The sequence below is a fragment of the Manis javanica genome, chromosome 4 (assembly GCF_040802235.1).
Source record: "Manis javanica isolate MJ-LG chromosome 4, MJ_LKY, whole genome shotgun sequence".
NCBI lineage: Eukaryota > Metazoa > Chordata > Mammalia > Pholidota > Manidae > Manis > Manis javanica.
This window is the reverse complement of record NC_133159.1, coordinates 160,036,167-160,108,255: the sequence shown is the minus strand read 5'-3', so window position 1 is coordinate 160,108,255 and position 72,089 is coordinate 160,036,167. Positions and strand designations below refer to the sequence as shown.

Genomic DNA, 72,089 nt, shown 5'->3' with positions numbered 1-72,089 from the left:
TGAGAAACAAGAATTATTGGCCAAACCCTTTTAAAAACAATTTATTCCTTCATGATATAATAATGTCAATATGAAATAATAATATAGGAAGAAGCAAACATTGAGATAATACTTCAACCACTTTCTTTGAAATGTTAGCACATAAAGGACAAGCCCAGAATGTACCACAGATCTTCACGTGTACGATGCATGGATTCCTGGAGATGGAGAGCGGTGACGTGTTCATTTTACTGACCGAACCACAAGGAACATGAAAGCACATGGGAGCTCTTTGCAAAACTGGAACAGGGTGTGCATCACACGGCTTCAGCTTGCTTCTTAACACCACCATTGAGTTGGGTAGTGTTCAAAAGATCCAGAAAGTAGCAAAAAAAATTACAGGTACAAAAGTCATAAGGCCATAGCTATCTTTTAAGAGGAGAAAGAAAAGATTACCAGAAAGTATTGTTATAATATCCTACAAAAGTTCATCTATGAAATACAATAGAAAAATTTACACTGACTTCCACATTAAATTTGCCAAGAAATCATTCACAACTTTGAGGAAAATTTCATTATCTTCCTCAAAAATGGATGCATGAAGGGGAGTCTCATATACTTCTGGTGGAACTGCAAATTGGTGCAGCCACTATGGAAAGCAGTATGAAGTTTCTCAAAAAACTTAAAGTAGAAATATTATACAACCCAGCAATTCCACTTCTGGGAATTTACTCAAAGAAAAAGAAATCATTAATTCAAAAAGATATAGGCACCCCTATATTTACTGCAGCATTATTTACAATAGCCAAGCTGCTATAGAAGCAAACAAAATGCCCATCAATAGATGAATGGATAGAGAAGAGGTGGTACATGATGGAATATTATTTAGCCATAAAAAAAGAAAGAGACCCTGCCATCTGTGACAACATGGATGGATCTAGAGGATATTATGCTAAGTGAAATAAGCCAGGCGGAGAAAGACAAATACCAAATGATTTCACTTATTTGTGGAATCTAAAAACAAAGCAAAACAGAAGGAACGAAACAGCAGTAGACTCACAGGCACTGTGAAGCAGCTGGTGGTTACTGTGGGGGAGAAGTACTGTCTTCCAACCTACCCAAGGCAAAACTTGTCCAGCTTCTGGAAACTGCTTCCTGCAACAGCCAAAGATAATATGTTACAATAAACATGGGCTATCCTAAGAAATTAAGAAAACAAGGCCACATCTTTGGTAAGCTAATAAACAGTCATCACAACCATGGGCAGAGGAATCATCTCAGTGACTGACCATTTCTCATAACTTTACAACAACTAAGACCTGTTAGGTCCCTTAATAGCCTTAGACCCAGAGACATGATATGCACACGTGTTTGTTGCAATGTTTTCTCAAAAAGCAAAAGCATGGCAACAGCCTGAATGTCCATCAGTAAAGAAATGACTGAATAAACTATGTGCATCCAGATAATGGAATGTGATGTAGCCATTTAAAAAGCATGAAATTCCTGGGTATATACTGTAGGTACTTTTTATAATACATTGAAGGTACTTTTTAATTGACAAACAAAATGCTAAGTCAATGCATATAATAGATTTATGTAAACAAAAAGATTAAAGGGAGAGAGGAGAAACCCTTATATGTGTGTATATGTTTGTATGAACATAGAAAAACGTGCCCACACCAGAAGGTTAGCAGTGATTCCTTGGTGGGGTCTGGGGAGGAACTGGTGGGCAAGGGAAAAAGAATGTGTGTTTCCTCAGATGTTTGTAAATGCATTTTAAGAAGTCTGGGCAGATACACTAACTGTTGATGGGAGTTCCCTGCTGGCACGGATTTAGAAGACCAAAACTCGAGAATGATGGGCTTCTAAGGATATTTTGCCTATTTTTTAGAAAATCTCATTTTACCCTATGCTCTTATAATTAAAAAAAGAAATATTTTTCTAATTAAAAAAAGAATGTGTGTTTCCTCCTAATGTATTTGTTAATTGCTTGACTTGGTCTCTGGCATAGGTATTGCTTTGTATTTAAAAATAACTTAGAAAAAATGTATCTGCATGTGGTTCCACTTGTGATGTAAAAACATTACAATTAATTAACAAGTCTATAATTAGCCTAAATCAACATTTTTATAAGTGATGTCAAGCATAATAATTTTTTGAGCCAAGTGAAAAAAGGAAGGAGAGATGAGTTAGGAGAAAGGAATTTACGTTTCACAAGCATTTATTATATACGTAAATACCTTGTACCTGTATGCTTTATTGCACCTAATCCTCAAACCCTATGACGCAGATATTATTGTTCCTGTACTACAGATGAAGGAAATGAAGCTTGGAGAGGTCAAATCATTTACTCAGTCACAAAACAACTAAGAGGAAGAATTACAAGTTGAAGCCTTTTTCCTAGTCCCCAAAACTGTGTTCTTTCCACCTTACCGACATAAATGAAGTTCTATTGTTTCATATATTAAACTCACAAGTAGCCTCATTCTGTAAAAGGAGCCCTGCAAAGTACTGTGTATATCTCCATTTTTCCAAAACTGCTTCTCCCCCTACCTAAACAAGCAGGCTTTGAAAATTTCCAGAACAATTCTCCATCTACACAGAAAGCTGTTGACATTGGGGACAAGAGCTATGTCCAGGCAGTCACTCAGTGTGGCATCTTCAATCTCGCAGTGGCAGCAAAAGTGAGGGGTGAGACAGGCAAGGCAAATCTTTCATTGAAAACTAGATTTTTAGGCACAGAAAGCATGTACAATATGCAGCCTAAGCAAGAGCCAGTCTAAAATTTTCATAAGATGGTGAGACCTTCTGCAAAGGAATCTGTAAACACTGATGAACATGTTTTGGGAAATGTAATCATAATTTCCAAACATCCTCTCTTATCCTTGAAAAGTCTCTAATGGTGCAATTCATAACTGAGATTATTAATGTCTGCAATTTACTTACCTTGTGGAGAGAGCTTTTCATAACATCACAAACTGTCCATTGATTCTAACACCCTAGTCTTCAAAAACACACTGCTTTTAGTTTTCTCATTGCTTGCAACTATCTACAAAATAAATTACTTCAAATGATTTTTTTATTAGTTTTCGTAAGACCAAGAAGTCAGATTTTAAATCTCCCTGATGGCTTTTATGCAAACAAGGGCTTTGTTGCACCATTTCAAGATGAGGTAATTTTGCTTTCCCCACTGGGTGTTTCACACCCAGACGTTTCCATGGAGATCCAAAACTACTGCTGGTGATTTCTGTCACTACTACAGCAACATAAAAATCACAGAATTTTGAAGAGTTAGATTGTGACTTTTATTCCAACCTCCTGTCCAGAACAGACATTCTTCTTGAAAGATTATTGTAAGACCTCCAATCTCTGGTTGAAGGTGCCCAGAGCTTGCAAAGTTCATGACATGGTGAAGCAGCTCATTTGGTTTAAGAACAGGTATAGTTTCAGAAATGTTTTCCTTAAATTGAACCAGATCTGTCTCCCTGAGTAACTTCCAGCAACTTGATACTTTTTCAGGTCTTGGGACTATTTTTAAATAGCCATGTGTCTTCTCTTTTCTAAACACAAATCCCCATTTCTTTAGCCATGCCCCATCTGACATTGCTCCCATGCCCTTCCTAGTCCTTTGGAAATAGTGGACATATTTGTAATTGACTAGTTCTTCTAAAATACAGCGCCTAAAATTAAACACAAGGATCAAGAGCAGCGGGAGGATGGCCCCTGGCTTTGAAAATCTTTTAATGTAGTCTAACTTCAGCAGCTACAGCATATTCATGACCCTGTTGAGCTGGGACCGCAGAGAAACTTTAACCTTGGCCTATGTTTTGTTCTCTTTTGTTTTTTAACCCTTAGAACTTTTTTAAACTTCCTCTACTTGTATTATAAAACCTTACTTATTTTGGGGTTATCATTTCAGCCTGAAAGTTTTTTAAATATTTTTTCAGTTCTCTCATTCCACATATTAAATACATTTTGGGTCATTTAGGAAAAAAGCAACAAGAACCTCAAATGCAAGTAGTATCAAAACAATATCCCCCACTTGCTGATAACAACCACGTTTCCTAAATTCAAAAATATTTGAATATTTTATTGTGTTAAACTGTTTCAGTTTTAACAGAATTTTAAAGAAACATTTATTTGATGAATAGGGTGTTTGAAGACATAGGAACAGGCTCAGACTCCCCCTAATAAGATGAAGCCAAGGCCGTGCAGGGAAAGAACACCAAGCAGAACCAAGTTATTTACCAAAAAGTATTATCTTCCTAGTTGGACAGCTTTTATTAAAGACAGATGATTGATTGGTAGACAGGCAGACAGATAGATGACAGACAGATCCTCCATCAGCCTGTGGCTTTACTTCATTCTCTGACAACACATATGAAGAAAAAAAAATGTTTTGTCATATGGAAATCATGGCAGGAGGGGGCTTCCCCATGAAAATGAGGAATTCGGGTTGGGGAAGTACATATGTCATGGTTATTATGCACAAGTTTAGGATTTCTCTACAATTCAGCATCTGCATGTGCTGATTTAACTACAAAAGGAACAAGGAGCAGCCACTGCAGAGGTTTAAGAGAATCTGGAGGAACTTACAAGTTTGCTGTTTAATGCTAAATCAAAACATTATGTTGTATCAGTTCCTCCCTTTCTCTTTATCTTTCTTGGTGGTCCTACACTTTCATAAAGTAAGAGTATAAAGTTAGATATCTTTAGTCACTTCAAAAGTCCAAGGCAGGCTTTGGAAGTTTGTTAAGCAAAATTTTATTTTCTTACAATTGACAAAATTCAAGAAAAAAATAACAGATTAATGTTTAAATGAATTTGACCTTTTTTCTCTTCCTGTGTTTTATTCTTGTTTATTGTACAAGACACATAAGCTAAGGATCTGCTGCTTTCTACTCACTAGGAATCCCCAAAAATTGATTTCAAATAGCTTCACCTGAAAAAAATGGCATATTTATCACAAAATTCCAAAAGAAAATAAATTGTTATAAACACAGTTATCAAAATGCATGAGGGCAGAAATTTCATAAGGGAAAACACAAATTTAACTAAGCTGATATTATGTAAATATTATCTGCTTCACTTCTCCAGTGTGAAATAATAGATATCTAAAGGCATTTTCTGTGACTTATATAAAAAAGATACTCTATGGCGTTTAACAACCAATTAACAAAACGATAATTTAGTATTACAGAGGTCATTAAAAATCCTTAAGGCAATTATATTGGAGATGAAATACCCACCTTCTTGGCTATCAAAGGAGGTACTGATTGGTAACTCCTTTAACACCCTCCTGGAGGCACTGGCCTTCCCTCATGTCACACTTTGCCCCAAAATCAAGTCTACAGCATTTAGGTTCTGATCATGGAAAAGGAAGAATTATAGGGGGGAAATGCAGCTTAAGTGGTTCCTCAGATGGACTTGCTTTACACTAAGTTTGAAGGTGCCAACTTGGGAGAAGGTGACAGCAGATTGCTCTCTGATAACGAGAAGGATACAATGGGAAGCCTGAATGACCGTCTCACAGCTTACCTGGACTGGACGAGGTGGGGCCCTGGAGCAGGCAAACAGTACTTGAACATAAATCAAAGCGCGGTGTAAGAAATGTGGACCTAGGTCCAATGGTCCAAAAGAAAAACAAGATTATGAAAAGTACTACCAAATAGTTGAGGAACTTAAAAACAAGGTAAGAAATTTTGCTACTGCTGAACAAAAGAACTACACTAAAAATGACAAAATACTAGAAGATTGGGAACATCTTACATTTATACCTGCACTTTTCTCATTTTAATCAGATTAAGGAATTTAGCAAGCAACGGAATGTACCTTTTAGCTATGTTAAAATATTTTTTCTAACTTGCTTACTTTTATATAGTTCATTTTATGGAAATTCCAGAATGGTTTCTAAAATATTTAAACAAAATAAACTCAGTAAATTGTCTGCAGTTTTTTTTATTCTCAAAAGGAGATAAGTGCTATAAGGAAATACTTAAGACAATTATTTCATGTATTTGTCACTAAAAAACCATGTACGTATAAAATTTCTTTGAAGACTCTGAAATCGGTGTGCTAAATACTGGTGTACAGAAGTTTGGCATATGAGTGTAACAAACGACTTCTTTGTGCCCTGCCTTTCCAGGTATCAGGTGCAGCCATTAGCAACACCAGCTTCGCGCTACAGATTGACAATGTCAAAGCAGCAGCTGAAAACTTCAGATAAAAGATACGGCCACCTTCAACAGCTCAATGACAAACATAAGCTATGGAGAGAAACACTCTGTGAAGGCAAGCTTATTTTTATACTGGAATCCCAAGTTATAAAAAGAGTACTTTCCTTTTTAGAAATAAATCCTAAAAACGGAAAGGTATTTTAGCTGAATACACTACAGAAGGCCATGTTTTATAAGAATGTTATGTGATTCTGTGTTCAAGTAATCACCACCTCATTTATATGAAGAACTTTTTTGTATTACATATGTTAAGTGAGGCTCCTAAAAAATACCAATATATTTCTCTGAAGATTCATTATTTAACTCCTTATTTTGTGTTTGTGTACAAAGCCTTCAACAAGTGAGAAGGAAATAAAGAGTGGCACCTATGTCAGAAGAAAAATACTTGGAGGGTTCCTTCCCAAAGCTCTTAGCATTTTATATGCAATGTCATGGTACCCCCAAAACAATGTGAAATGTTAATAGCAAATAATACTTACAGCAAATACTGAACTGAAGCTTGGCTTTTCTGGAGCATGGTAAAAAAGATTGCTTAGCGTAGAGCATAGGGAAGCTTTTCTTGAACTCATAATGCATTAGCAAATTGCTATGTTTTTCATTAACCTGGTAGACCTGAGCCTGTCCCAGGCTGTCTCTAAACTCAGCATGTAACCTTAGATAAGTCAGCTCTTCAGAGTGTCCATCTGTAGACCTCATTTTTATCTGTAAAACAAGGGAGCTGGTGATTCCTAAAGTACCTTTCAGTTCTCAAATCTACGACTCTGTGCAACCAAATTTTTTAAACAATTAGAAAAATATCAAGGTGGCAAAATGAATGTTATATTAAATGAAAATGAGATCAGATTTACCCTAATTCAAAGAGTTTGCTAAAACTTTTGTAATTCAAATATCCAGTGTCAGGTTCTAAGGTAGGGCATGTCAACCTTTGACTGGATAATTCTTTGAGGAGGCAGTGGCTGTCCTGTGGATTGCAGCACCATCTATGGTCTTTACCCACTAGATGCCAGTAGCAGCCCTCCACCACCAGTGGTGACAACCAAGATGTCTCCAAACATTGCCAAATGCCCGAGAGGAGGGGCAGAATAGCTCCTGCTGAGAATCACTGCTCTTCCAATAAACATGGCATTTTCCTACTCCACAAAAACACATACTCACCATAGAACGAGATACTCAGCTTGGTATGAAAAATGCAGGGTGAGGTACCCTCTTTCCCTCAAATCTCAAAACCTCACCCCCTTAGAACATGGTATCCAAAACACATGATGGAAAAGGCTATCTCTGTTTTACTTGAAGGAGAAAGGGTGAACAGAGAAGAGAGGAACCGTCTGTGCTTGTATCTTCTTTCTGGCAACACGCATAGGAACACTCTCTGATATTTACCTGCCTAAATAACTCCATTTCATCTTTTCTCTTGCACAAATGTTAAACTTCTCTACACCCTCATAAAACATGCCTGGAAGCCAAGCTGACAATGTCAGAGGCCAGCTTCCGGGCTCAGCTCTCACATATCCAGGGACTGATGAGCACCCTGGAGACCCAGCTCCTCCACGTCCTTCAGGAAATGCAGAGCCATAGCACAGACCATCGGCAGCTCCTGGGCATCAAGACACACCTGGAGAAAGAAACTAAGACGTCCCACCACTTGCTCTAGGAGCAGGGTTGATATTTGAGGAGCTCTGAGCTAGGTGAAGAAGGGAAGCAAGTGGGCTAGGGGCAGGCCTAGGGATGGAATTCTTAACTAAAAGCAGCAGTGTTACACCACTAGGCCTGTCCTAGAAGGACAATTTTCAATACCCTCCTCCTTCCCAGCTCTCTGAAGGCAATGACCGAGGCCTTGACTTATGAACCCAGCCCCTAGTCCCACTCATTACCATCCTGCTCAGGGCACCTCACAAATGCTTGCCCAAATGAACTGAAATTTAGGGCAGCCCTGTATCTTCCTTCCTAACTCAGAAAACAAGCTCACTATATTCAATATATCACATGCTTAGAGGTGGTGCAGTTCAAAAACAGAACAAATTATAAACATAAACTAAAATTCAATGATTCCAACTTAGAGTTCTAAACAGTCCTAGACATTACAATTTCTATGAATACCTAAAAGAAGAATACAGATGTTCTGTTCTTCTTTTCAGTCATGAATTTGAAACTGGTTCACACAGAGGAAATAAAATCAAGGATAAGAAAAAAATATTTCTGTTACTCTATTTCATTTTCTTTGGAGGAACAGTATATTTCAGGTCCAAAAGAGTTAGTTTTTTTATATGAATTTATCATTTGTATTAAGCAGTTAAAGTCATCAAACCAAGGCTCTGATGGTGGAATGGTTTCACTGAGACATTTGTCAAAGTAGTACTGTAGCCTATTTGAAATGTACACCTACATAAATAATAATAAATATCTTAGAAGCTTTTACTACATCACATTTAAATGGTTTCCTTCCACTATTGTTCAGCTGAAAGAGTGGGGAGACATTTTCTTGTAAATTTACTTTGAAAGATCACAGGAAATAAAGAAGAAAAGGAGTGAGACTAATAAATAAAGATGCCTAACTGAAAACAAAAAGGTGATGAAACACGGTTTAAGCTTGTAGTTTAAGATTGTTTTTCAAACTGCAGGCTATGACCTATTCGATCTTTAAAAGTATTAGGTCACAATCAATGTGCTCATCATCTCAAAGCCCATAATGGGGCAGAATGAGCCAGAATCAGACACTAATCTTTTCCAGTTCCAAACTTCCAAGCGATAATTTCATTCCCATTTTTCATCCTCCCAACAGCCATATGAGGTGGGTACAAATATTATCCCCAATTTGTAAGGAAAGTATAATTTTCCCCGTGAGTAAGTAGAAGAGTTGGAATTCAAACCCAGGTGGTTTAGCTTCAGATGCAGTGTTCTTAAGCATTTGCTATGCGAGTTTTTACTTTTCACTGTTTCATTGGAATATAATATGTATACTGAAACTGTATTTTACCATAAATGAAAAAACTCAATGGATTTTCAAAAATTGAACACACCTGTAAACTAAACTCCAGCTCAAGAAACAGAACATCAGCAACCCCACAGCCTCCCTAAGGCTCACATCCAGTCAGGAACACCTCTAAGGTTAACAGCTCTCCTAAGGGCTACACCATAAATACAGTTCTCGTTATTTCTTAACTGTATGCAAAAGGAATCATATATCAAGTTCTCTTTTGTGTCTGGCTCCTTTTTCCCCCAACAAGATGTTTGTGAGATTCATCCATGCTTTTGGTGTGGTTATAGATCACGTTCTGCCTTTAACAAACACATAGGTAGGTGTTAGAAGTTCAAAGATTTGGCCCATCTCTGGATGAACTGACAGTCTAGGAAGAGGAAAAACATAAGTAAACATATAAATAGCAAAGTATGAACCATAATTCTGATTGGGCTTTATCAAAATCATTCCAAATCAGTGAAGGTTTAAAAAGTGAAGAATGAAATCAAAGAGATTTATATGCTTAATCAGTAGGCAGATAAGTTAATAAGTACCCAATAGGAGAGCTGTCTTACTTTTGATTAAGTGAAATGTTCTATCAATTTACTTCATTTCCATCAAGATAAAACTGACATTTCATTTTCTTTTCATTGAACCAAAAAAAATTATTCCAGTTCACAACGACTGTTGAAGAACTTGTTGATGGCATTATTGTCTCACCACAAATAAAAGATGATCCCCAAAGACCAACTTAAGGAGCATCACACCAATCAGCCCATAAAAACTAAGACAAATGGAGAACCGTTTAATCTTGGTCTTATACATAGTATAAGTCATACAATGTTTAGAGGGTGAAACTGAAAAAGATAGGAAGACCAGGGGACATATTTAAACAATATAGATTTTTTTAATTGAAGTACCCTTGATACATAATCTTATGTTGGTTTCAAATATACCACACAGTTGTTCAACAGTTACCCATATTATTAGATCCTCACCCCCTCTCGTGCAGTTATTATCTATCAATGCAGAAAGATGTTACAGAATCATTGACTATATTCTCCATGCTGTACTACCATCCCCGTGACCAATTTGTATGGTGATTACAAATTATTGTGCCCCTTGATACCCCTCACCCTTGCCCCTCTCCACCCAACCCTACCCTTGGTAACCACTAGTCACTTCTCAGTGTCTATGAGTCTACTGCTGTTTTTAAACAATACTGATCTTTTAACAGTGGGAAAAATAAACATCATCAAGCTATTTGGGGAGTTTTTTGTTAATAAGCAATAAAATCATATGGGCAGATCCATCTGTATTTTGGAGTTTTTTAATCATTGTGAATTACCAAAAATGAATACAATTCTAATTCAAGAGGTTTAATTTTGAGGTTTTCACTTCTGGCCTGAAGCAATCAATTTGAGCCAAATGCTTGGCTAAACACTAGACAGTAAGCAATAACAGATAAGTTCTTCCTTCTAGAAGTGCAATCTAGCTAGAGATGTGAGAAATACTCATGAAATAGTTCAATGGAATCAGAATATCACATAGCACCAAAATTCTTTGTACAGATGATAAGTGCCAAAAGAATTCACAGCTGAGAGTTGAGTGTGGACCAGAGGCCAGGGAAAAATTCTTGAAGCTCTAAATGAAAGCTACAGTATTATAACATTTCATACTCATCAGTGAGCAAAAATTAAAAAGACAATAACAAGTTTTGAGAAAGATGTGAAGCAAGTGAAACTCACATCTATTACTAACAGTTGGCAATATCTACTACAGTTGAAGATACACTAAGAACCAGAAATTCCTCTCATTCATTCATTCATTTGATAAATATTGAGCTCCTGCTGTATGCTGTGCACTGTTCTAAGCACAAGGCTCCAATCTAAACTATGCTATCGCTGCACCCTAGCAAAACACATGCACATGTGCACCAGGAATCATGTTTAAAAATATTCATAGAAGCACTGATAATAATGGCAAAAAAATTTTAATATCTCATGTGTATCAGCAGTATAATAGATAAGAAAATCGTGAATTTCTTCATAAGAACAGAATTCAATACACCATTGAAATGAATCTCAAGAACACATTTTAAAACGCAAGTTGCAGAAGAATAGATACAATTTCATTCCATTTATATAAAGCACAAAAACATATATCACTATGAAACAATGTATAAGTTAGTGATACAAACAAATGAGGTTAAACTAAAAAGAACACAAGTGAAATATACACACAGATTCTGGGGGAAGGACGAGGAGGAGGTGGGAGCAGGAGCACACATGTGACTCGGTGGTACTGGGAATGACAAGGCTTTATTTCTAAACTGGGTGTGGTTCGTGGGTATTTGTTGCATTGTTTTTCTTAATACATTGTACATACTTTGTAAATATTCTTCTGCATCTACTCAGTAATGCTTTTAAGTTCAATAACATGAGAAAGCTTGAATTTTTTTTTGGTATCATTAATCTATAATTATATGAGGAACATTATATTCACTAGACTCCTCCCTTCACCAAGTCCCCCCCACATACCCCATTACAGTCACTGTCCATCAGCATAGTAAGATGCTGTAGAATCCCTACTAGTCTTCTGTGTGTTGTACAGCCCTCCCCATGCCCCCTCCACATTATACATGCTAATCATAAGGCCCCCTTTCTTCTTTCATCCCGTTATCCCTCCCTTCCCATGCATCCTCCCCAGTCCCTTTCCCTTTGGTAACTGTTAGTCCATTCTTGGGTTCTGGGAGTCTGCTGCTGTTTTGTTCCTTCAGTATTTCCTTTGTTCTTATACTCCACATATGAGTGAAATCATTTGGTACTTGTCTTTCTCTGCCTGGCTTATTTCACTGAGCATAATACCCTCTAGCTCCATTCATGTTGTTGCAAATGGTAGGATTTGTTTTCTTCTTATGGTTGAATAATATTCCATTGTGTATATGTACCACATCTTCTTTACCATTCATCTACTGTTGGACACTTAGGTTGCTTCCATTTCTTGGCTATTGTAAATAGTGGTGTGATAAACATGGGTGCATCAGTCTTTTTCAAACTGGGCTGCGGTATTCCTTTTTTTTTTTCTTTTTTTTTTGAAAGGGCATCTCTCATATTTATTGATCAAATGGTTGTTAACAACAATAAAATTCTGTATAGGGGACTCAATGCACAATCATTAATCAACCCCAAACCTAACATTCAACAGTCTCCAATCTTCTGAAGCATAACGAACAAGTTCTTACATGGTGAGCAAGTTCTTACATAGTGAATAAGTTGTTACATGGTGAACAGTGCAAGAGCAGTCATATCACAGAAACTTTCAGTTTTGATCATGCATCATGAACTATAAACAATCAAGTCAGATATGATTATTCATTTCATTTTTATACTTGATTTATATGTGAATCCCACATTTCTCCCTTATTTTATTTATTTATTTATTTATTTATTTTTAATAAAATGCTGAAGTGGTAGGTAGATGCAAGATAAAGGTAGAAAACATAATTTAGTGCTGTAAGAGGGCAAATGTAGATGATCAGGTCTGTGCCTATTAATCCAAACTAGACCAGGGCAACAAAACATCCACGGATGCAGAAGATTTCTCTCAAAACAGGGGGGGTGAGGTTCTAAGCCTCACCTCTGTTGATCCCCAATTTCTCACCTGATTGGCCCCCCTGCAACTGTGCCTGTCTTAGGTTGTTCTTCCCTTGAGGAATCTTACCCGTCTCTGACTAACCAGCCATCTTCCAGGGCCATACAGGGAAATGTAAAGTTGGTAAGTGAGAGAGAAGCAATATTCTTTGAAAAGGTTAGCTTTTTACTTCTTTGCAGATTTATGCCCTGTGGCTTCTATGCCCAGCATTTGTCTTGAGGTATCTTTACCACTTGGAAGAATTATGATCCTTGGTAATTTTCTATATGAGGCACGAATTCTACTAAAGGGTTGTAATTAGGAAGGAAGAAGAAAAGCTATAGAAGCAGCAGACGGAAGAAAACATGGGAAGATTGATTATTTCTTGACATAACTTCTTGTAGAGTAACATAAGCATGTATAGGTTTTAACAAACTACTAATTAAATTGAGTACACACATTAACAGAATAGGAATACAGATACCTAACAAAAACAGATCTACAATTACCGGCCATATCCAGTGAAACCAAGAGAACCAGTTAGGTACCCTAGGCATTTGTGAAAACTTATCAGTAATATGATGGATATTGTCTAACTGAATTTGAATAGTTTGAGAAAAATCAGACAAATTAAAACAATACATCCCTGGGAACTGTTCACATCCCATATGTTCTTTTAACAGTAGACAGTCTATAGTCGCACGATTTTGGAGCACTGCAACTTGCACTTCTCCTAAATCTTGGTTGAGTTCCGACAATATAGATCCAGTCAAATTTGTTGTTTCACTGTATGCACAGGCCAGCTTAGATATCTCCCTCTGCATTCCAACGGCAAGTCCAGGAACCGACGGGATGAATACAGCTACAACTGCAACAGTGCCAGGATCTTTGTTGAAGTTTTTTGATGAACATCTTCTGGAATGACTCTTCCAGAGGATGTTGATATTGGAAGTTCTTCATATTGTATCTTAATTCGTTTTCTGGGTAGCCAAATTAGGCTTTGATCTTCTGTATAAACACAAACAAACCCTTTGCCCACACTTTGATATGACCTTTATACCATTGTGAAGAACCTATTGGAGACCACCACACAGGAATTGCTTTTTTTTTTTAAGAGAAAGAAATATCATCATAAAAATGTACTTCCATAACTGATCATCCCACACCCAAGAAAGCTTGAATTTTGAAGGAAGGATGTGAATAGGCAGACATAAAATTAGGTTAAATGAAGGGAAAGTGAAAACAGTGACCATGATATACACAGAAGCATGAGGTTGAATCTGGCAGAGTGAAGAATTCATCTTGGAGGACAGGGATAAGACCAGATTCATGGAACAGGGTCAAATCATGGAGAGTCTTAAGAGCTTAGTCCACAATTCCACAGGGAACTCTTGAAAGCTCTAAGGCTTAGGAGTAACCTATCAAGGGTTGAATAAGAAAATTAAGATGACCTCTGTATGCACAATGGATTGGAGTGGTGGAGAAAGAGACTAGAGATAAAGTAAGTAGGTTACTCCAACAATTTAAGGATAAATTGAAATTTTTCTGAACTGAGATAATCCTGGGAGAAGTAAAGAATCTGAGAGATTTGGTTAATTATTAGACTTTAAAGAGCTAAGTAAGACAGGGTAAACAAAAATTCTAAAATTTCAAGGTGGAATAAAAATTAGAAAGTTGGAAAGGAGAGCAGAATTAGAATGAAAGATGATATAGCGAGTTGTACATAAATTGAGTTTGATGTAACAATGCAACACCCAACTGGGAATATCCAATAGAAAATCAGAGATACGACTGGACAATTGTCTATAAACTTCACTAATAAATGTGTAGCATGAAAAACACAACAGTCTTAATTGAAAAATGAAAATTATTGTACACAGCAAAAATCGTAAACAGGTAAACACTCAAACTTTTAGAGTGCATTTAAAAAATCACTTTACAACTAACAAAGCTCTAGAAATTCAGAACTAAATATGATATTTGAAGTATGAATTATCTCAAGAACCACAACATAGAGGTCTTTTCAAAAGTGACTCATACACAAAAACATACATGCCATATTCAGAAAGGAATTATGCAAAGTCTGTTTGGCAGGAACTCTACTCAACTCAAAAATACACTTACTGATTGCTTACAATATGCATGGATAATAATTAGGTAATGTACCTCATCTATCAAAGGTATCATATAGAATCACACAGTTGGGAAAATATAAAAATTCATCTTAGAAAATTAACATTTAGGATTTCTCAGAGAGAACTGAAAATGTTTTCCTAATTCTCCAACAGTGCTAACATCAGTGACCATCTCTCTCAAGGTCTGAGTCACTGATTTTCTGGCTACTTGGAGAAGTTTCAAGGGTAACGATTTTTGAGAGTAGCTGAGCTTGTGGTACCTGTACGTCAACATAGCACTGAGTCAGCAGTGATAGATGGACTGAGCCACTGGTGAGATGAGACATTTGAAGAAAGCAATTAAGAAGGCTTTGAAGCTTAATGGATTAGTAGGATGAATATTTCTGAGGGCAACAGTGTGAAAGTATTTGTAAAACGTTTGGCGGAAGTGGAATCACTAAAGGACAACTACACCTGCCCCACCAAATTTTGTTTTTCATATAGTCTGGACTCCATTTCAGAAACCTTATTAATTTCCAAATACACTCATTTGAAATTTAAGGTAAAAGACATCTTAAAATGTGTTCAGCTTCCCAAATTATTTGACTGAATGGGCCAGAGGAATAAGAGGCCAAAGAGAAACAAAAGTCAAATGGAGGGACCAAAAGAAATTACAAGGAAATAAAACATGTTCACAAATTTTAGAACTTTGACCTGCCAGTGAGCATCTTAGTATAGACTATAGTCTTCAAGAAATCTGCAACTGTGACAAGCACTAAATCAGAAAGTGAACTGTGAAATAAAAATGAAATTTTAGGGTCCTTCCCAGAGGTCCCCCAGGGGAGGAGAGCTTTGTGAGCTGCAGAGGCCCTAAATCGGCCAGGGCGACTGTCACTGCACTGCGAGGCGCCTTGCAAGATCTCTCACCCGCGTCAGCAAGTTGCCACAGCCCCTCACCCATGACCAAGAACAAAATGGTCTTGAAGACCAATGAAAATAAAATGCAACAGAAGTCAGGTTCTCTTGTCCTTGATAGAACTCTTTAGGAAAAAACTGTCAGTGCCTGATCCTTGCCAACTCTCACACACAGATAGCACCGGACTGTGCACCGTCTGTACTTCTTAGGACACTTAACCAAATGCATCTGTGACACACTGCTGAGGTACTCATTAATGGAACTTTTTCTCCACTGTAAACTGCCTGTAAACCATATTCACAAAAAGAGGGATGAAGCAGTTTGATCAGAACTCTGGGTCACAGCCCTTAGTAAGACTGAATAAACTCTTTCTTAATGCAGTGGCTGTGTGGATTTCAGTCAACAGAATCATGCACCTTTGTATGTTAATATTAGATTATTTTTCATGGATAACTCAAAACTTGCTAATTGCTAACTATATGAAGTTATAGCTAAAAGTTAAAAACTATAAATATTATATAGAATCATATAGCTCTCATATAGAAAGAGGAATGGCTTCTGTATTACTCATCTTAAAGATTAACACTGAGATTTTATCAAAGAGAAAGAAAATGTTTCCCTAATTCTCAAACAGCGCTGACTTCAATCAACATCTTTTTGAAGGCATGAGTGGCTAGTCTTGTGGCTGCTTGGGGCGGTTTAAAGATAATGATTTTTGAGAGTATAAATTACCTCAGCATTTTCTTCAAATGTTCCAAATGAGTTGCAGAGATAGAAGTATTACATTCACATAAAATAATATGATCTATAAATGTAACTAAGTTGCATTAAACTGAATAATTGCGGGTACATTGTATTAGTGTCTTTAATCTGAACACAGCACCACACCCAAGAAGAAAAGATTATCATCCAGTCCTGAACAAACAACAATAATCCCCTAGAGAGCAACTCCTCTCCCGGCTATAGGAGGAGAGAGTCAGAACAAACCACAACCTTGCAGTGAACATCTCCAGAACTCAAAACATATGTTTAAGAAAAGTTTAACAATAGCCAATTAATTTTCAAGAGAAGATAAAATGTCAATAAAAGATGGTCTACTCTGATATGCATTCATTTGTTCAAAAGCATTAGTTAAGTGTTAAATCTAAGAGATGAGTGGGAAAACCCACCAGATTAGAGGGAGTAGGGGCAGATTCCAAAGGACCACAAGACATGCACTCTGCCCTTGAGCAGTTCACAGCCTAGTGAAGGAGGAAACAATTACCAAGCATTTTGAACCTCACCTCAAGATTGTGAAGAAATAGAATTTTTATGAATCTATATATTTTAAATGCCATTTATTTAGCAGCCAGGGTTGGATACTACTTCCTCCAAGCTTGTAGAAAAATACAGTTAAAAAAAAATTTTGTACAGCTGAAATTTATTTTGTAAATGTGTTATTGTAAAAAGCCTAAATGTACTGCTCCTGGGACTCCATTTTTTTATATATCATGCTTACTAGGAAGTGACCACATGCATATACAAATGCGTTTCCAGCTACGCACATTGTGTCCTCCAAAGCTCTATCGCAGTGCTGAGCAGCTGGACGTTGCCCAGGTATTTATTTAGAGGCTGACGGAGAAGTTGAAAGCAAAGGAAAAAGCAAAAGATGGAAAGGCAGAAGCAGATGCCTCTGACAGCAGCTGTCAGGGAACAGAGTCCAGCACAGAGGGCTCTGCCCTGGCAGCAGAAAACTGAAGCAATGGGCATTGTGCAGAAGTAAGAAGACAGAAAGGGGCACAGGAGGGACACAGGACATGGAGAGTTTGCTTCTGGGATAGGCACATTCATCTAGCCACTTTGGGCAGTGGAGGGGCAATTCAGCCTGAAAATAGAACAGTCATTGAAGCCATTATATGCAGCTCAATAAGCAAACATAGCACCCAAAGACATGTGAACTTTGGTTACAGATAAAAACTACATCACGGCTTTGAAAGTGATCCACACAGGTCTCTTCATGCTGCCCACACTGTCTGTCCCAGGGAAGCTACTGGAGGAAGATCAGTAGTTGGGCCCTGTATTCAAGGCATTTGAAACACATAAATGCTCAATTCGGAGGACTAGACTATCACTACTACAATAGTTATGCAGGACACATATTCAGGACTGGGAAGTGAAAAGCTCTTACTGTCAGAAAAGGTTCATACTGAGACACAAGCTTACTTGGATAGGGTATGTGAAAATTAAAAAGGGGAACATCACTATTTGGAGTCTGGAGGCTAGAAAGGGTAGCTGTACCACTTCTCAATTGCAGGAAGAATTGTCAATTGCCCACTCAACAGAAAAAAAATGGTGAACAGGAAGGAATCATCAACCACAGGCGCCAACAGGAAAGGAGATACATTGCAGCTCAAGAAATTGACAACCCCTACAATTCAGCCAATGAGAAACTGCCATCACCCTGAACTCTTGCTTTTTCTCCAAAGGACTTTCATTCATAATAATCCTTCCTAACTTCTTCTTCCTCCTCCATAAAATAAAGTTATTTTCCTTTGTTTGTTGAACTTGTCTAGGGCTTTGATGTCGCTTGCTGGTTCTGAATTGCAATTCTCTTATATTCCCAAATAAGCCCATTTTTTTTGCTGGTAAAATAACTGACAGCCTTATTTTTAAGGATAACAGGTAGATGTTGAAAACCAAGCAGAGGAATTTCTGTAAACACTTGCTTCTTCCATCATCAATTGCCCTTTGATTTTTCTACTTACCACCTCTTCCACTTTAGTACTTATCAGAAAATGCTCCACATGATTATAGCACCATCTCTGATAAGGATTTAAAATCCAGCATATAATGCCTTCCCATATAATACATTATCCTAAAGAACATTTTTTAACCAATTCTGGATATTTCATACAAATAAAAGCCTAAAATGTGTGCCCTTTGTCTGGCTTCTTTCACTTAGTGTAATGTTTTTTCCAGGCTCCTCCATGTTGTGGCATGTATCAGTACTTCATTCCTTGCTGTGGCTAATATTCCATTGGATGGATATACCACAAGTTGTTCCACTCACCCATTGATGGCTGCTTTGGTTATGTCCATCTTTCAGGTATTATGATTGGTGCTGCTCTCCATAGAGACCGAAAGCAAACTGATGGTTACACAGGCTGGGGGAACAGGGAAATGGGGAGTGACCACTAAATGAGCTCAGGCTTTCTTTTTTTATTTTTTTTTTATTTTGGTATCATTACTCTACAATTACATGAGGAACATTATGTTTACTAGACTCCCCCCTTCACCAAGTCCCACCCACAAACCCCATTAGTCACACTGTCCATCAGCATAGTGAGATGCTATAAAATCACTACTTCTCTGTGTTGCACAGCCCTCACTGTGTCCCCCACCACATTATACATGCTAATCGTAAGGCCCCCTTTCTTCTTCCCCACCTCTCTCCCTCTCTTCCCACCCATCCTCCCCAGTCCCTTTCCCTTTGTTAACTGATAGTCCTTTCTTGGGTTGTGTGATTCTGCTGTGTTTTGTTCCTTCAGTTTTTCCTTTGTTCTTATATTCCACATATGAGTGAAATCATTTGGTACTTGTCTTTTTCCGCCTGGCTTATTTCACTGAGCCTAATACCCTCTAGCTCCATCCATGTTGTTGCAAACGGTAGGATTTGTTTTCTTCTTATGGCTGAATAATATTCCATTGTGTGTATGTACCACATCTTCTTTATCCATTTGTCTATTGATGGACACTTAGATTGCTTCCATTTCTTGGCTATTGTAAATACTGCTGCGATAAACATAGGAGTGCATCTGTCTTTTTCAAACTGGAGTGCTGCATTCTTAGGGTAAATTCCTAGAAGTGGAATTTCTGGGTCAAATGGTATTTCTATTTTGAGCTTTTTGAGGAACCTCCATACTGCTTTCCACAATGGTTGAACTAATTTACATTCCCACCAGCAGTGTAGGAGGGTTCCCCTTTCTCTACAACCTCGCCAACATTTGTTGTTGTTTGTCTTTTCAATGATGGCAATCCTTACTGGTGTGAGGTGATATCTCATTGTGGTTTTAATTTGCATTTCTCTGATGACTAGCGATGTGGAGCATCTTTTCATGTGTCTGTTGGCCATCTGAACTGTCTATTCAGCTCCTCTGCCCATTTTTTAATTGGATTGTTTGCTTTTTGTTTGTTGAGGTGCATGAGCTCTTTATATATTTTGGATGTCAACCCTTTATCGGATCTGTCATTTATGAATATATTCTCCCATACTGTAGGATACCTTTTTGTTCTATTCAGGCTTTTTTTTTTGAGGAGATGAAAATAGTTTGGAACTAGACATATGTGTTGGTTATACAACACTGTGAATGTACTAAATGTCAATCAACTGTATTTTTTAAGGCTAATTTTATGTTACGTAAATTTCACCTCTACTAATTTTTTTTAATTTCAAAGCCTCTACTGCCACATCCCTATAATATGAGTTAACTACAAATAGAAAATATTACACATTTTTTAAGTAGATTGCCTATAATCTTGCAAGTAGATTGGCTATAATCCTTCACAGCCAAGGTTGGACACTACCTCCTCCATGAAACCTACTGGGGAAATAGAATTAAAAACAAAATCTTCTCCCTGTCCAGAAATCATCTCTCCCCAAAGGCAGCAGAGAAAGAAAACACTTTCATTATTGAATAAGCATTCAATCAGAACGTGATGTACATCACAGGCAATCAACTAAGAGAGAGCAAAGACAGAAAAGAATCTCACTCCCTTATACAGCCCCCCAGATAGACACCATGATGCCTGGGTTCTTAAGATAAACGATAACTAGTCCTCAAATAAGGACTTGACAGCACCATTTGTCACACGTAGTTCATCTTAACTTTACTTGTAATTAGGGCCACCATCTGTGCTCACTAATAGGTTTTACATAAAGAAAAAACTATTTCCTCATATCTTTGGAACAGGAGGTAGTTTTGGAGAGAAGCTCCTGCCATCCCACAGAAATGGGGGAAACAGAAGTGCTATTTCCCTTGGATGTCTATATTCCAAAGAGATGGTTCCCAAGTCCTTGAGAAAGACATTCTTGGGTTCTAAAGCTAGCCCAAGGATTATTTAGCTTTTAAACAGATTTACTTACATTTCAAAGAGACAAGGAATGTGCAATTGCAAGGTTTCTAAGGCATATGCTCTATGAAAAGGGCGGCTCTCTTTCCTTGTTTTCAACAGGGAGAATTAAGCCTCTTATTTTTAATTTGTATTTGCCCTTACATCCCCTCAGGAAAAGTAACTACTCCTTCCTGGGAGGTGCTTTTCTGTGAGCCTTCCAACTTTCTACCTTGAATTGAAGCAATTCAATAGAATTAGTGTCTAGTTCCTCTCTGCATCCCCCTGGTGCCCAGCACTCCACCCAGAGTCAACATTCAGAACAGGCCCAGGAGAACAGGAGAGAAGTGGGGGATGCAAATGTTCTGTATCTTGACTGTATCAATATGCATTCCTGGTTGTAACACTATCCTATAGTTTTATAAGATGTTCTGTTGGGGGAGCTAAATAAAGTGAATGTGGATCTTTCTGTACTATTACAACTGAAGTTCCAATTACCTCAAAATAAAAAGTTTAATTAAACATTAAAAAGTCCCTTGAATGAATAAACTGTGTATTATTAACCAGCGAATAATAATTACAGAATACTATAAAGAGAATACAGACCTCACAGCTGTATCTCAGGGGAGGGGTTAAGCAGAATTCAGGGATCCCTTTAGGAAACTACTGGAACACCTCTCAGGAGGCTAAAAACTGCTGTGCAGGGCAGAAAGCCTCTGAGAATGGCCTAAGTAAAAAAAAATTTTAATAAAATAAAAAAGTTTCAAGGGAGGGCAAAAAAAGACAACAAAGCTGAAATTCAAGAAAGGATGAATCCAGATGCAAGGGATTAAATTGTCTAGAATAAACTAAGATGAAAGCAAAATGACTAAGATCAGACTCTCTGGGACACTTAATAGAAGACAGCAGGGCCAAGGTCATCAGTTTGAGAAAGGAGGTTTTAAAATATCAGTATTTCAAAGACAGGAAGGGAAGTTAAGGGAACACCTGTCAAATCGGTGAGGGAGATGTACTTGGGACCTAACAAAGACCTCTCTTCCAGGGATCAGTAAAGAAAGGCAAATATTGCAGCTCAAGTGGGATGCATTCGCTGGTTTTAGCCTAAGAACTTTAACTTCAAAGGTTGGGACTTAACTAAGGCACCCTCCAGATGAAAGGGGGATGGAGAAAAGGAAATTGAATTCCTGAATAGTTTTGTTTAGTGCTTATAATCTGCAAAGCTAACAATAGGACATGAATTGTATTTGTAGTACACCACAGCTATGTATAATTGGTATCCTAAACTGACCTCACCTTCTAGTCATGCTCATTTGTAAGCACCAAGTATCTGTGTGTTGGGCTGCAACAGGCAGGTAGGAAGAGGAAGTACCGTGGAAGATGCCAGAGAAAACAGGACCCAAAGGCAGTCCTTGAGTAGAGAAAAAACCCTGCTTTGTACTCCCGAATAAGCCCATTTTTTTTTTTTGCTGGTAAAATAACTGACAGCCTTATTTTTAAGGGCAACAAGTGGATGTTGAAAACCAAGCAGAGGAATTTCTGTAAACACTTGCTTCTTCCATCATCAATTGCCCTTTGATTTTTCTACTTACCACCTCTTCAAGTTTAGTATTTGTTTATCAGAAAAGCATGAGTTCACTGTCTGCCAAGACCATGTCTGCATGTGCCCTATATCCTGCTTAGTCACTCCATACAAAATGTATGCACAGGATATACGGAAATGCATGTAAGTATTGCTTATGCACCTCGAAACATGCTGAAAAATGCCGACAAACACGTTTCAACACAAATCTCTTTGTCTAATTATATTTTTAACCAATACCTGAAACACAAGATTAAACCATATCATGTGGAGGCATGCTCCTATGAGTAGAAAAATCAACAATATAACAACAAAGAGGATAGACCAGTAGAGTAAAAGCCTGTCACTAAAAACAATTTTTAAAAATTATAAATATCACATTCTTATTTGCTGACTAATTATGCATCTATAATCCTATTGAAAAGCATGACTGATTTTAAAGAAAGAAATTCACAATATCTTAAGCTGCTAAAGAAATTACACTTAATAAACAAAATAATATCCATGCTGTAGGGGGTTATCCCCAAAATTAAAAGATCAGTTGGACTGATATGTTTGTCTAAAGAAAAGAGGCTCATATTTGCAATTGCCTCGAGGAAAAATCCGCTTAATATTAACTTGTATGGCCATCATTTCTATCTGGTGTGCCTGTTGAAATAAAATCTGATCACAGCATTTCTGTGTTGGACAGGCAAAATATTAAATCAATTAGGATTTGTGACTTGTATACAACAAAATTAGATACTTTAAAGGACATCCAAGTGCATTACATAAGAATAAATTAACCCATTATTTTCCTTTCAGTATTTTTCTTCTTTAAAGCTAAACTCCATTCTACCTGTTTTGTTTTCTCATTCTTCCTCCCTTCCCTAACCCACATCCAGCCTTCTCTATTACCCACCACTGTACCTTTTCTCCACTCTCAGCCCCATTTCCTTTTTTTCTGGAGTGTGTGGTGAAACAGAAAATGAAATACGTTTAATAAACGGAGATTGTTCTTTAAAAAAAAAAAGGCTAAACTCCAATCTTAAAAGAGATATTATTAGAATGAAGTCTTGCCATTTGCAATAACATGGATGAACCTAGAGGGTATTATGCTGAGTAAAATAAGTCTGACAGAGAAAGACAAATACCATGTGATTTCACTTGTATGTGGAATATAAAAAACAATGAACAAAGCTGAAATAGACTCACAAACAACAGGCTGGTGGTTGCCATAGGGATGGAGGGGGAGGATGGATAAAATAGGTGAAGGGGATAATGAGATACAAACTTCCAATTACAAAATAAATTAGTCACCGGGATGAAAGTAGAGCACAGGAACAATATTGTCATATCTTTGTATGTTGACAGATGGTCACCTACACTTATCATGGTGAACATTTTGTAATGCATATAATTGTCGAATCACCATGTTGTACAAATGAAACTAACAGAATATTGTATACCAACTATACTTCAATAAAAGAAATTTTAAAGCACATGCCCAAAATTAAAAAAAAAAAAAAGAGCTATGTTGTTTCCCCCCAAAGGTTAAGGCCAAAGTCCCAGCATATCCTCAGTAAAAAAAAATCTACCAAGGTGGAGAATGGGTGCATGCCTGACTTGCTTGAACTTACGAACACTAAAAACGGGGGCAGGGTGGGGTGGCAGGGAGGGGAAAGGGGTCATGTTTGTGAACTATGTATCTGGCTCCGGCGGTACATCACACACCCCCATCCCTTTGGGTAAATAGATTACTCGGTGTTCACTGCCTCTGGGGAGAGAGAAACAGACACCAAGCCCTTGGTCTTAGAATGAAGAGGAACCAGAACCCGGGTGAAACACCCGGAAGAAACACCATTCATTCTGCTAATACTTCCGTATTTATCATCTGCCGTCTCAGAGCCAGGCGCAGAGCTCCAAAGTGGTGATAGAGCCATGAACGGGGCACACAGGTCTTGGGTTTATGTTCAGAACAGAACCCTCGAGAATGGAAGAGACTTCCCTGGGCTACAGGGATTGGGGAGTGAGGAGGAGGGATGGTGAGACGGGGCAGCAGTGGGCTCCCGAGAGAAGAGCCCAGGCCCCGCTTCTGAGTCAGAACCCCTGCAAAGAAGAAAAATGGGAGGGAAATCTGCAGACCTGACTACGTAGGAGCGCAGCACCCTGCTTCTTGTATTGTGGCCACAGGAAAGGAAAAAGAACCAAATAGGTTATGGTTGTAGGTGTGTCTGGGCAGATGGAGCCACAAGCAATCTACGTGCCACCGGCACTCTGAAGCATCAGAATGGCGCTCAAGCCCTCAAGTGTGGAAGGAAGTATGGAAAAGAGCAGCTGGATGCTGTGAGGGCAAGGCTCAATTCTGCCTGTCAAAATACAGAAAGAGATACACAACCCCACTCCCTTTTCATAGAACATTTACTATGGAAACCTTGTAACTGCACATTCCTTCTGTCTTTGAAATAGAAGTAAATCTTTTAAAAAGCTCAATAAGCTTTTGGCCAGCTTTACAACTCTCCATTACCTCCCATACAAAATCCAGCCTTCATAGCCTGCCTTCCACAATCTGACTCTGAACCACTTCTTTTTCAACCATTTCCTCTATAATGCTTTCTCCATCTTGTCTCCCCACCACCTGCCCCAAGAAGTCACCTCTCCTCTTCAGAACTCCTCTAGCACCTTTCTGCACCCAGCACACTTCTGTGCAAACAGTAGCCATCCAATAACCAACTGAATGACTGGCTTTCAGTCTTGAATTCTGACTCCCAGGGGTCAGGGAGCTCACTTTCAGGAAGGTCCCTAGAGCCAGTCTCCTCAGCCACAGTATTTTGGCAGTACTGAGGTGTGTTATAACTAATTTATTCCTATTGATAAAGTGCAACATTTTCAAATGATTTACTTCTAATAACTGGAGTGGGCTCAAGCTGATCCTTGTAAGAATGACACTCCTGCTTATTTGCATCCCGTTATGATTTCTGAAGCATAAGAGAGCATGTGTAATTACAGTTAGTGCCCTGAGAATTGCATGGACCTGCAGTTCCATACATGCCACAGGGTTCAATGAGCTATTGTTACTGATTTTTTTTAATAGAGGGCTATATTTTTGAAAAGTAAATTAGCAATATTTTTTCCTTGAAAAATGAAATTTGAGATCTTGAAATAGTGAACTTGATTATTCACATGTTTGCAGAATACCTTTCTAAATTCTACTCCTCCCCCTGATCTTATAGAAACTTAGCACTGTCTCCTTTAATCTAGGATGCACATGGAGTGTTTCAGGCATGGAATGCTCATTTGTATGAGGCAGTGGGGCCCAAATATTAGAGGTGCACTGTTCAGGACAGTAGCCGCTAGCCACGTAACTATGGAGCCCTTTAAATGTGGCTTGTCCAAACTGAGCTAAAAAAATACACATTGGAATTCAAAGATAGTTTCAAAAACAAAGAATGTAAAATATCCCATTAGTATTTTATGTTGATTACATGTTGAAATAATTATATCTTGGATATATCAGGTTTAATAAAATAAACTATTAAAATTAGTTTCGCTTGTTTCTCTTTATACCTCTCGATAAGGCTACCTGAAAGTTTTAAATTACATATATATTTTTTGCATTTGTGGCTCACCTTGCATTTCTGTTGCGAAGTCCTGCTTTAAGGCGTGGAAATACCTGGGAGGCGTGTTTAAAATGCAGGTTGCAGGACCAGACCTCTGTGTAATCCCCTTCAGCTCTCTGTAGTTCAGGCAGACATTAGCAAGAGCTACATAAAGTAATGATTGTAACTCTTTTCTTTCTTGTTCCTCCTCCTGCTACCTAGTGCCTGATAATCTTTATACTTCTCACCTGCAATTACCAAGAAAGAGAATCAGTTTGGCCTAGACAATCCTAAGTGACTGTCTTCAGTCACAGCTGTGATCAGGCTGCCTCCTAGGTCTCTGACCATGTACCGGCTGTCCTTTGGTCTGGCGTCCATCCCCAGCCCAGTCAATTGTGGTTGCAGAGGAGGGTGGAGAAGGCATGGGTCAGGTGAAACTGAGCATAGGAATGGCCTGGAATCCCCTCTCAGCCGGGGCTGTGGGTGGCCAGATTGTTTGGAGGACACTGTGGGAAAGCCCAGCACAGACTGGCCTGGAGATGGCAGTGAGTTCATTCAGAAATTAAAAGGACATGATGCACATTCAAAGGCCCTGGGAGCATCAGAGCCAAAAATTGATTATTTCCTAAACTGCTCTCTGGATACAGTTCAAGTGGCCAAGTCACTCTGCAAATAACAATAATGATAGATCTATTCTCAAAAACATTTCAGCCACATCTAACAACTAGCTGGCCAGATTAAACAAGGAATTTAGGTGTGGAGAGAGAATGCAGAGGCAGACCAGGCAATATAAGAATCATAGCCAAGCAAACAAACTTCCAGTCCCAAGGTCATCAATAAATTACATATAACCTTGGGCAAGATGCCCTACCCCTTCTGCCCAGGCTTGTCATCCTTTCTAGGATTGTGAAGACTGGATGGGATGATAGATATAAAGGTGCTTTATCAGTAAGAAGGTTGCACAAATGGTTATACTTACAAGTATGAGTTGTCATTAACTATATGCTTACTAATGAAGGAGTAACCCCACAATGAATCTTTCCTCCGTGAATGCACCCTGCCTGGGACCGTCTGGTTGTATTTCTTTGGCCTCATGAAAATGTTAGAAGTGTTCACTCTCAGCTCTCATACTTTATTAGCACTTATTTCTAGTTATAGCTTCATCTGTAATATGCCTTAAGAAATTTACCTCACTGCATCAAAACCTGCCATCAGGCCAGCAGCCTGCCATGAGCCACACATCATGCATTTAAGGAGTATGGTCAATCAGTTTGATGGTGAATGACAACTCTCAACTTAATCTGATGGTAACTTTGCCAGTAACTTCCAGAATATTCAAGATTTACAACATATTCCAATGGCAGGATTTCTGTTTAAATAACCCAGATGGTGAGAAAAACTGCAAAAGAAAATTTTAGCTATCATGTTTTGGACCCAAATTTATTTCCATGCAAAATCTTGGGAAAACAAAATGTGATTTTCTTTATGTTATGCCCCCTTTCCTTTTCATAAGATAAAATTAACTTTTTTTCCTTCAAAAGTGCTCAATTTTACAGAGAATCAATTCAGGAATACTAAGGATGTTCTCCTTTTACTGTTCCTTTATGGAGAGTCTGACACTTCCATTATATCGACAGCAATAGGAGGAAAGGGTTTGCATAATTGATTAGAAGCAAGGGAATTTCCGTGGCTTCTGAAAAAGGAGCTCTGCGTCTTTAAGGCTCCACGGAGCTCTCTGGTCCCGACGCAGACAGGGCAGCTCTGCCGCAGCAGCGACTCATCCTATCGATAAGGTTCAGTTAGCCAAGGTGGAGGATGGGAAAAGAATGGAGCTGTCCCAGCTACTCAATGAGATCAGGGCAAACTATGAAAAGCTCCTCACCAGAAATCAGATAGAGACCGTGCTCTCAACAAGGATCCAGGTAATGATTTCATACAGACAGGCACCTTCCAGGATAAGGAGACAATCCATGTCTATCCAATTCCTGTCCCGGCCTCTCTGAGGTACAGTATTTCCTTTTCAATGCAGCATATAATGGGGAAGGAATTTAGGTTTAACTGCAATGTGGCTGGGATTACAGGGGGAAAATGCTGTGATTATACTGTTAAATGGCCATTAAATAAATGTTGATCGATGCACTTGATTTTTATATCAATTAGGAGGTTACTATTATTAACAAAACATGGGGCCACCATACAATAAAATGGTACACTCTAACCTCTTTTAGACATCCTTCAGGAAGGAGCATTTCAAATCCCCTTCAGTGATATTACGGAGCTATTTAAACAGATAGTTTAAATAATATTTTTTAAATGACAAGCTTTATACTAAGATTTATTAGCTTGCACACTTTGTAGAAATAAAACTAAGTAAAATATTTCCAAAAGGTTTCTATCATCTTTTCTAATGAGCTCAGTTGTATGCCAGATTGTCATAAATAGAAATTATCTGAGATGTGAACATTGCATTCAGAAACGATATAAATTGGGACAATCAAAAATTCCCTAAATGGAGAATGACTTTCCATTTAGACTGTAGATATTTGCTTTTGAATGATAAAATGAGAAATTTTCATTTTCAATACAAAGCATGAAATACTTAATTTAAAAACAAAGAGCCAAGTTAAGTAAGGACTAAATCTTAATTTCACAGACTTATTTTTGTTTTAAAGTGACAGTCACATTTAGGAATTAATTAAGGTTTCAAATCTTTAAACAAATGTACAGATATTTTGTAAGCAAAGATCCAAAACATTCAGAGATTTTTTTCTTTTTAGTTCACCTATCATATTTGAGTTCAAATTTAATTCCAAGCACCGAAATAGAGCAAAAAGTTAAGAATATTACCAAAAGAGAAGAAATTATTGCTAGGAAATCACAGGACTTTATGCTATTAACAATTAATTTTTAGTAACATTATAAACTTTACCTCTGGGTAACATTTTCAGTCTTCATAGAGAATGATCAGTATCCTAGATCAAGCAAAGTCGCTGGGATATTGATTTATGTATTGGAGTAGTTCACTCACCCTTTACAAAGAGAAGGACAAAATGCATAGATGACAATTTCTGAAAATTATAAACATTTGTAGAAATACAGTTATTTAGTTTATAAGTTCACAATACTGAAATGAGAAAATTAAAGTGAAAAGGCAGGATTACATACAGTAAGTTTTGTTTAGAGTCTTTTTAACATAAAACTGCTTTAGAAGGTTTTTTTCATGGAATTCAGAAAGTCATCAGCAATAAATAAAAGAAAGTCTGATTAATTATTATAAAATAAAGAAAAATATTATTTTAGTTACTTATTGCTGTGTAACAAACCACCCCAAAATTTCGTGGGTTTAAACCACCATTGTATTCTCTCTCATGATTCTATGGGTTGACTAGGTTCAGTGGGTGTAATTCTTCTGATGCGTGTGATGTTGGCTGGAACAGTGATCATCTTGGGGCACAACAGGGCTGGGACATCCAAGGTAGCTCACTCAGTGTGTCGCACACCCTGGCGGGGGTTTTTGCAAGGCTGGCTCAGCTCAGAAAACTGGGGCTATCTCCCTCCATCTGGCCCCTCTACATGATCTCTCTACCAGGGTTTCCAGACTTCTTCCATGTTAGCTCAGGGTTCCCAAAAGCATAGAAGTGGAAGTTGTCAGGGCTTCCTAAGGTATAGGCCCAGAACTGTCACTTCCACCACATTCTACTGGCTAAAGCAAGACACAGATCAGCCCTGATTCAGTGTGGAAGGGGACCAAACAAGGACGTGAATTTGGGGAAATGTGGTTCATCGGGGACCATCTTCAGAATTGGCCTCCCTACCACACAAGTCTCACCGCCAGTTCCCTACACAAAATCCAAAAAGACCACTATATACCCACGTTTTTATGTTTTTCTATTTCCTAAGTTCCTGACATCCTGCTCTGGATGTGGGTTGCTGTGTGACTTTGCCAACTTAACAATAAGAACAAGTGATACAACAAACCAAAAGAAATGTATGAATTTTGTTGTCTAATATCTTGCCCTGAAGTTCATTCATAGATGTCCATTTACTCCAATGTTTCCTGTCTAAAAAACATCTATTATACCATCAAATTAAGTATTTTTATTTTAAAATGAAGTTTTATAAAAACATTTAAAAATTGTAATTTTTGCTTCAGAATACCACAGTCAGTTCCATACATTGCTCCTTCTGCTCTCTTGGGGGCCAAATGTTGAGAATTCTGTTAAAAGATACTTTCATTTAATTCAGACATCAGCATAAAAATATTTAAGGCTGAATAAAAAACATTCCAGTTGTTACTTAATATGATATTTAGAAAACAATCTTTAAGGATGTCATTTTTTGCTACTTCCCTAGATATCCCAAATAAACATCCCTTCTAAAAAGATCATTTTGAAGAAGATAAATCAACGGTGGGTTCTCTGAATACAGCAGTCTACTTTAGAACCTCTAATGCCTACAATAACTGAATTCTCTAGATTATTCACAATATACTTTCCAGCAGTATTTACTCCATGTCCATATATCAGTCCCAAAATTTATCTCTTTAGGGTATAGATGTATATCTGCTTTTATAAAGCAGCCTACAAGAAAATAAGGCAGAGGAGAGTAGCTAATTTTCAACCCTTCTTCCTCAACGATGCCATAAATAATGGAAAGTTAACAATAGGTCTCCAACCCAGGTCCTGCAAGCTGTTACTTTTCCTTACAATAGAAATATTTGTCTGCATTTCACAGACTGTCATAGTAGGATGGGACTTCGGAGGTTCATCTTATATCTGAGAAAACTGAGGCTGAGAATGCAACTGACTTCTCATCTATTTGATTAATTAGTAACTAAGCACTAGGACACACATTGGTAACCTTACAATTTAAAGGGAAAATGCTTTGCTACTTATATAGCTTTTCTATGACGTTTAAATGTCCCATTTTCAAGAGTGCTCTTTGTTGTTGTGCTCTTGTTGTTGGCTTTCTTATAGCTAGAGGAAGATATAAGCCAAAAAATGGACAAAGATGAAGAGGCTTTAAAGGCAGCTCGGGCAGAACTCAAGGAAGCGCGACGCCAGTGGCACCACCTGCAAGTGGAAATTGAATCTCTCCAGGCTGTGGTGAGAATGATCTCAGAAGCGACTGGCCCATTGAGTCCCCAGCTGTTACCTGAGTAAGAGAGAGAGAGGAAGAATGCCCATTACCTTACAGAGAGAAATGCAAAATCAAGGCCACTGAATTTTATCCTTGGTCCTACTTCAACTACCCTCTCCCTCCACCATGACAATGGCTATTATCAATTTACTCAAGGTTTAGTTCATGCCTCTGGAAATGAGGATATCCTTGCTTATCCTCCTGGGGTTCTCTAATTGTTATAGCGCAGGAACTCGACCTTGTCATTATCCAAAGCCACACAGTGGGAAGTCTTTTTTCCATACCACTGAGACTGCCAATGGGAAAAAATACTTAAACGCTTTCCTAAAATGCCTTTTATAAGCAGTCTGCTCTGGCTTTGACATTAAATATTCTCTATTTCCAATATTTAAAAAAGCAAATAAGTCAGTGACAGTAAGTTAGTCACACTGCAGTGTTAAGTTCTTTTGTTTTTTGGTGTGTGTTTTTTTTGGCCACAAGAATCATCACGGGATTCCTTTGAAATAGAAATCTCTCTAGCCGTCTATATAAGGTATGGATGATTTTTCACATTTGGGTTATACACAAAGCTATAAAGAAATACGTCTTGCATTAGTGATGGTGATTACTGCAACCTTTTTAAGAAAGAAGAGAGCGCAGTAGAATGAAGACATTGCAAATCGGATTTCAGAAACACATTTTGTTTCCACTGATTTACTGATAAGGATCTATATGAAACAGGAAAGGGGCCTTGAAAACTCCCTGCAAGCCAGTGAGCAGCATTACCAGATGCAGCTGCAAGACCTAGAGGCCGTGATTGAAGGGCTAGAAAAAGAGCTCCAGGATGTAAGGCACGGCATCGAAAAGCAGCTGCAAGAGCATGAGGCGCTTCTCAACACGAAGATGAGGCTTGAACAAGAAATAGCCACCTACCGCCGCCTCCTAGAAAAGGAAGAAATCAGGTACCTAATTCCATAGTTAACGACAAGTGCCCAGAAATACAGCACCACTTATGTCATCGTTGATGTAGTCAAAGAAATCAAATCTGAAAAACCCATCATCGTCATGGCACCCACACTGAGTTCCTACAACAGAGCAGGATTGATTAGTAGGCATTGCAAAGAACCCCTGGAAGAGCTATTTCCAGCCTCCCCAAATCATGAGCAAAATAGCCAAAGCTGGGGACATTAGCTGCAGCAAAGAGCACATCAAGCCTAGAACAAAACGTAAACAATTCTCAAACACTACAAAAATGACTTTTCTCAACTCTCTCTCTTCCCTTGCCATTCATTTTTTTTAGAAGTCAGTACCTTCTATGACCACCCGCAAAGAAAGCTTGGAAAATTCACATGTTATTACCACACACCCACCCTACTCCCACGGTACATCAAACACTAAAATAAAATCATAATCATAATCATAATGTGATTAGAGCACAACCAGGGAAAGCAATATTGTTCTGAGTACATGATTTAAAAGCCTTGCAGATGTCCTGATAACCAAAGGTATCAAAAGAGGAATTCTTATAAATTCACCCAGTTTCATAATCTGCAATTACTTATAAGGTCATAACAGCTTTGAACACAGCACAAACTCCAATTTTCTATGTTCCCATGAAAAGAAACCTTTATTCCCTCTGCTCCAGTATTGTGAGTCCCCTATAAAACTAGATGAAACTACTTTAGCCTATAAGTCTTGACATTTTCTGTATCTTCGAAAAACACAAATTGAATTTAAAAATACCACCTACTAGCTGAGGGAAACTGGGCAAGTTACTGAACCTCTCTGTGCCTCAATTTTCTCACCTATAAAGTGGGAATGATACTACCTACCTCATAGGATTGCTGTAAGGATTAAATGAACTAATGCTTGTAAAGTGCTTAAAACAGTGCTAGTTAAATACATACACTCACACACATGTTTTTCATTATTAAATAAAATAAATGGTTGTGAATTTTATTGAATGCATAATCATTCAAGATGTTGATAAAGTGGTTTTTAATAATCTTTTAATACAAGAACTTTTTATTATGCTATATTTAAGGTATACAGGAAAGTATCAAAAAATATAATGAATTCCCATGGATAGCTTAAGAAATGTAACATTTTTAATATTGTTGAAATCCCCCCAAACTCCACCTCTAAACTGTATCTCCCTATCTCATCCCTCTCCCTCAGTCTAAGCTGGCTCCCAAATTTGATGCTTATTTGTTTTATACATTTATACATATTAATATGTATGTATCCCTAGACAAAAAATGAAATTGCTTTGCACATTATTTAAACTTTATAAAATGAGCTACAACTTAACTTCTTTTCCACTCAATGTTATACTCGGGAGAGTCATCCATAAAGATACAGTGTATACGTAGTTCATTTATTTTCACTGCTACATAGTGTTTCCATTGTTTGAAAACACTAGTTTATCCATTCCCTTATTAGTGAGCATTTGTCTTAATTATATGCTAATACAATGTTGCTCCTATAATAATCTTTCCCATTTCAGGTATTATGGCTGTATCCAAGGAGGGAAAAAAGAACAAAAACCTACCACAAGTAGAGTTGGTTTTGTTTTACCTTCAGGTAAGTTTCTGACATAAGTAAACTAACTTGAAAAGTGAAGTGCCATTTATAGGGATGATAAATAAGTACTCTAAAGTACCAAAAAATACAAGCAATAGTGGAATAAAATTTGACATAAATTGACTTGAATAGTACTTCAACATTGTAATTCAATATTTCATAAATAATGTTTCACAGCCATTATAAATGAAATATCTTTTTCAACAAAAGTCCCACAAAAGTGTGAGAACGAAAAAGTGGAAACAGTGACCAAACAGGCCATATTAAATGGAAATACCGTAAAGGAAAGCACCGAAGCTCATGGAACAATTCAGTAAGTAAAATAATTTTGACTAAGAATAATAATAAATATATGCAAAGAAATTAATTTCATTCGAGTCATCTCAGTAAATCTGTGAATGTTTCCAAACCTAATTTTAATATGCTGTGATTTTTAATCTGACATGAATAAACATATATAAACAAAATGAAGGTGCACTCAATGCTTAATTCACTGTTTTTCTAAAAATATAACCAGAACATGGAAATTCCATAGACTTCCTTAGAAATTATATTCATGATTTCTGAAGTATGCAAACTATAAATTCCACAATGTAAATTGTGAATTACAACTTAAAATGTGAATTTTAAATTATACAAATTTGATTTCTTTTTGATCTGGAATACATATTACATAGTTTAAAATTTGTCTGTACTTCTTCATATAGAAAGGCTTATTTTATCATTTCAGGACAGAGAAAGTGGATGAAGTTATTAAAGAATGGGAAGGTTCCTTCTTTAAAGATAACCCTCGATTAAGGAAAAAATCTGTTTCTCTTCGATTTGATCTTCATTTAGCAGCCACTGATGAAGGGTGTTTACAGACTAAGCAGGATAATCTACCAGATATAGAAGTCAGGCTTATCATGAGAAGATCATGCAGCATCCCCTCTATCAAACCTCCCTCAGCAGATAAGTAATCCAAAGACAATATTTGGCTTGATATGAAAATGACATTAGGATGGACCAAGGTGGACCATGCTGACCGCCTTCTGTCCCAGAATGTAAGTTATTAAGTGCGTATGTTATGATCTACGTGTGGTTCTCTCCCCAATTAAAAAAAAATGAAATAAGGGACAAAATTTCTTTGAGTCTAATTATGGATGTATTTTTTGGAGAAGGGGAGCTTAAAAATAGAATCAGAAATTCAGTATGGTTTCTACTTTATTTACTCTCCATTTTTTATTTTATTTACTCTATTTTGTTTACTCTTATTCTTCTTTTTCCCTTGAAATTGTATCAGAAACTATAAGCATTAAGTTGGCTTATTTAAGTCTTTGAAATTTCACTTAGTGGCTGAATATTCTAAGGAAAAGGGAATAATAGTTTGTTTAAATGTGATCATATTACGTTAGAATCATATGTAGTTATTCATCATTATTCCATGACTGGTTATTTCTATAAAGATTTTTCTACTGAAAAAAGAAAGTATAACAAACTTTTAACTATAAAACAAACTTTTAAAGGTGACTCAGTATTCACTGAACGAAAATGTTGTCTTTTGAGACAATCATTTGCACTTAGAAAAATGTTACTTTCCGTGAGCAGTTCTGAACAAACTACAGAATGCAACCCCAGGGCTAATTTGATGATTAAATAAAATTAAGTTGATCTTCATCTGAAAGGTTTTTGTAATAATTATCTAATTTCTAGAAAAGTTACTTTATTCAAAGAACTTTAAAGGTTGTGCCCTCCCTCCCCCACAAAAAAATCAGAAGGCCAGCTGCACAAGTAAAACATGAAGTTTGTTACTAGTTACTAGAACAGACTTATCCAACCTATCACTATCCCAACTTTTCCATCTGTAAACTTAAATGTGATTAATTTGAGAATTTGATGCAAACATTAGATATTTGAAAGTATTATAAATATTTCTTGCAATCATCTATGTGAATTACAATAACAGTATTGGTATCTAGGCTAAGACTATTTGCAGGATTTAAGTTTTTAAATTGTTCAAACTGTGATAAATACGGACAGAAAATATATTTGTGAATAAGTCAAGTATTGTTGCAAAGTTTTTTAAACAACCTAACTTGTTTAATACAGGTATACTTATTTTAAGAACCTAAATAATAAATACCTGTTTTACAACATTATAAGTTTATAGGCTATTTTTTTCTAAGCAAAAAAAAATGTTGAGTATAACCGGCCATAATTTTTTCCCAGCTAAGGTATCATGTAAGGGCTACAGCTATGTTAGCACTTTAGTACAGCTTTTGTGATCTCTTTCTCCTCTATTTCAACTAGAAAGAAAAATGTATATTTTAACCAGAAGAAAATGATGTTAAATCTTTAACATATTACAAGGATGTAAAATGTAAGATTTTCTTTAAATTACTTCAGATTTCTTTTAGCCTGGCTTATTTTATTTAATGAAAGGAATGATTTTGTTTTGTCAAGGATAAACAGCATCTTAAATGCTTATTCTTGCATAAGCATCTGACCTCCTGACATAAACATCCTATACGTAAATGTTTTCATTCAGTATTAGTTAAATGTTACTAACTTTATTAAAGCTTTGAAAAATGCAATCATATAAACTATTGTACTAAAGTTACTGTCCTAAGCAACAGTAATCACAGTAAGCAATATATCTAGTGTGATCTATATGCAGTGTTAAACACAGTACTGGGCATCATGAATGTAACTGCTTGTTATAGGAATTCCGCTATGCAGCTATTGTGTGTATGACATGTACATTTTAAATACAGTACTTGAATTTGTAACAGTTTTATTTGCTTTGGGGCATTTTAAATTGGGATATGAATTTACCAAAGTAAATGATACCACTACAATAAAAAATATATGTATATATATGAACTCTGAAGTTGCATCTTATTTGAGTTTGACACATTTTATTAATTGTCCCAGTATTGTTAGTTCACTTGGGGAAGAAGAAAACTAAAACCACAGGGAGAGGGAGCAGTTTTTATACTATTTTTTACAAAGAAAAATTAAGAATGGTATATTCTAATAAGCGGTATACTCTAATTTCAAAAATCAGAATAATCCCATAATCCTGGGGAAAGTATAACAGTAGCCACCAGTGCAAAGTGCTTACTCTCCTGGCACCGTACTTGGCACGCTCATATGTAATGTCCAGTCCCTACAACAATCCTACAAAATTTTATCCTCATTTTATGGAAAAATAGAAAGTAATGTTCTTCAGCCTCTTAGCAACAGTTCAAATGCATGCTTCTGTAACAAAACACAAAAATGAAGAGTAATTCCAAGTATTAACAGTTGTAGGATCCCAGCCTGGGGCCTACACTAATTACCCATATAACCAGAAAGGAATCACCCAAGTCCCCTTGAAGCCTCAATTTTCACACTTGAAAACAAAGGGAAAGACGGTGCTTGGCAATTAATTCCTACTCTGCCTTCCTCACAGAGTTGTTTGAAATAATATACATGTGAAAGTATATGACAAAGCTCTGCTCAAATATACAATGAAATGTAAATGAAAATTTTCACTGGGAGAGAATTTGTGAGGACAATTATAGCTGATAACGATTAAGGAATAGTTCAAAACACAATTAAGAGAATTTTTTAATTCTTCAATTGCTGCCAGCAGAATGATTCTTTCCCAGTGAGTTACCCAATTTGAATTGCTCTGCATGATAGTTTTTAAAGTACAAAACTGTTCTAAAGCCAAAATATGCTTAAATTTATTTTAAAGTTTCAAATGGAAACATATTATAGAACATGGGCCAAAATTAAACTTTAATTAAGTAACATGCACACACACATTACTCTAATTATCAAAACATGAAATCAAAGGAAATTAATTACCTGTGGAAGGGGCAGAATTTGGTTTTAGGTTACAAATCGTGACCAGCATGTACACACAGACTGAGAATATTCATGGACATACTGCCAATAAACATTTTTAAATAAGGTATAAGTGCAAATCAGTACAAGCCTCTCCAGTTTCTCTCACACATACTTAGGCCCTAGACCAGGGTTGGCAAACTTCCTCTGTAAAAGCCCACATAGCAAAAATTTTAGGCTTTTCAGGCCATATGAGTCCTGTAGCAACAATACAATTCTGCTCTAATAGCTGAAGGCAGCTGTAAATAGGCATGGCTTTGTCCTAATAAAGTACAAAATAGAAAGCAGCCTGGATTGGGCCTGAAGCAGTTTGCCGACACCTGCCCTAGACTCTCAAATTATCTAATAGACCTTACTGATTCTCCAGGGCCATCCTGTTTTCAAACACTTTCATTCTTTTCCACATCATGTGACAAAACTCATGTCCAAATCCTCAGGGTGTTTTGAGGGCAACACAGAAGGTTACAAAAGCAAACCATACTTTGTCAAATTCTACAAGACATTATGAACACTGTGTTCTAGAAATCTGTATTTCAGTATTTCACAACTATTTCTAGTGACAAAAACTGAATATCCATAACTTCTGCTGTCACAGAAAGTACTGAGAAAATTAGCTTATTTCTCCATTTTGCCTATAACCAGACTTTTTATCAGCTATTTGGCTCAGGCAAAACTGTCCTCCCTTTCTCTGTTTAAAGAAAAAAAAAATCCATTTTTAAAAACTTCATTAGAAAATACTAAAAATTACATGGCCCAGTGGTTGGATCAAAATCTTTCTGGAGTCACAGATCTCTCTGGAAATCTGTTAAATTACTAACCCTCTGTCTGGAAGAAAAAGAGGGAAAAAAAAGCACAGAAAAAGTGTGTATAATTTTAAAAGGTTCATAGACCTCCTAGAGCTATTTTGGATTACCTAAGTGTCCAAGGACTGCAAGTTTTTCTTGAAGGTTTTCCTCTCCCATTTTCTCCTTTTCCTTCTTTCTTCCATAGTTCTCTTTCTGCCCCTAATTCTGTCTCTCTCTCCAGTTTTTTTGCATAGTGCTATGGAAAGAAATCAAAGAGAACTGGGCATGAATCCCAGTTTAATCCTTACTAGTTTTGGCTTCCCTCTTTTGTGGAATGAACTCAAGAAATATGGGTAATGTTAGAGAATAAAGCAGGCCAATTCCTGGATCTAGCTGCCAGAAAGAAAACTAAACCACTTGAGCTAAGACTGTCTCAGAGGTCTACCACTAGGTCCTTGTGAGGGCTCCCAACATCTTTATAGTTACAATCATTTAGTCATATTAATGAAGTATCTTGTATTTTCCAAGAATAATCAAGATTTCAAAAGCCTGTCTGTGGTCCCCATACATATCGCTGTACGTGCAAGGCCAGATGTGTGCTGAGTTTGTTTTGGGGGAAAAAACAAAAACAAAAACAAACAACACTGTGTAAGTAGAGTCTATCTTGCTGGATATTTTATTCAAATTTTCAGTAATTCCTTAAGGATTAGGAAAGAGATTTTTTTCCATTTTACTTTGTCTATATTCTTCCTTTCATAATTTTGCAGATCTTCAGGAAAGGAGAAAGAAATGGAGAAAATGAGATAACCATTAATTCATCCCACAAACACTGAACACCTGAATGTACCACTCGCTATTAGATGCCCCCACCCTAAGGAGCTTGTATTCTCATAGGAAGAAAAAGACAAAATAAATATATAACAAATATGAGTATGTTAGGTGGTAACAAGCTGTATAGAAAAACAAAAACCAAAAAACACAGATAATGAATAGAGTGGAGACTGGGGAAGAAGTTGTGACTTTAAATAGCCCAGAAAAAAACCTACTGAAGTGACATTTCAGCTAAGCCCAGGAGGTGAGATATCAATGTCACTGATCCACTCCTTTCCTTTCCTTTTCCACCGTGCTTGTGTCAAGACATTCCCACTGCAGCTTTTGTTCAGAGGGCTGCCTAGAGAGAACGCAATGAGCATCTGCCCCAGTATTGCACCTGCCCAATCCGCCAACCCACAGGCAGGGAAGAGTCCAGGGAAAGGAAAGAAGGTACTGGGATCCCTGCTGAGGCCTTCGTGTATCTTTTACATACATGCCTTTATATAAAAAGGCAATTTAATGTACATTATCTCAAGCCCCACTCAGGCTGCCTGTTACCCTTTAATGACCTCTCTTTTAGTCTTTCCCTTCAATATGCTCTCCAATTGCACTAATCCCTATGAGTGTAAAAATATTGAAGGTGGAAGTATTGGACAGTGTGTCACTTGTCTCTGGCTTTGCAGACTTCGCAGACATGCCCTAGTCCCTGCAGGCACACCCAGGACCGTGGCCAAGAGCAGCCCAAGAATTCTATCAGTCACTCTGAATGTCAACACTGTTTCAGGTAATTACAGTTCCTTCCCGCTCCAGAGTTCCCCACTTAGGCCAGGTGTTTATGTTCAAGGAAGGGGCTACTAACTGGTAAACCAGGTAAACTGGTACTCATGATTTAGCGTTAAGAGCCCTGGAGTAGACCAGAAGGCAGTCTCCAAACACATTTATAGAGCATCTAACAATGAGTCAAGCCCTCAGTAGGCACTGGCAACACTAAGATGCCAATGCAGGCGACTGAGCCTTTGCTTTCAAGGCCCTCATAAAGCTTGGAGGGGACAAACGCAGTGCGATACAGTGGGTCGTGTACAGGCTGAGATAAGTTATCAAAGAACCGAGGGAGTTCTGAGGAAGGGTACGGGGTGGGGAAGGGGGGGCAGTTACAAGAGGGCGTCCCAGAGTGGATTTGTGCTGTATCCGGAAGGACAGATGAGTTTACGCGGAAAGTGGGGAACGGTGGTTCCCAGCGGAGGGAACCAATGAGCCAAGGCAGCGCTGGGCAGAGACCAGGGACCCTCTCACCCCCGGCGCTGCAAGGGCACAGAACCTGGGGCAAAGGGGATTAACATCTCTGGGCCTCGGCTCAGAGACCCGTGACAATTACAGCACACTCGAGCTTGGAAAAAACGAGGAAGTTCGTGTTCCTTTTCTGCGAGGCTGAAAGCCGGCCGTTAAGGCAGAGGACGCCCTGCGAGGCGCCGGTAGAGACGCAACTCCGCGAACCGAGTCATCCACGCCTCCATCCTCAGCTCGCTAGAGTGTATACTCTTGCTCATAGAGAAAGAAGGAAGAGAAAGACCGGGAAAAAAAAGAGACAACGGTGGGGTCGGGCGCGGCCGATGCCGGGTCCGAGTGGCGCGTGGCACTACGGCCACAGTGGTTCCTGGGCCTCCCTCCCGGGTGCGACCCCCGCGGTCTTGCGGCCCCGCGAGTGGAAGCCCAGGCCGCTGCTCCCACTCCTCGGGGCGCAGCCTCGCGCCTCGCGCCGCGGTCACCCGTCGCCGCTCCAGCTCCTCCGGGCCACGAAACCCGGGCCTCTCCCGCGGCCGAGCCACCTCCGCCCTCATCGCTGTGACGAATCGGCGCCCGGCGGGCCAGTACCCAAATCCGGGGAGTTCTGGGGCACGTACGGGACCTGAAAAAATCCTTGACTGTGCGAAGCACCACTGCGTCCTCACCAGAAGGTTTATTTTTCTAAAGACAGTCGGTGAGGCCTGGAAAGGAATTAAGAAGAGTGTTGAAAGTGCGAGTGCGGAAGCTCCGGACGCGAGGGGCGGGGCGTGCGCGGGACAAAGGGAAGCGAGGCCGGAGCTGCGGGCGTTTTTTCTGCCCGCGGGTGAGTGTTGCCAACTGGGTCCGACGGGGTCGGGAGGGTGCAAGTCGTGTTGTCCTAGCTTGGCTGGACCCTGAGTTCCTGGGGGCTGCTCGGGTTCTGACTTGGCCGAGGGGCCGGAGCTGGGGCCTGCTGCGGCCTCCTTGAGGCCTAGCGGAGCGAGGGTTGGGAGGGAGTTCCATCTGGGGCGCCTCCTCGGCGGCGAGATTGTCCCCTAACACCAACCCCGCGAAATAAGAGCACCTGTGCGGTACTCCTCGTAATTGGAGTTGCTGGTAAAGCGCATCCTGTACAACAAACACCAAAGAAACGACCGCGGAAAGCCGTTAGTGCAAACCAGGCCCGCGATCCTCACCCCCCGGGAAGGCGGTTACCCCCTTGGTTCGCGCAGTGACCTGAAGGCTACTCTGTGGCTCAGAGCGAGGAGCCAGAGCCCTGCAAGTTTGGCCTGGGTTTGAAACCCAGCTCTGGCACTTCCCGGCTGTGTGGCTTTAGACAAGTGACTTAAACTCGCAGAGACTCCCTAGTTTTTATCTGTAAAATAGGGATAGCAGTATATATCTCATAGGGTAGTTGTGACCATTAGACGAGATAGTGTAGTAATAAGCCTGTGTCATATAAGGTAGTCAACAAACACTTAACTGTTGTCGTACTGAAGGCAGCTGAATTCATTGGTGGACAAATGTACAAGCTCATTCTTAGAATTTATAGTGCAACATAAGAAGAGCAGAACTTTTATAAAGTATAACAAACAATAAAGATGATGGACTAGGGAGCTTGTGGCAGTTATTGTCAGGGTTCCCATAGCAAGGTCTACTGGATGTTGGCAGCTCCCTGAAAATGCGAGCAGGAAGGAAATCTGAACGCGAGTCAATGGTTTCTGCCTGTTTCTTAAAGAAAGGGAGAAAAGACCTAGGTCGGGGCATTGAGGAAATATTTCTTTCCACACCAGGCTTCTTATTCCTTATGCTCTAGAGAATTCCCTTCTTAAAATACAAAATAGACGCAAAAAAATCATGTTTGTTTCATACAATGCTGAATGGAAGTACTTGCCAGTAATTCTAGAAGTTATATGAATGTTTGTCTCATTGTATGCATGGTGTGTGATGTATACTGATGTAAGGAGCAAGTTCACATGTGTATGGGCATGTTCTGAGCTGGTAATACTAGAACCAAATTTATTAAGAACTGAGCCAGGTGCTGGGACTGTAATAATGAATTAGACGGTCCCTGTTCCCAGTCAGCACACAATCTAGCTGTATTAACAGGTATAATACAGTATTACAACAGTAGTAAACAATATAATAGGGACGTGCACATGAGGAAGCAGTTAATTCTGCCCAGGTAATTTATCAAGCTCCATCGAGGAGATATGTTTTGAAATGGGCTGTGAGGGGTTATTGAGAGTTTTTCAAATAGACTCTTTCAATTTATTCCCAGTAGTTATAAAGGTATTTACCACTTTAAGATGTAAAGCTCATTATCTCACCAAATACCTTTTTGCACTGCCTCCAGGAATAAAAGGCTGATTTTAAAATTGAAAGTGTTACCCTAAAAGGAAGTTAGAGCTGCTGCTGATCAAGGAGCTGTCAGGATATGGTAGACCGCGTTGGGGTGGGCCCTGATAATACATCACATTCTATTGTCATTGTATTTGTTTATCAGTCTGATTAAATGTTTACATGGCATCAGCAACACATTTTCCATACAAGAGGTGGCCCAGTACCATAAGAAAAACTTGGAAGTACATGTCTAATACTGCTTTTAATATCCCCAGTAATCATTGTAGTATTTTAATTCTGATCAACCAAATGACGTATAAGAACTAGTAAAATATGCAAAAGATTTCATTACTGGGAGATCATGTAATCTTACTAAGAAATACCAATTAAACTACCCTATTCTTTAGAAAAACATTTTCTTAATGCTTGCCGAGTTTTGATTCTCTTTTTTTTCTTTTTTTTCCTTTTTTTTTATTTTAGTGTCTCAGATTCATTCTTAAGGAACTGAGAACTTAATCTTCCAAAATGTCAAGTAAGTTTCACTTTTTATATTTATCAGTCTATATTAATAAGAAACTAATGCCCTAGCAAATGGGAATTCCAAAATACTCTCATTTTTTTTTCTTCGAAACAGGACCATTGGTAGTTTTGTTGCATAGTATTATATCTCAGTTGTTTACAAGAAGTTATTTATTTTCTTTCAAACAGAAAGACCATCTTATGCCCCACCTCCCACCCCAGCTCCTGCAACAGTAAGTTTTAATTTTCTTGTTAATGTAATAGCCAAGTCTGGCCTTGATACAAAAACCCAGATGTCTTCCAGTGACAGTCACTCAATCATCACTGTAACAGGATGAAAATTTCAGCTAAAAAACAGCACTTCCTACTAAATAAAATAACTCTTTGCATTTTACCATGAACCAACCCCAACATTTAAAAAAACATACTGCTGAAATTGCAGCCTCCTATGCTCAGTTCTTTTTTTAATGGGAAGTAAGTGACAAGTTTAGCACTTCTTTCTTGTTAATCTCTATTAAGAGTCTTTAAAATTGATATTGAGTGAATGCTCATTCTGGCATTTATTATTATTTTTAAACCTAACCTTCAGCTGGTTACATTTTTCTCTCCTCGTCTGAATATAATTTTCATATTAGATCAAACAATAAAGCTTCCAGTTCTCCAATACCATTGTAAATCTTTATTTTTCAAGCTGTTTAAGTAAGGATTTAATTATCCATGGGTCAGAGCCTGCTGTTGAATTTTATTCCACTCATAAATAATATTTTATTGGTTTGGAAATTGATGTGTTTCAAGTGTCTCAATAATGGTTGTGAACTAGTTCTTCCACCCAGCAGGCTCTGACCCAACTTGATCAGCATGTAAAATAATTGTCCAATCCACAAAACAGATTTAATAGAAACTATTCAGGCCTTGCTGAAATGGATTCCTTGTTTTCTTGTTTTGTTTTGTTTTTGTTTAAAAGACAAAACAAAACACTGTTAATATTGACCATAGCCTACAAAAGCAGTTCTTTAACAGTTGTTAGCTGTCCTTCCATACCCCTTACCCCTTAAATTTCAGGCTAGTCTACTAATTAGGTCCTTGTGTAATTTTGTTTTCTCCACTAGATAACTACTCTTACTTCTAACCCTCAGATATATGTTTTAGTTTATCAACAGTTTGTTTCTCCTTAGTAAGATGCTTTTTAAAAGAGATACTGTATCACATGTTCTCACTTTAATTTATGTAAACATACAGTCTCTGAAGTTACTTCTAATAGATCTTAAAAGTCCTATCCCTGGTTTATTTTCTTTCTTAAATCAAAGAACATTTCTTATGACTGATCCTTGGCACTCTGCTAGGGGCTACACAGGTGGAGTTGACCAGTTGAGATTCCTGACCTCAAAGAGCTAACCATGTGCTTCATTTTTGGAAATGGTATAATTACAATGTTTTAGTTTGAATTTTTTTTTTCAGTTCCCTTTTCTTACGTTATTGCCTCATAATGATGAACTTTGTTTATGCAACCTTTGAAGGTGTTATTTTTAATGAAAATACTGCCTCTGACAGTATATAATATCTTGAAGACAAACTTGATTTGTTGAGATAATAAAAATGACTCAAAGACCCAAGTGTCCCCTTATAACTTCTTGAATATAGAAAGGAATTTTTTTTTGCCTTTCTTTCTGTACCATTGTAATTTCACATTAACACATAAAATACAGAAGACTAAGGGTTCAGGCATCCAACAAAATGGATACTAAATGGACTATCATCCTTTTTTGTTCCCATTACTTCTATAACCACTACCATCACCACCACCACCCAAATGTATCACTCCAAGTAAAATACACTTCTTTTGTGCCTTTGATACTTAATCTGTGTTTTGCCTTGCTTAATTTGCGTCTTCTATAACTATGTAGACTAGAAATTGATCTTCCAAAGAGTTTGAAGTGTAGTAGTATCTGCTTGAGTGTCTTTCTCTCGGACACTATGAAGATATGTGCAGGGGCATGTTATAGAAAATTGTGTTTATTTTATAACAGCTACAGCTTAGTTGGGATATATTGAGTGTATTTTACATTAGACAATTGAGGACCGATACTGTTAATTGCATGTTAAAATGAAATTACTGTCATTTGTTTTGATTGAATTTCATTGGGTAAAATATCCTACTTTGGTTTCCTCTTTGCTACATCCTTTATGCATTATACCTTGTCATGAACATTGGATGTCATTGTATTAACCACAAAGGCACTGCTGTATGAGAGCCCATTTGTAATCACATCAACATATAATTCACAAAAAAACAGAAGTTCTGTTGCTGCAATGAGCTGCTGTGTTTTGAAAGTGCTAGAGCTATCAAAAGGATAGGTGAAAAAAGAAAGTCCAATTGTGTCAACTAGAGGAGTAGTTCTCATTAAAACTAAATGCAGTAATTGTTCATGATTGACCTATGGAAGTTGGATCAAAGAAGAGATGGAAGAGAAAGCCTATAAAAGAATAACTGGGTTAAAAAGATTAGACAGTGCCCCAGAACAAGAGCCAGGCATTTCTTACACGTCTTTGTTTCAAAATCATGTATGTGACATCCATGAATCCCACATTCACATTGAATCCTTTCTATTGACAACTTTTGGCTTCCTGACTTGAGTCTCTTCTCATTTCTCACATTATATGAAATGATTTAAAACTCTTTGAGAATAATCCATTTCCTGTTTTTATTTGTTTTTAGTAGGTAAATACATTGGCAGCATCTACATAACTCAAATAAATCATGTTTTGTTTTGCATGTAAAGTGTTTTCAGACTTCTAATTTATCACACTCAAGCTTTCCTCTCAGACATACATCGCTAAGTTTTTGCACCCCACTGTTGACCATAAAATAATCTGTTTGAGACACTTCAGTGTATGCTCATTCCAGAAAACAAGCACACACATTCATATGCACACAAATACCACAGGCCCCTGCAAAGAGAAGAAAATAAAGAAAAAAACCCACTTGCTGACTGGTTTCTCAATGAACGAAAAAAAACAATTACAACACATCATTGCTTGTTTAAATTCAGGTTGCTTTTGCATGTCATATGCAGATCATTTTTCATTTCTGTGTTTCCTCGTTTGAGCTCATTTCTCATTCGTGTTTTTGTCTCATTTGTTTCCATCAGCAAATGCCCAGCACACCAGGGTTTGTGGGATACAATCCATACAGTCATCTCGCCTACAACAACTACAGGCTGGGAGGGAACCCGGGCACCAACAGCCGGGTCACGGTAGGAGAATCAACTATTACAGCATCCGGCAAACAACTGGAATTGACCAGAAATGCCTTCATAGTTAGGTCCTTTTGAATCATCAGCACAGCCGTTACAGATTATTTTAACCTGGCATTTTGACTGTTTTAAACATTCATTGCACAGTCAGTCCTACACTGGAAAAAAAAATAGATCTGGATATGTATATAGGAGAAGAAAAGAATCCATTCTGTTTGGTCATTGATAGAGATAAAGCCTCGGGCACTTAATGCTTGTACTATATGTAGACAAACCTGGAATTTCTTATGGTTAAAATACTCTTTGAGATGAAAAATATCTTCATTTAAGGTAATTAATATTAGGCTCAAGAACTCAGTTTCTTAGTAAAGGCTGAGCTTCTTTTGGCTGGCCTACCAGTTTGAATTGCTACCCAATAATTATTTGTCTTTTGGATTTAATAGTTGGCCTTCTGAGATTCATTTATCTCCAGTTACAAAAAGATTTTTACATCACTTCAAAGAATTGCAGAATGCAAGTTGAATTTAATTAATTTGAAGTTCCAGACTAGATATCCACAACTAAAAATGCATTTATAATCTGTAGGATAATGAATATGATTTCTGAAACTTAAGATGTTCCATTTAAATGGTCAACCAAGATACCAAAATTGGATCATGTTCTTCAGACTTTTTATTTTAGAGTCATCTTAAACGCCATTCAAGGAAACGTAGGTACCAAAGAAACAAATAACTATAAAAAATGAGTTACCAAAAATAAAAATAAATCCAAAAGCCAAATACCTACATTAGAGTGTGCTATTGATGAGCATTTATGCAACCCAGAACGGCTGTAAATTTTTTAATACGTGGTTTTTGTTTACTAATTCATAAATTTCAGTTAATGTGACTTCAAAAAAGCCCTCTCACCCTGTAGTCAAGCTAGAGCAGAAAGCATGTAACTATCAAACTATGTGTCTATCTTGGTAAGCATATTGCTTAGCTTGATGGGTTCTGTTTGTCTAAATTTTTCATTGTTCCGCATAATTTGTACTTCATAAGCATATCAAAGTTTATGTGCCATGCATATTTCATGGTATTTGGAAAGAATTCTGACAAAGTATGTATATATATGCATTTCACAATGCATACAATTTTTATGTGCACCAGTACATGTTTTTCCCTGATCTAAATGTGTTGTTTCACAAGTGTTATGGGTGGCAAGGTTATCAAATGATAAAGAAGATTTTAATTTAAACAAAAAGCAGAATCGATTTTGGGTCATTCATGTTAATGCAGAAAATTATTCATGGGCAGTAAATGAAAATAATTACATTTTAATAGCTCTATACAGTCAGCTCTTGATTATCTATGCTAATAGAATAGAAATGGTGGTAACTAATATTAGATGCATTTGTATTTCAGTTTGTGTAAGCATTTTGGTCTTAACTTGGATCTATCTGGGAATTCTCAGTTAATTAAGAGATTGTTCAATAGAGCCCTATTAGTGTGCTGGCTGCTCTGGGCCTTGGGGTCAGTTATCTATTTCTCCCCACTCCTTGAGGATGTTAAAAGTCAACATCTGGAGTGGGCACTAGCTTCAGGGTACGTTAGCATAAGAGGGATTTGGAGCATGGAAAATTTGGTTTTCTCTGTATTATTGTCCTCTCGGCAGGGACTGAACTGTAATCAGATTGCTGTTTAGACTTCACCTGGAGGGCCTAGGAAATGTGGATGCTTTTAGCTCTCTGCTAGGTCATTGATTGAATCATTCTCTTAAGAAAACTAGTTATGGCTAACGTTTTGCACTACTTTTTTTTATATATCTAGTTTAAGCTGCATTTGGACTTAATAGGTCTGATTTTGACCATTATAAAAAAAAGCATTTTATGTTAAGATGAGCTCAACTGTGTGTTACCATTTTGGGCGGCTCCTATTTGGCATTATTGATTGCAAATTGCCTTAACTTGATGATTTGAAGGAATGCTTCTGTGAAGCCTTATGAGGTAGTTTCCTGGAGGTTCTAACAGCATCTGGTTTTCCTGCTGACCCCAGTATACTAGAATAGTCTTGAGACAGTACGCACTGAAGCATGTTGAAACTTTTTGGAGTGCTCATGATACTGTGAGGTGGGCTTTTCTCCTGGTCAGTTCTTCATTCAGGTGATGGGCATTCTCTTCAGTGTAGGTGTAAATAGTTTGAGATAAAATGTTAGAAACAGCTTTTCTCTGTGCTTTAATGGAAATTCCATTCCAGAAAAAAGCTTAAATAAGGATCCTGCCAGAGAAACAGCTAGGAATTTTGGAAGAAACAACAAGAAAAAACTTGAGTAGCCAAAGTAAATTTCACAGAATTGTGGACTTCATTTATTGGAGAGTCTCAGGACCTTACTCTTAAATAAGAACAGTTTTAACAAGCATAATTACTTGTTAACCCCCAACTCCTTGCCCGTTCGAAGCAGAAAATTGGAAAGGACAGTTGCTGCTGGAGGTAGGTTTCCTGATAGCAGCAAGGACAGAAATGGCTGACAAAGGAAATGTGCTCCCCAAGTGCAGCTGCTGGGCCATCTCATAAAGGGACTGGCAGCATTTCACACCTCAATCCAGAGGATTACAACAAAGCAGTCATTGTTTCTAATTGAATTACTAACAAAAGGTTAAAGTGTGTTTAGTGCATATTGCTTTTTTTTTTTTTTTGAAGCATAGAGAAACGTTTAAGACATAGATGTCTGTCTGAGGTGGTATGTAAGTTAGGGGTGCTTAGTGATAGAAATCTTTGATATCCTGGAAACCAGCTAGAATTTAACTTTGTGGTTATTGTTTGGTGTTTTGTTTTGTATTGCTTGTATTTGTAAATTGACTGGTCAATGTGATGAAAATAAGACCTCACTGTGTAGATGGTCTGGGTACCTTCCTTTGGGAGAAAGGAGAAGAAATAAACAAACCCATTATGTTACAAAGTGTAGTTCTTTGAAATATAATCAGAGAGCAAATATTACTATAATTTGTTCTTAAAATGTTTTAATTCAACATATTTAAACAGGTTTTAGAATTCTTTACCTCTTTTTTTTAAAAAAATGTTAATAGTGGTCTACCAACTTTGTTATTGGCACAATTCCAACTTTATTTGTGACCCGCTTCATGAATTCTGAAGGTTTATGTTGGGTATGAGTTGGAAATGCTTTCTGATAACTTCACATGCATGAATGATCAGATTTTTTGTGTCTTACTCAGAATCTGTGGCATAAGGCTGTCCTTGTAGGAATTCCACCCCACCTTGAAAGAACTCTTAGTGACCCTGAGACAGAATTTCTCTTACTGATTCTTCATACCACCACTGTTGACAGTTTTCCATCCCCCATGGATCACCTGCTCCATTGCCCACTGCTGGCCAAACACGGTCAGTCTGCATGGGTGCCAGCAGCAGGTGTGGTTAAAGGAATCTATGGGAGGAGTAGAGAGAGGGGTAATGCGTCTTCAAAGGTGAAATACTTTCTAGTAATTCGTGTATGAAGAAACAGAGTTAAGTATCAAGCGAGACCCTCATAAGGGGAGGAAGCATGAAAGCAGGGGAATGGGGGACAAACATGCCGGTTTCTGAGCACTCGGGTAAAAAATAAGGTTATAAGGGGAGTCCCAATTCAGAACGGAGGAGTTTCCCTGGGGTTCATCACAGCAGCAACAGAAGGGCAAGGAAACTTAATGTCATTTTAGTTTTCTTACAAGGATTTGCCAATTCCTGCCTGATAATTAGTGATGCCAGCACTTCTTTCCCTAGCCTGGCAAGGAGGATCAATATCAGAGATCTCCCAGAAATTTGGGGAAAATAAATGTGATTCGGCCATGATTTTACTCTGGGTTCTTGATCAAATGCAGTCATACGTGTGAGGATGAGACTACATTCAGAAATAGACATCATGGAAGGGAGTCATCTAGGGTGTCCTCTAGAGGCTCTCTGTATCTCTTGCCTAGGATATTAGCCCATATAGAAAGAACTGTTCTCTCATCCTTCTTTGTCTCCACGCTCATCCTGCCCCCTTTTTAACCCACTTTTTCCTTCACCTTTAAAAAAATTTTTTTCAGTCTTTCCTCTTCTTTTTCTTCTATTTTCCTCTTCCTTTCTCTTTATGTCTTATCCACAAAACCAAAAACTTTTATCGATACAAGACCTCAAAAATAACTAAATTGGGCCCCATGTCTGCCGTGTCTTTGTTCCTGGTAAACTTACTCATGTTTACTCCTAGACTGTTACTAAGATTAAGGACCAAAAAATAGGTATGACTTTAGTTCACACCTCTTGATCCCCTCGTAGAAAACCACTAGATATGGACATAGAGCCCTAAGAAAAGTAAAATCTCTAGTATTGATAAATGAGATGAAGTTTTTTGTTTTCTGTTTTTGAAACTCAGAAGTAGTGTTTGTAGAGGTGGTGGTGTTTATGTTGGGGTGCATTCCTGAAATAGTAGAAATAGACACAAAGTCCCCTGTAGACAGTGGGAGTGTGATATGTGCTGAAGAAGTGCAGATTCTGGTGCAGATAATCAAGTGTTGACTGTATGTGTAATGGTAAATTAAAAAGGGTTCCAGGTAATGTCCTAAGTGTGGGACATTTGAGACATAACCATACATTTTTGATGTATCAATTATTGTATAATATTTTATTTGTTCTTACAGCCAGGTTGTCAGAGCAGTGGCAAAAAAACTGCTAAGTAAAATATTTTTAAATTATGTGCTTAAAGTTATTTTCTTTATTTTCTTTTGCTGTGAACATTTCTGAATTTGCAGTGATAGCTATTTTCAGTGGAGAAAATATAAGAATCTTGTACCCATGGACGAGTAGAAGAAAGGCGCAATAGAATTTTTTTAAGGGACTCTCTTTTCAGTTTGCTGGTGAACTTCTTACAATTGAATAATGAATGTATTTAACTCTTTTGTAGGCATCCTCTGGTATTACGATTCCAAAACCCCCAAAGCCACCAGATAAGCCGCTGATGCCCTACATGAGGTACAGCAGAAAGGTAGGTGCCCGGGAGCCGGAGAGGAGTGAGGACTGCTGTTCTGGCTTCTTTGCTTTGTATCACGTTTCGTATTGGCTTAGCCAGCTTTTCAGGGCATAGTCAGGGGAAAGGATAAGGAATTGCAGTTCTAACAGAAATTAGTTCTGATTCAGGTTCCAGAACTAAAATCCAGCAAGAACATGATTAAATAAACTTAAAATCCTTAAGATAATGTTACATATCCAATGTTACATATATAGTCTTTTGGAGACTATTTAATGACATGAGAAAAGTGTTACATGAAAAAAGAATGTAAGACTGTGTATTAGTATCTTATTTTTATAAACATAATAGCAACTGCATGTTGGTTTGAAGGGAAAAAAAGCCTAGAAGACAATGGTTATCTCTGAAACAGTTATTGTAATTTTTATTTTTTTATGCTTCCTTGAATTTTCCCTCTTACTTTTTTTTTTTTGTGATGAACTCACATTACTCAAAATAAGAAACATAGCCAGTATCTTTATTATATAAAGAGAGCATTTAGCTATTTTCACCACTATTTAGAAATTCTTAAATTTTCAATCATTATTACATATGTACTTGACAGTATGGTATGCAGATTAATCACTTTCCTTCTAAGTCCTTTTAGGACTTTTAGAGAAACATAGACTATGTTATTGAGGTAGCTCATCTTAAATGTCTCCAGTGATTAGACATGTCTGAGGTCTGCCTTAAAATAATCCAGCGAGAGCATGAGTTGGCCAATGAAATGAGATTGGCCACCTGTTGATAATTGTTGCAGCAGGTTGATCAGAATGTAAGGATTTGATTCTGTTTCCTCTGCTTTTATGTTTAAAAGATTCTATATTAAAAAGTATTTTTAAAGGTCTGTATTTTTACGCATCAGTATTGAAATCTCACCTGTTTTCCTTTTTAAGGTCTGGGACCAAGTGAAAGCTTCCAACCCCGACCTGAAGTTGTGGGAGATTGGCAAGATTATTGGTGGCATGTGGCGAGATCTCACTGATGAAGAAAAACAAGAATATTTAAACGAATACGAAGCAGAAAAGGTAGAATGAGACTGCAGTAGGATGGATACAATGTAAAATGTATAGACATTGGATGATCATTAATAAAAGAAACAAGATCTAATCAGACAGGAGGGTGCAGTGAGGCTTTGTCTGCCTGGTTCAAATCACTTAATTTCTCTAGGCTTCAGATTCCTTGTCTGTAAAAAGGAAATAACTATCATATCTTTGAATATTCACATGAGATATATAGGTGTTCATATAACCTACAAAATGTTAATTTTATAATTATGTAAGTTATTTTGAGTTTTATAACAGAAGAACATTTGAATTTCAGATAGAGTACAATGAATCTATGAAGGCCTATCATAATTCTCCTGCCTACCTTGCTTACATAAATGCAAAAAGTCGTGCAGAAGCTGCTTTAGAGGAAGAAAGTCGACAGAGACAGTCTCGCATGGAGAAAGGAGAACCCTACATGAGCATTCAGCCTGCTGAAGATCCAGATGGTAAAAAAAAAAAAGTGGGGTTTTGGGTTTTGTTTATGCTTTCTCTGAAAATTAAACAAAGACAACTCTAGTAAGTTTATCCTAAATGGATAACAAATCATAATTTACTTACCATGTCAATATTTTGATTAATTATTTTGAGTAAGATTTGGATATGAATTTCCCACAAGAAATATCCTTCTTACTACAGAAAATAGCAAAAGCCACTTGTTATTTATGAAAATCTTTGTATTCAGAATGCATGAAAGGTTTTTGAGTCACAGTCAGAATTTTGGCTCAAGTGCTTTTAAAAAGCTAAATGCCTTCTAATTATATCCTCTTTTCTTACTGGTTCCCTAAATTTGGTGAATTAAAGGAAAGTTAATGAATGAGTAGAAGCATTATGAAATTTCTTTTCCAGTTAATTCAGAATCCCAAGTAGAATTTATAAATACAGCTCTCATAACACGAAGATACACACATACAGGGAATAGAAATAATAGCAAATGTTAACACAAGCAGCAGTGCCAAAGACGTGTTTGCAAACACAGACCTCAGTTGCTCAGATTGGATGGTTAATACAAGGAAAATATACAAAACTAAAAAATAGAAGATCCAGTCTACAAGTAATTGGAAGGATGAGGATCAGTGTAAAAGGAGACAAAGGCTAGCAGCACTGAAGCCAGAAATAGGAGATAGTTCACTTTAGGAAGGAGAATAGCATGGACATTAAGAACTGAAGAGGTTCACTTGGGAACCTAAATTTGCTGAATTAAAGGAAAGCTAATGAACTTACTTAATAAAGTTAAGTAACTAACATGATTGCTTAGTCTTCAAAACAGTATCCTTTCTTCTGTTCCTCAAATGTCTGCCCATTATGCTTTTTCAGTTTAAGATAGGATCTTAAAGCTGCTAGTGAGAAAGGACGGGTAATAATTAAGTTGCCAGAATGAGAATGCTTCAGACCTTGGACTTGATCCCTTATAAATGAGTAGAAAGAGGAAGACTTACGTAAAACCAAGAGACAAGCAGCAGCTACTGGTAGCTTCTTTAACAAGGAGGACTGTATGAGACCTACAAGGCAGTGAAGGCTTTTAAATAACCTTCTATAGACTATTCATGAGATAAGGTCAGTAGCTGGTAAATGAGAAAACAACTAGAAAATACAAGCCCATCCCACCCCTAGAAATCAGATTCCATAAGTGCAAGAAACAATAAGCAAGCCCGACAAGACTTATTTCCCCTACCACATAAATGAAAGAAGAAAGCAAAAGTAACCCCCCAAAAAAGATAATTTAAATAGAGGTAGTACAGATGTACCATATTAAAAGTGTACATGAAAAAACTCTTCCTTAAAAAGTAAAAAAGTCACACTTTTTTTTAAAAATGGTATCTTCAAATAATTTTAATTTCAGTAGTATATATCCTAAAGAAATTACTTAAAAGGAAACAAAAAGTAATTTGCACAACAGTTTGTAGCCACGATGTTTAAGATAACAAGAGTTTTAGGAGCTACTTAAATACTAAATAATAGGGATGTAATGGAGGAGCCCAATTCAGGCTGCTAGCAGTTTCCTGAAGGGTGGCCTCTGCACCTCCAGTGAGACTCTTTAGATGATCAGGTGGTTCAGAGAGGAACTTTGGTTTTAACATGTATTGCTTAGGAGGAAGCTTTTTTTTTTAAGTGAGTTAATTTAAATAAAAATATTAAGTAAATAATAGTATAAATTCAAATAATAGGTATGTCCAAAACCACAGAAGTGATAGAGCAAAAGTTTCAGATTAAGGAAACATTGTTGCCTAGCAAATACATGCTTATTTGCTGTCACAGGCAGCTCTCCTGTTGTTTTCCAGGCCAAAACACACATGGCTATATCTCATTTACGATTCAGCCAAACCCTTCTCAGACACATACCATCACTTACAGATTTTATGAGAACAGACGATACCTTTGCCAGTGAACACGTTATGTCTTTTGTATGACTGCTGCCAAGTGAATGCCCCAGTGCTCCCGTGATGGGCTTTAGGCCCTCCTGTTGGACAATGAGGGCTGTGGCTCCTTGGTGACGAGGTGTCAACATTGTTACACTCTCCTGTTTATGGTTACTGGTGACTTGATTTCCAGAACAACTTGTTTGTTCCAGATTATGATGATGGCTTTTCAATGAAGCATACAGCCACCGCCCGTTTCCAGAGAAACCACCGCCTCATCAGTGAGATCCTCAGTGAGAGTGTGGTGCCAGACGTTCGGTCGGTTGTCACAACAGCAAGAATGCAGGTCCTTAAACGACAGGTCCAGTCCTTAATGGTGCATCAGGTAAACTCACAGAACATTTGTTATGACAAAGCGGGCCTGTGCCACAGATCCCAGGTGACATGATGCCATACTGTGTGTCCTTGTGCCTGTTAAATGTTTCTGTGTTCTATCTAACCTGTTCCTGATACAGGGAACAGGCTTGAGGGCGTGGAGCTTTCCCGGTGATTTAATAAAGTTGTTATTAAAGCTAACATAGAGCCTTGTCATGGAACACATCACTATTAGGAATTTTGAGACACCTGTCTACCTTTACTGCTTTACTGAATATTTTTTTCTACAGAAATTGCTCAGGCCTGAAATAATATTCATTAACATGTATTTCTCACTTGTTCCTCTCTGCTGTGTTTATATTTTTAAAATCTTAGCTGTTTTAGCTTAGACAGATGGTGTAATAAATGATTTAAATTAAAAATTGAAAACATTTGTCACTGTGAGGAAGTGTGAGGAAAGTGAGACGTGTTTTCTGTATTTAACGTTTGCATTACAGAAAATAATTCAATAATTATAAAGCTTGATCACATGTCTTACAGCGAAAACTAGAAGCTGAACTTCTTCAAATAGAAGAACGACACCAGGAAAAGAAGAGGAAATTCCTGGAAAGCACAGATTCATTTAACAATGAACTTAAAAGGGTATCAGTTTAATGTGTTAAATATACTTTATCAATGTATCTGTTCCTTTTTTATCCTCATTCTTTTTTCCAAAGTAGTGTTTCTATTGAATGTTGTTCACTTTGAAATAGAGTTAACTTTGCTATGACCAGTAAGGTCTTTGCTTTATAAAGTTATTCCTATTTTCTGGCAAAATTGTGATACGTTTGAAATATCTTATAGTATACACACATGTGCTAGACCTATAGACTCTAGACCTGCTAATGTTTTGATTTAAACTCTCAAGCAATCCTGAATTATTTTCATTTCATTGAGATTTATTCATTGAATGTCTTCATTAGATGTAGTTCACAATTTGTACTTCGTATTAAAACAGGTAAATCGATATTTGGTAGCCTGAAATATAAAATGGGAGCCTTGTATATAATCCAGGACTTCCAGCATTGCCTCACCAACTCTTTTGTAATATTTGAGGTAGCATGGCTGCTGGAGCAACTTTCTTTTCCTGTGGACACCAAGAGGTTCAGAGGAGATAGAGAACCATGTTTTTTCTCCCATGTATATGTATATAGTTAATAGCTGAGAAAACCCACTTTTGAAATAATTTCTCTGGTTCAGAGATTGTAAGAAAAGAACATTACTAAGAGTTTTATTTTTTTCTATTAGTTATGCGGCTTGAAAGTAGAAGTGGATATGGAAAAAATTGCGGCAGAAATTGCACAGGCAGAGGAACAGGCTCGCAGAAGGCAGGAGGAAAGGGAGAAAGAGGCAGCAGAGCAAGCTGAACGCAGTCAGAGTGGTGTTGTCCCCGAGGAAGAGCAAGCAGCTAATAAGACTGAAGAAAAGAAGGAAGACGAGAACATTCCAATGGAGACAGGTAACATACCAGGTGACATCAGCGTAAATGTCAAGGTTTTTTACAGCTGCTTCAATTTTGATTTTTCTTCCTCAGCGCTTTGCAGACACTACTCTGTTAATCTCTTTTTGACCTACCCATTTCCTCCCAAATCTTAATCTCTAGTAGATTCACTGAAGATGCTGGTATCCATACAAAACAGTAGTGTTGTGTAGTCTTCAGTCTTGCTATTTGAGGTCTTGGTTATTTGCCCACATTGAGTCATGTCATTTCCTGGCTTGTGAATATCAAGTGTAATGGTGTAATGGTCAAGGATACTGGCCCTGGAGTCATATAGATCTGGACCTAATACTGCTTCACCACTTTCTGGCACTATGACTTTGGATAAGCTACTTAATCTCAGTTTCCTAGGTATTCTAGTTCCTGCCTCTTGAGAATGAATTCCAAAATACATAAGACAATATATATGAAATCATTTTGTATTGAATTTGACATGGTATCAGCACTCAGTAGTTTAACCTTTATTCTAAAATTGTTTAAATAAGATATGGTCATTGCTCTTAAGGTCACTCACCTTTGGTGCCCTTGGACAGGGTTGGATGAGTAAATTCTACCAGCCATCCTGCTTGCCACCTATTTTTGTAAATAAAGTTTCATTGAAACACAGCAACACCTGTTTGTTTAGATATTATCTTTGGCTGTTTGGGGGCTACAACAGTATAGGTGTAGTTGCAACAGATAGATAGATACTTTCTGGCCCACAAAACCTAAAATATTTACTATCTAGCCTGTACAAAAAGTGTTTGTTGACCCGTCCTAGAAAAATTCTTACTTCGGGTATACTGATTTTCCTGATTAAAAGCATTCCTTAAGGCAAAAAAAAAGGAAAAATGTAAAACTTTAAAGTCATGATTAAATTATCACTTGAAAATTTTGAGGTTACCTTACTATAGGCACTATCTTGACCCTGCCTAGTGCACTGTGTGAGTAGAATTAAGCTAAAGTATGTGAAACACAACCAGAGAACCCTGGGACCATCACTGCAAGGAGTGGGTGGGAGAGCTGTCATACTTAGTACTCAACTGACAGCTTCCTATTTGACGTCTGGAAAACGTTTAATGGAATATAGATGTCTTTGCCAGATATTTCTACAGAATTTAATTCAGCAGATTAACATTTCAGATAGTCAGATTTTAGGTTTCATTATCTGGGCCTTTTTCTCTGTGTGAACATGTTTCTTATCTTAACAAATGGAGTACAACATATTTTTGTGGTTAAAGCAAGAACTTGAGAGTATGGTTCTTTGCTCATTTTGCAACTAGACAGAACATTTCAATCCTTTCTCTCTGTTTTGTCATCTATGAATAGGGCGTGCATGTAGGTCCTCACTTGGATTTTATCCTTCTGTCTTAAGAAAAAAAGCTGAAGAAAATTGTTTGAGACTGTAGAGTGAAACCTCATGCTCTTATATTCTTACAGAAAACAGCCCAGCATGACTTTTAACAAAAGTACCTAAAATATCAGTCTTACATCATTTCCATACCTGCTTCCTCACAAACTAAATCCAAAGCAGTGTTGTCCAATAGAAATAAAATGCAAGTCACTGCATAATTATAAATTTTCTATTAACATTTTTAAAAGGAAAGCAAAACAAGTGAAATTGTAATGATGTATTTAACCCAGTATGTTTTAAAGATAATCACTTTATTCAGCATGCAATCAACATTTTTTAAAGTATTCATTTTTACATTTCTTTTTTCATACTACGTCTTCAAAATTCAAATATGTATTTCTACTTACAGTATACCTTAATTTGGAAGTACATTTTCATCAGAAATACCTTATCTGTAGTTAAGAGTTCATAAATTTAGACTGAAAAGTAGATTTTCAAACCCCAAATAGTTTCAAACATGCTAAAAGTTCCTCAGTCACCTTAGCTCATTTCAGGTGCTTAATAGCCACATGTGGTTAGTGGCTATCGTATGGGACAGCACAGCTCTCTACTGTCCGCATAATTAGAAGAATAAGTTTCTGTTTTGGAACTAATCATGACAAATGTGTGATTACAGAGGAGCCACACCTTGAAGAAACAACAGAAAGCCAACAGAACGGTGAAGAAGGCACGTCTACTCCTGAGGACAAGGAGAGTGGGCAGGAGGGAGTGGACAGTATGGCAGAGGAAGGGACCAGTGATAGTAACACTGGCTCGGAGAGCAACAGTGCAACAGTAGAGGAGCCACCAACAGATCCCATGCCAGAAGATGAGAAAAAAGAATAAATGTTGCCTTGTTTTATGTGTTCTAAATACTTTTTTAAATGAAAAAATGGTTTTTGAGTTTTAATGGTGTTACGTGGTTTGTGTGTTAATATTTTCTTGTCCATATCACACCACCAAAGGCTTTTGGGCCATTTAGCATCATGAGCCAAATGGCAGTCATCTTTCTTAAGCAGTTGTGAAGATGGTTCTTTCCTTTGGATCTTGTTTCTAGCCCTCAACTGCTGAAAGCCTCAGAATTTAAATTAATCAAGAAAATACTCACCTCTTTTAGAGAACTGTCCTTTGATGCTGCAGAATCTACTCTTACAAATGCCTTCCTACGGCTCACTTGGGTGCTTACCGAAGCCATAGCTTTAAACCTTCCCAGTCCCCATCAACAGCGTCCTGAGAGTCCCCTTTCCTACTCACACTTCCACAAAGGATAGCTTCTTGAAAACATAATCACGTTACGAGTATGTTATTTGTTCACTTAGCCTTTTTTATTTTTAATCAGTGTGAGACACCAAGAGTGGAATTGAGTATATACAACTACACTTGAATCGTATTGATCCAGGAATAGTCTCCATAGTTACTAGCTTATGAGATAGGCATTAAAGCGAACATGGCATACCTACAGTATCTATACAGCTTTTTGTTAGAGTTAATATTGGGTGTGTTCTGGTAAATTCATCCTTACTGTACAGAAAAAAATTACTTTTTTACCAAGTTTTCCAAAGACAAGACAATAGATCACAAAGCTTCAGGAGTTGAATATTCTTGCAGTAGACTAGGTAACTTCAAAATGATAAGCCGATTCCAGAAGAGAAACAACTGGGAATTAACTTTAGCCACTTTGAAATTGTTTTACAATAATCAAAACATTCAAAACCTCAAGGCTCAAGATCCCATAGATCAGAGCCTACCTTTTTGATAAACTCATAGTCTTGTTGGAGACTAGAAGCAAGGTAGTTTGTGACACGTATGCTTCCGAAAAACTAGAATAGATTTTTACTGAATAGTGGTATATCTGATGGTATATGTTTCTTAAAGGTTCAAATGTAATAAAAAAAGGAAAAGAAAATGTCTGTGTTTTTAATGTAAATATTTTTATGTAAAACAATATAATTTTGCCTGTAATGCAATGACAACATGGAGTGTCTGCCCACAGCCATAAATTTGCATCTTCAGTATCCTTGTCTCACCCAAATCCATAAACCTTTGTAATAGTAAGTTCATTTGTACGAGATAGTTGTGAAAATGAGTTTTCTTAGTTATAGTCGGGTCTTAGGGAGACTGATTTTCTACTCCAAATGTAAAAGGAAATATGTTTCTACATTTACATATGAGTAATAAGAAATCTATGACATTTATCTTTGAAAACGATGGCCAAATAGTGTAGGCCCTCCGTTCACATGGAAATAACCTACACAAAATGACTTAGTTTATAGTGAATTCTTTGCTGTTGAGTTCATGGCACATAGTGACTGTGACTGTTAGCCTCCTAAGGCTGAGAGGAGAGTTTCACGTCAGATGGAAACAACCCTTGTTGTCTGTTAAAAATACATGAAATCTTCCTTCTGTTTCTTGGTGAATCAAGTAATTTTTCAAGTAGCTTTGCTTCTGGATGTGAAATGTTAACAGGGCTATAGCGGCCTTCATCTCATCCCCAAGGAACAAGAGTCTTTTTGGTACATCCCCTTAGTCAAAACTGGACAGAGAAGTTAGGTACATGGGTGGAAAACTGCCAGAGCAAGATGTCAGGGAATTTACTGTGGTGCTGAAGTCCCCAGAACAATGGAGACAGTGCCTTTTCTAAGCTGGAGGTGGCACTGAGAAAACAGGTATCTAGACAGCCTGCCCAAACATGAGGGCCACTGGCCAAAGTATGAAGTCAAGTGTCGGGTATGACCGTTTTTAAACTGCAGGGGGAAAGATGGATTAGAATTCCCCCTTGTCAGTGATACATGCAGAAACGTAAGAACTTCAAAGGTGTTTCTTGGTTTCTTTGACAATGTGAGATATAGTCAAGGTCTTCTGACTTTTTTCCCCATAACCCCATTAGATGTTGCAAGTAACAAAATGAGCCTTTTCAACTAAACTGGATGCCACTGCTTTCTGTTTGAGTCGTTTAGCCATGGTTTATAGTGCATTTATTTTGAGTATGAATGCACAAAGCTTTAAGGGTTTACATTTTATTCATTTTGAGCAAATGGGAGAGAGGGAACTTCCCATGGTTCCCCAGTTTTCTTACAGGAGTTGCAAATTTCATCTTCCGTCATCCAACAAGCAGAGCTTTTGGGAAAAGTTACTAGGAACTGCTTCATTTTAACATCATAATATGAATGCTGTATGGAAAAGATACAAAATTTGATTCACTATATTTGAACAAAGGATCAAGTTTAAATCCCTCCAAATTTTTCAGACAGTTGGTGCTGACAGTGTGAAACTCCTATTGCCTGCAGTGAAATTGAAGCTTGGGTTTCTCATGTGAACAAGCAATGAAGCTGGGATTATGCTTTGTTAAATCCTCATTTCAGAAATAGTTGCCCTCTACCCTGAAGCACTACCACACACAGTCTCTCCACCTGGCTTCTGCAAGTGCATGCATTGCATCTGGTTTTTCACTGCAGGGCAAACCTTGCTGGAACAATTGACTTCCTAGTAACTTGCACATTATAGAGCTTAACGTCTTTACAAATGAAAAATCCACTGTGCAATAACAAGCTGAAAGGAACTCGGAGGCTTCTTAGAAGACACCATGCTGAATTATAATTTGACTTACTGTGATAATGTTTCTTTGATTGATATAATAAGGAAAATACTGAGCTTAGTGGAAAACGATGTCTAAATTTGAAATTATGAAACTTGTCATAAACATTTTAGGTTGAACCATATGAAATCGCCAGGGTAGGTTTTTATCTACAAAAGGAAAATCCACCTGGTTCAATCTACTAATTCTGTATTTTATAGTCCAAGTATAACCTCTAGATAGCTTTCTGAGTGAAATGATGGAACTTCGATTTACAGACTTACATGCTTTTCTAATAATTACTGTATATTGTTAAACAAAACACTGATTAAAATACAAATCCCAAACTATCAAGTATTTAACAGCCTGGTCTTAAAAATATATTGTAAACAGATAGTTAAACTAGCTGGCTTATGTTCACATGTTTCCTCATTTGGCACCAAAAATGTTTCTTTTTTTGCATGTATGCAGGAGTAAGAAGTATTACGTGGGGAGGGGAAATTCCCAAATGATTTAACTGCTTTTTACAGAAAACCGAGAATTGCACAGAACAGTCCCCTATGAGGCAGGAAAGGTCGCCTCAGATGCCTTGACATTCAGGAGTGGCAAGGACCTTAGGCCGGCCACACCTTAAGACCCACCCAGCCCTTGGATAGTGTCCCCTTCCTCATGTCCCCTCAGGTTGCCATCCACTGCTAAAATAAAAACCTCTGGTCTTGGGAAGCCCATCTTAAGTCAGCTCATCCCTTTTTTTTAGTTAGTCAACTAAAAGGATTTCCCCTCATTGAACTAGAATCTGCCTCCCTAGAATTTCAACCCCCTGGCCCTGCTTTGAAGCCTTGAAGTCTAATGGAATAAATGTAATCCTCTTCCAAGTAAAGGACCTTCAGATATTTCAGGTCAGGTCCTGCCACAGAACTCACCTTCGCTCTTCCAATGTCTCTCTTGAACCGAGTGGGGTAAAGGACTACCCTTTTCTCCTCTTGAAGTCTAGACCCCTGGAAAGCACTCAGATTTCCTCTAGTGGGGTAAAATCGTGTTCCTCCAGCATGTTCTGATCTTAGACCCCAGAAACCACCTGTCTATAATAAGGAGGGTTGTTCCATGATGACCTTAAGGTACTGTTCCAGCATGAAATATTTGTAACTGTTACTTTAGATGCTAACTCCATAGAATGAGTGTCATTATTTTCACAAGCGGCAAAATGGGGAGAAAGCAGGTTCCGTTGACTAATACGGTACTTCTCAACTTGGACATTTGCATACTGCCTCCCAATTTTTACCATTTCTGAGTATCCCCTGTACTATTGTTACTTAACAGCTTTCTTCGAATCAACTTACTTATTCCACTTGAATAATTTATTTTGAAAGGAAACTTTATATCAGCATAAATACAAAACATTGTCCTTAGTCATAAAAAGAATGTAATCTTTCACACAGATATTTTACTGGTTATATTTATACTTAAATACATACTGTTTTAGAGAACATTATTTAAAAGTCTGCACACCATCCCAAACCATCTGAAGGATCCCACATAGTAGTCTGGAGAAAGCTCTTTGGAAAGACCACACCAAAGGGCTAGTCCTGCTACTCAGAGTTTAAGGAACCTTGTCTTGGAAACCATCCTTGGGTCCACAACAGTTTATAACTCAAAAGCAAGTTAGTGGAAGTTAATCCCATGGTGACCTAATAATAAAAAAGCCAGCATTTGTTGAGCATTTACCACATGCCCCATACTTTTCATACTTTTGAGTCTTATTTTCTAATTCCTGAACTTAATACTAGAGTAGATCACTTTACTAGTGAAATCTATATTTATATAACCTTGGGCAGGGGTTATCGATCAACTCGTACCAATCATTTTCCTTGGAAAGAAAAAATAGCCTCAGGCTGTAACCCAAGGTACTAAATGACATGAAGATTGAAAATTTGTCCCAGGGATTTTATCACTGTGAATCAATAATCCAAAAAAGTCAAGACCAGAAAAATGTACTTGGAGATCTGTGTTCTTATGGTGGGAGATGTACGTGTAAAAGTTATTCCTTTTTGAATCCCCCCTCTTTTCCTCCAGCATTCTCCCTACCCACAAAATGAAAACACACACAGGTACAGATTTTAAAACAGTTTATAAACTTTTCAATGATACAAGTTATCATGTTGCATAGTGAACTGCCTTCATGTCTGACAGGGTGTGTTATGTTTGTATTTTACACTGTTGTGGTTTCCTGTCTGTGAGCCTTGGGGAACCTTTTAAAAGACCTCCCTTGGTTGAGTCTCAGAAGCTTCAGGAAGTACCAACATCAGAAGGCTGTTATGCAGTTACTTGCTCTGAAAACTACCTAACTCTTTCCTCTGTGTGTGCTTTGGATAGATCTTCCTCCTCCTCAAACTCTCCCCATATCCTGGGCCATTCACTGTGAAATCCCATCTCATTCACAGTCTAGGTGGATGATGCTGGAATGAATGGGCATCAAGATTTCCTCAGGGAGTCTGCCCCAGCCCCACCTGAGCCTATTGAATTAAAGTCTAACAGGGAGGAGCCTAGGAATCTAGCACATCAAAGTTTTGAGAACCACCAATTTGATTTAATCCCTTCATTTTTCAAAAGGGGGAACTGAGGCCCAAAGAATTGAAGATCCAACCATCTCAGAGCCAAGACTAGATTGTTCTTCCTAGCTTCTTCCTGGGAGAGCAGATCCTCAAGATATTCAAAAACCTGTTCAAACCTCGATGGCCTGAACTTTGCCAAGAAGAGTTTGACATCCTTTACCATGTGACATCTTTTAATGTTTCCCATTTTGCTAGATCATTTAGACTGTGGTCACTTTCCTTGCCATGGAATCCTTCTACTTCTTCCCAATAAATAGCAGGTGGTAGCACCACTACAGAAATCCAAAGCCAGCTGTAACCAGTACCCAGGAACCTAGAGTTTGATATGCTCTCTAAAAGCAAAACTAGTGAGACCCAACCTGTAAAGGGCAAAATTTGCCACATGAAGAGAGGCTGTAGTGTTAAAGATACAGGCTTTAATGCAGTTCTGGGTTCAAGTCCAGATTTGCCATTTCAGTTTTCTCATCTGCACGGTGGGGATGAAACTACTGCAGCATCACTTTCTCAGGGTGGTTGAGGAAAGAACGTGAGAGATGGATAAGAAGCACTGTGCAATGCCTGGCACAGAGTAAACATGCAGTAGAGGTTAGCTGGTGGTGGTGGTGATGACAGCTCTAAATAGCCTACCTGGGAAAATGGGAAACTTCCAAACCCATTCAATGGCTGTATCTAAACTAAATACAAAGAAAGCCATAACTTTATCAACTGCAATAAAATTCTAGCTGGAGTTACATCAGCTTAACAGACTAGGCAGTCAGCTTGGAGCTGAGGAAAAGGGAGCCACTCAATCCTTCAACAAATTGCCGTTAGACCCGTACCAGGCGCCAGGCTCAGATCTCAGGGCTTTGCAGACATCAGCTCATTTAACCCTTACAACAACCTAATGAAGGATACTACAAATCTCATCCTTGTTTTAAAGATAGTGAAACCGAGGCCCAAAGAAGTTAAATAACTTGTCCAAGATAACATAATTAATTGATGGTGGAGACAGGATTGTCACCCAGACCTGTCTGCCTCTGGTGTCATGGGCAGTAAGATACACACTCAACTGATTGCCAACAGGATTTCTCTCTTCCGCCAACTCTTTAAAAGCACACATACTTACAACCCCTCCAGTTCTTAAAATGATATTTTAAAAGAGGGCCTAAAAGCAAATAACTTCCCTTTATAGAACAGTGAGGAAGACTGGTCCTACTAGTCATTTCCCAGGTATGTGTGCAGATGAAACACACACACTGATGCCGTTCCAAGCTGTATTCGCAGCTCCATGCTTTAAAATCATTTTGTGGGTGTTTTCAGCTGGCCCTCTTTCCAAAACAGCTCTCACAGCATACCTGATGAACTATAATTATCACCGAAGTATGGAGCTTAACAACAAAGGGTGAGCAGGTGGGAGAACTTCTAAAGGATCCCACTATGATCCTATCTGTTTCTAAATACTCTGAGACCCATTGAACACAGGTGCACATCAGCAGTAGGCGTGGGGCACCAAAGCAGGGGGCCGACGCATGTGAAGCCCAGGACACCGTGTTTATCGGGATAGCTGACTTGCTGTTGGCAGCAGCCAGGCTAAGCCAAAGGAGGTCCTGTGCGGGGCTCCTCTCTTACTAGAGTTGTTGTAGCAAGATTGTTTTTCATTATCACCACCCACTTGGAAAGTACATTTTCTGATTTCCCACCTAACTTCCCAAGGTAGGTCTATAAACCAGGGGAAGGTGGATAGTTGATGGATGCACATGAAAAAAAGCAAGCCAGCCTGTCCTGCTGAGGCCCGAGTTTTTCTAGGTCAGTGAGACTGGGGTGTCCTGCTGTCAGGCTAATTAGAGCTGGAACACACAGCGTAGCTGGATAGCCTGAAATGAAACACAATTTACTTATACATGACTTGCCTTCTTAGAATCAAGGAACAGAGAGGGCCCCGAGCACTAGGCTTGTCTGACGGGTAACTCCCTCTTCTCCAGCAGATATAGTTCCCTGATGCGAGTTCCCTGCCGTAGTGGGAGGAGATGGGCTGTTTTCTGACTGACTCTGGCCAGAGATAGAATCCCCAGTCTGACGGCGTCCCTGTGGTAGAGCCTCCCACCTGGAGGGCAGACAAGGGTGCCACTCCCCAGGGGCCTGTGCCTGCAGCGCTCCCTACAGGACGGTAAGAACTGGATGCAGGAAGTTAGGACAGACTGGCCCTTTTCCCTGGGGCTGAGGGGGCATTTCAGTACTCAAAATGGGAAAGACCTGGGCAAAAGGAGACCAGCCGGACCCCCTATCAAATAAAGGGGGACCTAAAGCTGGTGCAGGGGGTGGGATGGGGACCCTTCTCCATTAAGCTGTCTTCACCTTATGGTTGAAGTCAGGGAATGGGGGGTGGGGTAGGGGGAAAAGCACAGACCAGGATTCTAAGGCAAAAGGTGCAAAGACTAGCCAGGAGAGAGAAGTAATCTACTGAACAAAGAGGCCCTCTGCCCTGAGTCAGAGCCCCTTGGCCCTAAAGCAGAGCAATATGTCAGATTCTGCAGCCCAGGCTAGGGACAGAGCAGCGGTGGGTAACTTAATGTTTCCTTGTGAGCTATGAATCCTTCTTTTGACTTTTCATTCCCTCAACAAACAACTACTGAACATCTATTATATGCCAAGAGCCCTCCGAGGCACCAGTAATAAAGATCCAGTACAACAAGTCCCCTGCCTTTCATCTGGTAGAGGAGAGATCTGTACAAACAGTCCGAGTCCAGTGGTTAAGTGCCGCATGAATGAGAAAATGTACCCAAATGTGCCCTGCAAATGCCTTTGCTTACTGAGCAGTGGGGTGCTCCTTTTCATGAGCACCTGAGCAAGGCAGGATCATGCCCAGGGCCCAGGCAAGGGGGAGCCTGGAAGGGAGAGTAGAAGTTACTTAAATCCTGCTGGACTCCGGCAGCAAGACCATGTTCCCTGCCTGCCCCCCAGGGACGGACAGAGCCCTGGAAAGCAGTGATCATCTCAGGCTGACGCATTTCAAACCAAATTTCCAACCACAGGAGGTGGATTAAATAAATTATGATCCTACAAGGTGTATTATATGTTAACGATGGTGAGAAAGACTATGTGGCAACATGGGGCAATGCACGTGCTCTCAGATCAGGTTCTTTCAAAAAGCAGATGTGTATCAGGATCATACCCGGATGCAGTTAAGGATGTGTCCAGACAAAGGCTGGAAGGGAAAACACAGAAACTGGATCCGGTGTGTCTGTGGTAAGATTAGGGGTGATCTTTTATTCTTCTCTTTTCAAACCTGGGTTTAACATAGTTAAATTATTTTATAACAAACAAGGAAAAATATCTTTAATGTTATGAAGTTCACATGTACTACACTCTAATGAAAAATACAGCTTAAAGAAAAAAACAGCACTGCTTTAAATTAGACCTGTTACAAAAGGGAGAAAACAGCAGTCCTGGATTAACACATTTGAAGTAACCCAGGACAAGAAGAAAAAAAAAGGTTTGCACGGGGGAATTAGTTCTCCTTCCAACTCATGGGGCTTAATTATTTTGTCCATCTACCCACCCTGCTGGTGCCAGAGGTGGCGTCGGAACACCCAGGCCAGAAGCAAGTACGCCAAGCAAAGAATGCAGGATTTGCAGAGCTGCCCGCAGGCAGGCTGGGAGATATAATAAGAGGCTGGTGTCCTCCCAAGAGATGATCTTGGAAGGATAACAAATCCAGGCTGCCACTGAAATGAAAACATGGAGACTGATTCAGTAGCCAGGCCAAGTGGCAGCTCCTACAGTGCTCAGGGTGTGTGTGGATGACTAAGAGGGACAAGAGGCCAGCAGGACAGGTTCCTAGCTGTTGAGGGCCCAGCTCTAGGGATCTGATGTGGATCCAGTGCCAAGGAGAGGCGGCCCCCTGCACTGCCCCCTCCCCAGCACTTACACACCGCAGGTTGCACCCACCTGCTCTGTAGGACTTCAGAAAAGGCTTGAGATGGTTCATGTAAGTTTTAAACAGGATGCTTCCTGTTCATCAAGTTTCAAGACCAGGTCATCAGTGAAGCCCCATGACATTAACTCACCCAGCACTCCTCCCAGGACCAGAGGTGTCCCCTGGGCAAGGCTGGGCCTGGCTCCTGGGGAAGGAAGGAAGACTTAGCTAGTAGGCAGTGTGAGTGTTGTTGAATCAGCCCTGCACTGGCGCTTTTGGAAACACGGTTCTGGGGTCAAGGGTGGCCACCCTGGGAGGTTGCCCGGCACCTCTGCTCCTTGTCATTCACCCCATTTGCTGTACCCAAGAAAGACAGAAGAAGCTGGAATATACCTGGGTAAAGCCCTCCTGGTCTCCGTAAAAACAAACCCCTACAATGCCAGGCCCATGGTTGTGATGACTTCTGCCCCTTCCTCCAGCTCCAGACCAGCAAACCACTCCACGCGTCCCAGTCACCCTGGCTGAGGGCCCCTGAGCCTCCAAACTGATCTTGATGAGATTTCAGCTTTCCCAGAACCCAGGGGGAGTTTGCTTTGAATGTTTCTTCCCCACTCTGCCCCCAGGCTCTTCCTCAGAAACAGACAAACTGCTTCTTCTCCAGAAAAGAAGGTAGTAAACAGAGGAGTCAGAGCCAAATCTTTTCCTCTTTTTCATTCAATACCTACCGAGAGTTGAATAGACAGCCCGGTGATGGGGCACACACGGCGATGAGGGAGACCTGGGCCCAGGCCTGAGGAGTTGGAATCTGGGAGTCAGAGACATGGGGGGACATGCACTGAACACCCCTGGCAGGAGGCACAGACAGGGTCCCGTGAGCCGGGGTGCCCAGAGGTCGGAGACAGCGCTCCTGCAGAGGACACCAGGGGAGGCTCCATGGAAGGGCGGGGTCTGAGCCGGTCCGGAAGGGCAGTGGGAAGTGGGGAGAAGGGCATTGCAGGGGGCGGAAGGTCCTGAGGGGAACTGCAGAACAGAGGTCAAAAGGAGCAGCCAAAAGCCGGAGGGATGAGGGGCCATTGGGAGTGGGGAGGTTTCTTGGGGGAAGGGGGCGGGCAGTTTCCTGCACTGTGATCCCACAGACTTGTTCTCTGTCCTGGCGCTTTGGTTTTTGGTGGCCAGTGGTTTGATCTCTGTCAAACAAAGGGAGGAACACCCCTTCCCTCCCAGCAACCCCTATCCCCAGCTGCTCCTCCGGCCCCAAGCTCCCCAACCCCACCAAGCCACAAGCCACAGGGGCAGGAGAGGGCCACCAGGATGTCCCCTCCCCAGCAAGTTCCCTGTCAACCCTCCATGTCCCATCCCCTTATTCTCAATTCAACTAGACTACACTACAGAGTCTTCCCCGAAGGTCAATGGGAATGGCGGCCTGAATTCCCTGGGACCATCCTAATTGCTTTAGTCCCCTGGGAACCTCACACTGGCTAGATCGTGTGTTGCTAATTTTCAGTGCAGAGCCCGTGGTCCCAAGAGACTCTGGGTCAGGATGTGGCATCAGGGTTCCTACATGAGGCCACCTCAGTCGCCTCTAGCACTCTCCTACCTTGGCCCCTCCATTCAGCCCCGGTATTGTGTTCGTGTCCATATCTGTCTACACCAGGGCCCTGCAGTCTCTAGGAGAACAGAGCCTCATCCCATTTGCCTCCTGACCCTCCCCACCTTCCCACCCACTGGCCTGTGGTACGTACAGAGCTGTCAGTGAAGTTGGCTAAAGCCACAAGAAAGGTTGGGGACGTGCCCACTGGACTTTGGGGAAAACACCCTTCTCATGGCAATCACAAGCTCTCAAATCCCCCGGTTTTGGGGGAAGGGGGTCCCCAGCATCCAGGAGAGTCCTGCAGCTGGGAGAGATCAGCAGGTGGTGTGACTCAGTGCTGGGGAGCCCAGCAACTCTGTCTTCTGTGGCCAAAGAGCGCCACCCAGAGGCCAGGCAGTCAGCTCCGATCCCTGTTCACATAGATCTTTCTCTGCCAGGCATGGATGAGCTTCCACCCAGCTTTCCTGAAGAAACTCTGACACCTTAGTGTCTCTCCAGAATGGCTCTGAAGAATTACCTCCTGCTCCCGGAATAGCCAGTCCCCAGCCCTTGCTTCCAGTCCCAGGATTGCCTGTCTGCAAATGAGAGAAAACTGCAGCTCAGAATTCTGCCTCCCACCTGGGGGAGCTCTAAGAATCAAAAGGGCCATCCATGAAAGGGGCAAGCTACAAAAAAGGACAAGATGCTGCTCAAACCCAAGGGGGTTTTTGGTTGTTGTTTGCAAGGCAAGAGGTGTTGTAAAAAAATTCTGCCCTCCTGTTTTCACTTCCTCTTCTCTCTCTCTTTACCCTTGGAAGGGGAAAATCCTGCAAAGATTAGCAACTGATGTACAAGTACCCAAACAATGTTCTCCTAGTTGTATTTTAACTATCTTCTGGCAGCAGCCGCGTGCATGGGTTCTGACATTCTAGCCTCAAGGCCTGGAGGAATCGCTAGATGAGGACAAAGTGTGCAGGTGGAAATGCCCCCTAGTCCAGTGGGCGCCATGCTGTCTTGTCAAAGGGATTCCAGCATGGCATGGATGCCTCCGAAGGGTAAGCTCTGTTCTCATATTCAGGCAGCCCTGTTGAAGACATTGTCTCTATGTTATGTTAGACTACATGGGCCTGCCATCCCCTGGTCCTCAGCAGAAGCGGGCGGTATTTCAGTGGTACAGAGAACCCAGGAATGTCCTCATCCTGCCCAGCCTGCTCCCCAGTCCACAAGTTCCCAAGGGAGCCAGACCGAGGAACCGACTCAAAATGGGAATCGGAGTCCCCAACCCGTACCAGTCCCATAATGTCACCAAGCTCTGGGAGTACTCTTACCTTTAGTGGGTTTAAAAAGAACACATTTCTGGCTGTACATTTACTACAGTGCCAGGCCCTGGGGTCAGTAAAGCTGGGAGTGAACTTAGCTAGCTCACTAGTGAGTGAAGGGCTAGCGAGAGGGAAGGACATGTTCAAGGGGCTTGCATAGTGGGGGCTGTAGGCACGAGGAAGTGCGGCTGGAAGGTGGCCCAAGCACGCCTTTGAGAGACACCAGGCCTTTACACGTGCTGCCCGAAGGCTTACCGCAGCCCCAGCCCCAGCCCAGTCCGACACATGCCCACCCTGCCATCAAGATGCAGCCCACCCCTGTCCCCCTCTGTGAAGCTCTTCCCAGCACCTCTACTTCCAGGTGGAGTGGGGTGCTTCCCATCTGTGGTTTTAACAGTGTTTCTCCTTTTGGACGGTGTGATCCCAATCTGAGTCACTGTGGCTGGCTCCCGATGGGCATTAAAGAAATTGCTGACTGTGTGTCCTCATTGACTAGTTTATCACAGAAGAGGGGCTGGGTAAATGTTTCTTGAATGAACAAATGAACAAATGAATGAATGTACGATTGGCATGTATAGTGTGGGGGGGACACGAGGAGAGCTGTACAACACAGCGAAGACAAGTAGTGATTCTACAGCATCTTACTATGCTGATGGACAGTGACTGTAATGGGGTATGTGGGGGGGACTTGGTGATGGGGGGAGTCTAGTAACCATAATGTTCCTCATGTAATTGTAGACTAATGATAGCAAAAAAATAAAAATAAAAAAATGAATGAATGAA

The 72,089-nt window shown here is 39.0% G+C and overlaps 2 protein-coding genes and 2 long non-coding RNA genes across 5 annotated transcripts; 2 read left to right on the top strand and 2 right to left on the bottom strand.

Moving 5' to 3' along the window:
- Positions 1 to 16,873: 16,873 nt before the first annotated feature.
- Positions 16,874 to 40,384, bottom strand: LOC140849131 (uncharacterized). The gene is made up of 4 exons (XR_012130763.1): positions 38,567 to 40,384; positions 29,009 to 29,108; positions 26,110 to 26,327; positions 16,874 to 18,977 (listed from the first exon to the last, which is right to left on the bottom strand). It is a non-coding gene; the product is annotated as an uncharacterized lncRNA (long non-coding RNA).
- On the top strand, positions 27,798 to 36,607 carry KRT222 (keratin 222). 2 transcript variants are annotated; one of them, XM_017645214.3, is made up of 6 exons: positions 27,798 to 28,001; positions 31,056 to 31,184; positions 31,939 to 32,159; positions 33,704 to 33,780; positions 33,958 to 34,093; positions 34,511 to 36,607. In XM_017645214.3, the coding sequence occupies exons 1-6, from the start codon at positions 27,906 to 27,908 to the stop codon at positions 34,737 to 34,739; spliced, it is 888 nt and encodes a 295-aa protein (XP_017500703.1). In that variant the 5' UTR covers positions 27,798 to 27,905; the 3' UTR covers positions 34,740 to 36,607. The 2 variants fall into 2 exon arrangements, with proteins under 2 accessions (XP_017500703.1, XP_036878535.1); XM_037022640.2 differs by having other exon boundaries at positions 27,848 to 28,083.
- Positions 40,385 to 40,626: 242 nt separating the features above from the next.
- On the top strand, positions 40,627 to 59,246 carry SMARCE1 (SWI/SNF related BAF chromatin remodeling complex subunit E1). Its single transcript, XM_017645215.3, has 11 exons — positions 40,627 to 41,358; positions 43,338 to 43,389; positions 43,566 to 43,609; positions 46,526 to 46,630; positions 51,545 to 51,625; positions 52,543 to 52,674; positions 52,970 to 53,141; positions 55,265 to 55,437; positions 55,968 to 56,069; positions 56,715 to 56,925; positions 58,974 to 59,246. Exons 2-11 carry the CDS (start codon positions 43,383 to 43,385, stop codon positions 59,180 to 59,182), a joined length of 1,236 nt encoding a protein of 411 aa, XP_017500704.1. The 5' UTR covers positions 40,627 to 41,358; positions 43,338 to 43,382; the 3' UTR covers positions 59,183 to 59,246.
- An 8,390-nt stretch (positions 59,247 to 67,636) lies between these two features.
- On the bottom strand, positions 67,637 to 69,482 carry LOC108387062 (uncharacterized). The gene is made up of 3 exons (XR_001850719.3): positions 69,143 to 69,482; positions 68,450 to 68,622; positions 67,637 to 68,226 (listed from the first exon to the last, which is right to left on the bottom strand). It is a non-coding gene; the product is annotated as an uncharacterized lncRNA (long non-coding RNA).
- Between the last annotated feature and the right edge of the window lie 2,607 nt (positions 69,483 to 72,089).

Bases quoted from the DNA above. Each gene is read 5' to 3' on its own strand.
- KRT222 (XM_017645214.3), top strand. From the start codon at position 27,906: ATGGAGCTGTCCCAGCTACTCAATGAGATCAGGGCAAACTATGAAAAG. The intron at 31,185-31,938 runs GTGAGAATGATC...TATATGAAACAG, and splicing joins TTGAATCTCTCCAGGCTGTG to GAAAGGGGCCTTGAAAACTC. The intron at 34,094-34,510 runs GTAAGTAAAATA...TTATCATTTCAG, and splicing joins GAAGCTCATGGAACAATTCA to GACAGAGAAAGTGGATGAAG.
- SMARCE1 (XM_017645215.3), top strand. The intron at 53,142-55,264 runs GTAAAAAAAAAA...TGTTTGTTCCAG, and splicing joins GCCTGCTGAAGATCCAGATG to ATTATGATGATGGCTTTTCA. The intron at 56,070-56,714 runs GTATCAGTTTAA...TTTTTCTATTAG, and splicing joins TTAACAATGAACTTAAAAGG to TTATGCGGCTTGAAAGTAGA.